Here is a 72,089-nt window from a genome sequence, read left to right as displayed (position 1 = left end):
TGAGTCCAGACATTCCAGTAGCCACAACCTGATCCATTTCGTTAAGAACTCTAGTTTTTCTTGCTCTAACCAACTGAGAAAAAGTAACATAAATACTAAGCCTCCATTCCCTTTTCAGTGAAATGGGGATAAAGTTACTTCATAGGATTCTCCTGAAGATGAGAGGGAGATAAATATAACTATGCCTGGCTCCTTGGAAGTGCTCAATAAATGTTAACTACAATAAGCATTACTAAAGTAACACTTTTAAGACTTAAATTCCCATCTTCCTGCTACACTTTTCTTTTTTTCTGACTTTTTCCCTCCTGAATCCAGTCCATGTGTTCTGCTACTTATAATGAAACAACATACTCTACAGTGGTGCCCACAGCGAGGCCAGAACGGGCCGCAAAACACTCAGCCCTCAAAGATACCTACCAAAATAGCTTGTCAATTTGTTGAAGAGCTGAAATAATGGGCCCGAGAGTGACTTTTTCCACCACAGTCTTGCTAACGGACACCCCAAGCCAGCTCCTCACTAGGGGAGCACCGTGTCTCATTTACCCCACCTAGCTCGCGTTCAAGCCGGTTGTAGCCAGCACGCAGAGTGATGCTCAGTGCCGCGCGCTCACTGGCTGCCGAGTTACCCCGGTAACCACGAGCTCGGGGCTGCGACAAATGCGTCGCATTCTCTGGAAGCACTGGCGAACCACGCAGCCCTGAGCCCAGCTCGCTCACCGATGGAAATTCCTGCCGTCCAGCCGCACCACCACCCAGCAGTGGGCAAGGCATGTGTCGTCAGCCTCGAAGTCCCGCACGTACTCGAACTTGCTCTTTGCCATTGCCGCTCCCAATTTCAAGCACCGTCTCAAAGTGACGGAAAAGGCAGCCAAGCAACCGCTAACGTTCACGGCGCCAGCAGCCCACATTTCCCCCACGGAAATGAAAACACCAGAGAGCTCCACCCCGGAAGTTCCTGTGTCTTCTCACGGTCGCTCTAGCCGTAGTGGAGGCCAGCATCTCTCTCGCCTCTCCTTGTAGTTCTTAATGGACTTCCGGGCCTGGAAGGAGGGTTCCATGCTTCCCTTAGCACTACTCATGGCTGCTCGCCTGTCTCCTTCCGTCCTGCAACAAATCATTCTCACGAAATTTTAAAAAATTCATCTCTGGCCAAGTTTGAAGGTTTGTGATTTTTTTCTTTCCAAATAGTATTTGTTGTAGAAAATGTGGGATATATCGAAAAATATAATTAAGAAAATTAACACTTCATGCTTCCCCTCTCCCCGTCAAAGCACTGTGGAAGGTTCTTTACGGTCTGTTTTTATATATGTATGTTTACACAGGGAATACACAAAATTGGAATCAGACACCTGTGCAATTTTTGTATTTTTTCCACTCACCTCGAGTATTTGCCAACGTCATTAAATATTTCAAAGAGTGACTTAAATAAATTAATTAAAAGGACTCATTCTAACATACGTAGTACTAAATTAAGTCATTCAACTTTTTCACAAAGACTCATGCTTGAGATCTTGTTGCTGGTAGATACTAGTAACAGTAAAACCCTCATATTTGTACGATGCTGTATGATTTACAAAGCTCTTTTGAATTCATTACCTTCATATATATATATCCCTCAAAAAAAATCATTCAAACAATATAAAAGTATATATGGTGAAAAGTAAACCTCTCACTAACTCCTAACTCCCTACTTTAAGCAATCACTGTTACCAGTTTCTTGCATATCTATTCAGGGAGAGATATAGAAATAGAGACAGGGATGAACATAGAGATAGAGATGTGTTTTGTTTGGGGCCAAATTATGCTCAGAGACTGAGACTGTCTTTGCTAATATTTTATTTACCATAGGTTCACTGTGGGAATTATAATTTCACAAGCCAATAGCATACTGGATATGTCTCTTAATAAGCCAATAAAGAAATAACATACTCCAGATGATAGATTGCTTACACTATTGTTCCAGGCAAGGGGAGATAAGAGAAAGTCCAAATTCAGTTGAGGTGTATCTTTCCTATGTGGTTGGTTCTCAGGAGACTTGGCTTAGCCAACCACAAGTTGATGTCCAGCTGCCAGCTAAACGAAAGTGGAAAGTCCCCTGTTGCTAGAGTATGTTGTTAGGGAATGAAGCCTGGTGTTGAGGTGCAATATGATCTTTGCTGGGTCCCTGCACAGCTTTCGCCAGTGCTGGTAAAAGAGTCACTTTTACCAGCAGAAGCTTATGCTCCAAGGGTCTTCAGAGAGCTGTTAGGTCAGCAAAGAGTCACCTTGCCCAGTTCAAAACTCACGGATAGTCCTCACAAACTCCTCACCACAGTTGCTTCTTAGTCTGTTTTTATTGATAAGCCCCCAGTGGGGCCCCTCAGCAGTTGAGCTGCTGGGTGCTTATCGATGACAACAGATGAGATAATGACATCCTGACACAACTTACTTCATTCTTATAGCAAAACAACTTTATTTCTTTAGTTTTTTTTTTAAAGAAAGATTCTTAAATGTATTTATTTATTTATGGCTGCGTTGGGTCTTTGTTGCTGCGTGTGGGGTTTCTTTAATTGCGGCGAGCCAGGGCTACTCTTTGTTGCGGTGCACAGGCTTCCCACTCCAGTGGCTTCTCTTGTTGCGGAGCACAGGCTCTAGGCACGCAGGCTCCGTAGTTGTGGCTCGTGGTCTCTAGACCGTAGGCTCAGTAGTTGTGGCCCACAGGCTTAGCTGCTCCACAGCATGTGGGATCTTCCCGGACCAGGGCTCAAACCCGTGTCCCCTGCATTGGCAGGTGGATTCTAAACCACTGAGCCCCCAGGGAAGCCCGAAACAACTTTATTTCTAAAAACAGCTTTTTTTTGCCTTTGCCATAAACAAGTGGATTAAAACAACTTCACTTTAGTCATAAACAAGTGGATCTGAAATCATATCAAACCACTTGGAGGTTTCTGGAGCAGCCTAGCCCAGTAGATGAGAAGGAGCAGTGATGTGCAGTAGCTGAGGAAAGGATGGGGATACCTCACTGCAGTCCCCCTCAGCCTTTGGGGCCTAGAAAAGATCATTATCATTATCAGTCCCATAAGAAGGATCTCAGAGGTTGGTGGGGGGCAGGAGCTGGGAATTGCCTCTGGGGCCACTGGGCAAGTAAAGTCACCCCTCCTGGAGACGATATGGAGACAGACAGAACTCGAAGGGCCAAAGGGAGCTATGGCTGCGTCTCTTCAAGGGATCCTTGGAGGATCAGGCTGGTGCTAAAAACATGGCCCCAGGCACCATGCCAACTCAGGAAGAGAGGACTTCCCACCACCCAGCCAATTACGTAGAAGGCCACTGCCTTGTCTACAGCCTAGTTCAGCCCTCAATTGGAATTAAGCCTTGAAAAGAGGGGAGTGATGCAGAGAATCTCAGAACCAGAATGTGCCTCCCACCTCCTTCCAGATTGTTGGAGTAGGAGCAGAGTGAAAGAGCAGACCCTGGACCTCCCACTCCAAGCCCTTTCAAGTAAGAGGCCAGGCCTGCACTGGGGCTTTGAGGGAGGGGACACTTTTCACAAAAAGACAAATACTGTATGATTCTGGAAACTTGATGAGGTGCTTAGAGAAGTCAAATTCATACAGACAGAAAGTAGAATGATGGTTGCTAGGGGATGGGGGCAGTGGGGGAAGGGGAGTTGTTGATGAGTATAGAATTTCTATTTTGTAAGATGAAAAGAGGCCTGGGGAATGGGTGCAGAATAATGTGAATATACTTAACACCACTGAACCGTACTTAAAAATGGTTAAAATGGTAAATTTTTTGTTATGTGTATTTTACCAAAATTTAAAAAAATTCTGCACATAGATATTTATGACCTAACTGCATGCTGACCTCTATTTTTCAAAAATTCTATTACTTAGAAGATCATTTACTCACTAAGACTGACAGAAAGAAAAGTTGCCTTTGGTATGGAAGTCACGTTTCAGTTTGTCTTCCCCAATGCTGACTCATTTCATTTATACTAAGAACTGCATTATGTAAATGAAATTTAGGGTGGAGGCGGGTAAGAAGGAATAATTTGTCTCTGAAGTCTCCTTCCCTGCTCTGAACCACTGTAATCAAATTTGTGGCTGGGAGTAATGCATATGCTTCCAGGAATGAACTGCCTAGTTCTGTCACAGTTTTGAGGCAGAGAGAAGCATTAGGACATACTAGGACACACACAGGTATAAAATTTAGAACTATTATTCTAGAGTAAATTAATGATTACACATCTTGTAATTGCCATAATACATTTATTCTGAATTTTTGAGACGTAGCTTGCATGGGTCAGAGTGAATGGATTTTATTTCTGAATAGTCATTGATTGTGTGTCCTTAAAGGGACATGCTTAGTCAACTACCCATTCTTTCTCTACTTAGCAGCAGTTCCGTAAGTCATGAGGACATGGTCCCTGGAGGGCTTGGAAAAAAATATTAGGAGAGGGACTTCGCTGGTGGTCCAGTGGTTAAGAATCTGCCTTCCAATGCAGGGGACGTGGGTTCGATCCCTGGTCAGGGAACTAAGATCCCACATGCCACGGGCGGGGTAATTAAGCCCATGTACTGCAACTACTGAGCCCGCATGCAACTAAGATCCCACGCAGACAAATAAATAAATAAATATTTTTTTAAAAATTAGGAGAACAGAAAGGGGAAATTAGATGTATGTTTCCTAGTCCACTTGACCTTGTTCCACTTAATCTCATGAATTTACTCATTCATTGAACAAATGTTTCTTAATTTCCTACTATGTACCATGCACAACAGGATACAACATCAAACAATACAGCCATGGTGCCTGCACAATGGAGTTCATGGCCAATGATGGAGACAGGCATTAAACAAGAATTTCACAAGTAACTATTAAACTAGAATTGTGTTAAGTGTTGTGAAACAGGTTGGAGGCCCTGCCCTGATTGGGGGACTGGGGATGAACGATGAAGTTTCCCCTGAGGAAGTAATACTTAAATTGAGATCTGAATGATGAGGTCAAAAGATAGCTTGCTCTGCATGTTCCTAGTGTCGTTGTATTTTAATGTTGAATGAATATTTCACCAAAACATTTTGCTTGTACAAAGTTTTGGAAAAGGACCCAGAGTGACATGAGTTTCCATATCATGGGTCAGGCAATTAATAAATACCTAATGGGAGCCTTCAATGTGTAAGGGCACTGGGCAAGATACTGACTGGAAAAATGTAATAAATAATCATAATACCTTCCAGATGTAAGAAACTTACAATTTTCAAACCATATTCTCATTTATTATCTCATTTTCCCTTTCAATGAGTGTGTGGGGGAGGCAGAAAAATAATTCTATTTTTCAAGAAAGGAAACAAACTCTGTGGGAGCTGGTTAAGTGATATGCCCAATATCCCACGGCTTCCACAACCAGAATTAGAACCCAGTCCTTCTGATGCCAAGTCCAAGTTTTCTCTACTCTATGACCTTGCCTTTCTATGTTTTAAAGGAATGAAGTAGATAGCTGTTTTTTTGCCTACTCAACATCCCTTTTACTGTCTTTTGCCAAAGGCACCCCACTGTCCTTTTCCCACCCTCAGACCATTTGGTTTATGTGGGGATAACCCTATCCCACCTTTGCTCCATGGTGAGCACTTGACTAAAACCACTGTGGTGTCACAGTGTGAATTAGAAAAATGCACCCTCTCCAGCAGATATAGTTCTGCACGAGGCAAAAACATGGTGTGCCCTGCACTGGACCTCAGCTCCTGCTTGTTCTCTTTGCAGTGAATAACCTGCACAAACACTTGTGGCGGCCTCACTAATAACTGAGATCTGTCTAATCAGGTTCAGAGATATGCACCTAGCCCAAGCCACGTCAATGAGACAGTCTAGCGTTGTGCTACAATGACTGGGAAAATGAGACTGTCTTCCTATTAGAGTTGCTACACTGGTAGCCACAAAGCTTCAAGCAGGAAGAGCCCATCCCTGCTCCAAATTAAGCCTGCACAAAAGGAAAAAGTCTGAAAGATGCAGAAAAAATTTTCTGATGACACTGATCACAATGCCTGGAGCCAGTGCTACTCCTAGACTCTTATAAGTTCCAGGAAAGCAGGGACCTTGTTTAATATTTTTCAAAGCTGTATCGCCCTTACCTAGAACAGTGTCTGGCACAAGGGAAGCAATCAATAAATATTTGTTGAGAGATTAAGCCAATAAGTTCCTTTTTTATTTATGAAATTGGGTTTTTAGATGTCTCAATTCATTGGGGTATATAAATAAATAATAACTTCATTTTTTCCCCTAATAACTGCTCTCTCTTGTTCTCCTTTGTTGTTGGTTAGCAATTTCCTTAAAGAATCTTGTCCAAAACCATACCTTCCCAGTTAGTAAAATGTATTAGTGTTGGTGTTCAAATACTGGTCAAGAGCACAGTGCTCCCCTGGAGGGTAGGCAACTCTCCCTCTCTGCCCTATTCCTCCATCAAGTCAGGATGGGGAGGTGGTTGATATAGCAGATCTGGTTTTGGTATCAGGGTGATGCTGGCCTTGTAGAATAAGTTTGGAAACATTTCTTCTTCCATTTTTTGGAATAGTTTGAGAAGGATAGGTGTTAACTCTTCTTTAAATGTTTGATAGAATTCATTTGTGAAGTGATCTGATCTTGGACTGTTGTTTGTTGCGAGTTTTTAAAATTATTGATTCAATGTCATTACTGGTATAGGTGTGTTCATATTTTGTTATTTCTTCCTGATTCAGTATTGGGAGATTGTGTGTTTCTAGGAATTTATCCATTCTTCTAGATTGCCCATTTTATTGGCATACAATTGTTTATAATAATCTCTTATGATCCTATTTCTATGGTGTTGGTTGTAATTTCTCTTTCATTTCTGATTTTATTTATTTGGGCTCTTTTATTTTTCTTGATGAGTCTGGCTGGCTAAAGGTTTATCAATTTTGTTTATCCTTTCAAGGAACCAGCTCTTAGTTTCATTGATCTTTTCTATTTTTTTTCTTTTTTTGGTCTTTATTTCTGCTCTGATCTTTATTATTTCTCTCCCTTTACCAACTTTGGGTTTTGTTTGCTCTTCTTTTTTTAGTCCTTTAGATTTAAGGCTAATTTATTTGTAATTTTTCTTATTCCCAGAGCTAGACTTGTATCACAATAAACTTCTGTCTTAAAACTGCTTTTGCTGCATCCCATAGATTTTTTGGATCGTTTTTTCCATTTTCATTTGTCTTTAGGTATTTCTTGATTTCCTCTTTGATTTCTACAGTGACAAATTTGTTGTTTAGCAGCATTTTGTTTAGCCTCCATACGTTTGTTTGTACTTTTTGTTTTTTTTCTTGTAGTTTATTTCTAATTTCATAATATTGTGGTTGGAAAAGATGCTTGGTATGATTTCAGTCTTAAGCTAACTGAGACTTGTTTTGTGGTCCAGCATGTGATCTATCCCAAAGACTGTTGCATGTGCACTTGAAAAGATGTGTATTCTGCTGCTTTTGATGGAATGATCTATATGTACATCTATTAATTCCATCTGGTTTAATGTATCATTTAAGGTCTGTTATTCCTTATTGATTTTCTCTTTGAATGATTTGTCCATTGATAACAGTGGGGTGTTAAAATCTCCTGCTGGTATTATGTTGCTGTCAGTTTCTCCCTTTATGTTTTTCCATGTTTGCTTTATGTAATTAGGTGCTCGTATGTTGGATGCATACATATTTACAATTATTATATCATCACAAAACTTTGTTTTGAACTCTATTTTGTCTGATATAGGTATTGCTACCCCAACTTTCTTTCTGTTTCCATCTGCACAGGATACCTTTTTCCATCCTCTCATTTTCAGTCCATGTGTGCCTTTAGATCTGAAGTGAGTCTCTTGTAGGCCACATATAGATGGGTCTTGTTTGTTTTCTTTCTTTATCCATTCAGCCACTCTATGATTTTTGAATGCAACACTTTGTATATTTACATTTGCAGTAATTGTTGATAGGTATGTACTTATTGCCATTTTGTTAATTGTTTTGTGGTTGTTTTTGTATTTATTTTTTGTTCCTTTTTTCGCCTTTTGCTCTCTTCCCTCGTGATTTGATGACTATGTTTTTTTTTTTTTTTTTTTTTTTTTGCAGTACGCAGGCCTCTCACTGTTTTGGCCTCTCCCATTGCGGAGCACAGGCTCCAGACACGCAGGCCCAGTGGCCATGGCTCACGGGCCCAGCCGCTCTGCGGCATGTGGGATCTTCCTGGACCGGGGCACGAACCCGTGTCCCCTCCATCGGCAGGTGGGCTCTCAACCACTGCGCCACCAGGGAAGCCTCTGATGACTATCTTTAGTGTTATGTTTGGATTCCTTTTTCTTTTTTGAGTGTGTAGCTATTATAGGTTTTTGGTTTGTGGTTACTGTGATGATCATACTATATATATATATATATATATAGTACTATATATATACATACTATATAATATATATGTACATACATATATGTACATATATGTATGTGTATATATATACATACTATATAATATATATATTATTATTATCAAATATAGTTATAATAAGTTAATGATCTTTTAAGTTCAAATGCATTCTGCATTTTTTTAGACCTATTATTTCAGCTTTACTGAGGTATAATTGACATAAAATTACAAGACGTTTAAAATGTACATTGTGGTGATTTGATGTATGTGAACATTGTGAAAGGATTCCACCCATCTCGTTAATTAACACATCCATCACTTCACATATTTATCCTTTTGGGGGGGAGGTAAGAACATTTAAGTTCTACTCTTTCAGCAAATTTCAATTATACAATACAGTGTTATCACTAGTTGCCATGTTTTTCGTTAGATGCTCAGACCTTATTCATCTTATAACTGAAACTTTGTACCCTATTACCAACCTCTCCTTATTTCCCCTAACTACCACCCTGGCAACCACTTTTCTGCTCTGTTTCTAGCCTTCGACTTTTTTTTTTTTTTTTTTAAGATTTCACATATAAGTGATTCTATGCAGTATTTGTCTTCCTCTGCCTGGCTTATTTTAGATTAATTACATTTAAAAAGTACTCCAACCCATGTCCTCAAAAGCTGTATAATCTTCCTTTACAAATAAGAGTTTTTATTTAAATTGTATAAAACCCATATATGGTTTGCATTTTTTTCTTATTAGTCATCAATTTTATACACATAAGTGTATACATGTCAATCCCAATCGCCCAATTCATCACACCTCCACCACCACCACCCCCTGCCGCTTACCCCCCTTGGTGTCCATATGTTTGTTCTCTACATCTGTGTCTCAAGTTCACCCTGCAAACCGGTTCATCTGTACCATTTTTCTAGGTTCCACATATATGTATTAATATACGATATTTGTTTTCCTCTTTCTGACTTACTTCACTGTGTATGAGAGTCTCTAGATCCATCCGCATCTCAACAAATGACCCAATTTCGTTCCTTTTTATGGCTGAGTAATATTCCATTGTATGTATGTACCACATCTTCTTTATCCATTCGTCTGTTGATGGGCATTTAGGTTGCTTCCATGACCTGGCTATTGTAAATAGTGCTGCAATGAACATTGGAGTGCATGTGTCTTCTTGAATTATGGTCTTCTCTGGGTATATGCCCAGTAGTGGGATTGCTGGATGATATGGTAATTCTATTTTTAGTTTTTTAAGGAACCTCCATACTGTTCTCCATAGTGGCTGTATCAATTTACATTCCCACCAACAGTGCAAGAGGGTTCCCTTTCCTCCACACCCTCTCCAGCATTTGTTGTTTCTAGATTTTCTGATGATGCCCATTCTAACTGGTGTGAGGTGATACCTCATCGTAGTTTTGATTTGCATTTCTCTAATAATTAGTGATGTTGAGCAGCTTTTCATGTGCTTCTTGGCCACCTGTATGTCTTCTTTGGAGAAATGTCTATTTAGGTCTTCTGCCCATTTTTGGACTGGGTTGTTTGGTTTTCTAATATTGAGCTGCATGAGCTGTTTATATATTTTGGAGATTAATCCTTTGTCCGTTGATTCGTTGGCAAATATTTTCTCCCATTCTGAAGGTTGTCTTTTTGTCTTATTTATGGTTTCCTTTGCTATGCAAAAGCTTTTAAGTTTCATTAGGTCCCATTTGTTTATCTTTGTTTTTATTACCATTACTCTAGGAGGTGGATCAAAAAAGATCTTGCTGTGATTTGTGTCAAAGAGTGTTCTTCCTGTGTTTTCCCCTAAGAGTTTTATAGTGTCCTGTCTTACATTTAGGTCTCTAATCCATTTTGAGTTTATTTTTGTGTATGGTGTTAGGGAGTGTTCTAATTTCATTGTCTTACATGTGGCTGTCCAGTTTTCCCAGCACCACTTATTGAGGAGACTGTCTTTTCTCCATTGTATATCCTTGCCTCCTTTGTCATAGATTAGTTGACCATAGGTGCGTGGGTTTATCTCTGGGCTTTCTATCTTGTTCCATTGATCTATGTTTCTGGGGTTTTTTTTTTGTTTTTTTTTTTTTGCGGTACGCGGGCCTCTCACTGCTGTGGCCTCTCCCGTTGCAGAGCACAGGCTCCAGACGCGCAGGCCCAGTGGCCATGGCCCATGGGCCCAGCTGCTCCACGGCACGTGTGATCCTCCCAGACCAGGTCACGAACCCGTGTCCCCTGCATCGGCAGGCGGACTCTCAACCACTGCGCCACCAGGGAAGCCTTATGTTTCTGTTTTTGTGCCAGTACCATATTTTCTTGATTACTGTAGCTTCGTAGTATAGTCTGAATTCAGGGAGTCTGATTCCTCCAGCTCCGCTTTTTCCCCTGCTTTGGCTATTCGGGGTCTTTTGTGTCACCATACAAATTTAAAATTTTTTGTTCTAGTTCTATAAAAAATGCTACTGGTAATTTGATAGGGATTGCATTGAATCTGTAGATTGCTTTGGGTAGTATAGTCATTTTCACAGTGTTGATTCTTCCAATCCAAGAACGTGGTATATCTCTCCATTTGTTGGTATCATCTTTCATTTCTTTCATCAGTGTCTTATAGTTTTCTGCATACAGGTCTTTTGTCTCCCTAGGTAGGTTTATTCCTAGGTATTTTATTCTTTTTGTTGCAATGGTAAATGGGAGTGTTTCCTTAATTTCTCTTTCAGATTTTTCATCATTAGTGTATAGGAATGCAAGAGATTTCTGTGCATTAATTTTGTATCCTGCAACTTTACCAAACTCATTGATTAGCTCTAGTAGTTTTCTGGTGGCATCTTTAGAATTCTCTATGTATGGTATCATGTCATCTGCAAACAGTGACAGTTTTACTTCATCTTTTCCAATTTGTATTCCTTTTATTTCCTTTTCTTCTCTGACTGCCATAGCTAGGACTTCCAAAACTATGTTGAATAATAGTGGTGAGAGTGGACATCCTTGTCTTGTTCCTGATCTTAGAGGAAATGCTTTCAGTTTTTCACCACTGAGAATGATGTTTGCTGTGGGTTTTGTCGTATATGGCCTTTATTATGTTGAGGTAGGTTCCCTCTATGCCCACCTTCTGGAGAGTTTTTATCATAAATGGGTGTTGAATTTTGTCAAAAGCTTTTCCTGCATCTATTGAGATGATCATATGGTTTTTATCCTTCAATTTGTTAATATGGTGTATCACATTGATTGATTTGTGTATATTGAAGAATCCTTGCATCCCTGGGATAAATCCCACTTGATCATGGTGTATGATCCTTTTAATGTGCTGTTGGATTCTGTTTGCTAGTATTTTGTTGAGGATTTTTGATCTATATTCATCAGTGATATTGGTCTGTATTTTTCTTTTTTTGTAGTATCTTTGTCTGGTTTTGGTATCAGGGTGATGGTGGCCTCATAGAATGAGTTTGGGAGTGTTCCTTCCTCTGCAATTTTTTGGAAGAGTTTGAGAAGGATGGGTGTTAGCTCTTCTCTAAATGTTTGATAGAGTTCACCTGTGAAGCCATCTGGTCCTGGACTTCTGTTTGTTGGAAGATTTTTAATCACAGTTTCAACTTCATTACTTGTGCTTGGTCTGTTCATATTTTCTATTTCTTCCTGGTTCAGTCTTGGAAGGTTATACCTTTCTAAGAATTTGTCCATTTCTTCCAAGTTGTTTGTAGTAGTCTCTTAGGATGCTTTGTATTTCTGTGGTGTCTGTTGTAACTTCTCCTTTTTCATTTCTAAGTTTATTGATTTGAGTCCTCTCCCTCTTTTTCTTGATGAGTCTGGCTAATGGTTTATCAATTTTGTTTATCTTCTCAAAGAACCAGCTTTTAGTTTTGTTGATCTTTGCTATTGTTTTCTTTGTTTCTATTTCATTTATTTCTGCTCTGATCTTTATGATTTCTTTCCTTCTGCTAACTTTGGGTTTTGTTTGTTCTTCTTTCTGTAGTTCCTTTAGGCGTAAGGTTAGATTGTTTATTTGAGATTTTTCGTGTTTCTTGAGGTAGACTTGTATAGCTATAAACTTCCCTCTTAGAACTGCTTTTGCTGCATCCCATAGGTTTTGGATCATCGTGTTTTATTGTCATTTGTCTCTAGGTATTTTTTGATTTCCTCTTTGATTTCTTCAGTGATCTCTTGGTTATTTAGTAACATATTGTTTAGCTTCCATGTGTTTGTGTTTTTTTGCTTTTTTCCCTGTAATTCATTTCTAATCTCATAGCATTGTGGTCAGAAAAGATGCTTGATATGATTTCAATTTTCTTAAATTTACCAAGGTGATTTGTGACCCAAGATGTGATCTATCCTGGAGAATGTTCCGTGCACACTTGAGAAGAAAGTGTAATCTGTTCTTGGATGGAATGTCCTATAAATATCAATTAAATCTATATGGTCTATTGTGTCATTTAAAGCTTCTGTTTCCTTATTTATTTTCATTTTGGATGATCTGTCCATTGGTGTAAGTGAGGTGTCAAAGTCCCCCACTATTATTGTGCTACTGTTGATTTCCTCTTTTATAGCTGTTAGCAGTTGCCTTATGTATTGAGGTGCTCCTAAGTTGGGTGCATATATACTTATAATTGTTATATCTTCTTTCTGGATTTATCCCTTGATCACTATGTAGTGTCCTTCCTTGTCTCTTGTAACATTCTTTATTTTAATGTCTATTTTATATGATATGAGTATTGCTACTCCAGCTTTCTTTTGACTTCCATGCATGGCATATCTTTTTCCATCCCATCACTTTCAGTCTGTATGTGTCCCTAGGTCTGAAGTGGGTCTCTTGTAGACAGCATATATATGGGTCTTGTTTTTGTATCCATTCAACAAACCTGTGTCTTTTGGTTGGAGCATGTAATCCATTTTGGTTGGAGCATGTAATCCATTCACATTTAAGGTAATTATCAATATGTATGTTCCTATGACCATTTTCTTAATTGTTTTGGGTTTGTTTTTGTAAGTCCTTTTTGGGTTTGTTTTTGTAAGTCCTTTTTTTCTCTTGTATTTCCCACTTATAGAAGTTCCTTTAGCATTTGCTGTAGAGCTGGTTTGGTGGTGCTGGATACTCTTAGCTTTTGCTTGTCTGTAAAGTTTTTGATTTCTCCATCGAATCTGAATGAGATCCTTGCCGGGTAGAGTAATCTTGGTTGTAGATTCTTCCCTTTCATCACTTTAAGTATATCATGCAACTCCCTTCTGGCTTGTAGAGTTTCTGCTGAGAAATCAGCTGTTATCCTTACGGGAGTTCCCTTGTATGTTATTTGTCTTTTTTCCCTTGCTACTTTCAGTAATTTTTCTTTGTCTTTAATTTTTGTCAATTTGATTACTATGTGTCTCGGCATGTTTCTCCTTGGGTTTATCCTGTATGGGACTCTCTGTGCTTCCTGGACTTGGGTGGCTATTTCCTTTGCCATGTTAGGGAAGTCTTCGACTATAATCTCTTCAAATATTTTCTCAAGTCCTTTCTCTCTCTCTTCTCCTTTTGGGACCCCTATAATGCGAATGTTGTTGCGTTTAATGTTGTCCCAGAGGTCTCTTAGGCTGTCTTCATTTCTTTTCATTATTTTTTCTTTATTCTGTTCTGCAGCACTGAATTCCATCATTCTGTCTTCCAGGTCACTTATCCATTCTTCTGCCTTAGTTATTCTGCTATTGATTCCTTCTTTTGTAGTTTTCATTTCAGTTATTGTATTGTTCATCTTTGTTTGTTTGTTCTTTAATTCTTCTAGGTCTTTGTTAAACATTTCTTGCATCTTCTCGATCTTTGCCTCCATTCTTTTTCCGGGGTTCTGAATCATTTTCACTATCATTATTCTGAATTCTTTTTCTGGAAGGCTGCCTATCTCCACTTCATTTAATTGTTTTTCTGGGGTTTTATCTTGTTCCTTCATCTGGTACATAGCCCTCTGCCTTTTCATCTTGTATATCTTTCTGTGAAGGTAGTTTTTGTTCCACAGGCTGCAGCTGTAGTTCTTCTTGCTTCTGCTGTCTGCCCTCTGGTGGATGAGGCTATCTAAGAGGCTCGTGCAAGTTTCCTGATGGGAAGGACTGTCGGTGGGTAGAGCTGACTGTTGCTCTGGTGGGCAGAGCTCAGTAAAACTTTAATCCTTTTGACTGCTGATGGGTGGGGCTGGGTTCCCTCCCTGTTGGTTGTTTGGCCTGAGGCAACCCAACACTGGAGACTACCTGGGCTCTTTGGTGGGGCTAATGGCAGACTCTGGGAGGGCTCACGTCAAGGAGTATTTCCCAGAACTTCTGCTGCCAGTGTCCTTGTCCCCATGGTGAGCAACAGCCACCCCTGCCTCTGCAGGAAACCCTCCAACACTAGCAGGTAGGTCTGGTTCAGTCTCCCCTGGGGTCACTGCTTCTTCCCCTGGGTCCCAATGCGCACACTACTTTGTGTGTGCCCTCCAAGAGTGGAGTCTCTATTTCCCCCAGTCCTGTCGAAGACCTGCAATCAAATCCCACTAGCCTTCAAAGTCTGATTCTCTAGGAATTCCTCCTCCCATTGCCAGACCTCCAGGTTGGGAAGCCTGATGTGGCGCTCAGAACCTTAACTCCAGTGGGTGGACTTCTATGGTATAAGTGTTCTCCAGTCTGTGAGTCACCCACCCAGCAGTTATGGGATTTGATTTTACTGTGATTGCTCCCCTCCTACCATCTCTTTGTGGCTTCTCCTTTGTCTTTGGATGTGGGGTATCTTTTTTGGTGAGTTCCAGTGTCTTCCTGTCGATGACTGTCCAGCAGCTAGTTGTGATTCTGGTGTTCTCAGAAGAGGGAGTGAGAGCATGTCCTTCTACTCCACCATCTTGGTTCCCAACTCTGCATTTTTACTTCCCCCCTACACATTTAATGTTTTTGACATCATATGTTACATCATTTTATTTTGTGCATCCCCAAATACTTATTGTGGATATAGAGGATTTTTACTATTTTTGTCTTTTAACCTTCCAAATAACTTTATAAATGGTTGATCTACTACCTTTACTATATGATTGCCTTTACTAATGAGATTTTTCCTTTCATAATTTTCATATTTCCAGTTGTGGCCTTTTCTTTTCCACTTAGAGAAGTCCCTTTAATGCTTCTTTTAAAGCTGGTTTGGTGGTGCTGAACTCTTTTAGCTTTTGCTTATCAGTAAAACTCTTTATCTCTCCTTTAAATCTGAAGCAGATCTGCCTTGCTGGGTATGGTATTCTTGGTTGTAGACTTTTTCATTTCATCACTTTGAATATATGATGCCATTCCCTTCTGGCTTGCAAAGTTTCTGATGAAAAGTCAGCTGAGAGTCTTATGGGAGTTCTCATGCATGTAACTAGTTGCTTTTCTCTGCTGCTTTTATGATTCTTTATTTTTTGTCATTTTAATTATTATGTATCTTGGGGTAGACCTCTTTGGGTTGGGTTCATCTTGTTTGTGACTCTGTTTTCCTGAACCCTAATATCTGTTTACTTTCCTACGTTAGGAAGGTTTTCAGCTATCATTTCTTCAAATAAGTTCTCTGCCCCTTTCTCACTCTCTTCTCTTCTGGGACCCAACGTTAGTACACTTGATGTTAGTACACTTGATGTTGTAGCAAAGGTCTCTTAAAATTGTAGAGACCTGATTTTTAAAAATTCATTTTTCTTTTTTTCTGTGCAGCTTGGGTAATTTCCACTATTCTCTCTTCCAGTTTGGTGATCTGTTCCATCTAATCTACAGTTGATTCCTTCTAGTATATTCTTCAGTTATTATTTGGTTCTTCTTTATATTTTATAATTCTTTGTTAAACTTCTCACTGTTTTCATATATTTTTCTCCTGGGTTCATCGAGCATCTATATGATCATTTACCTTGAGCTCTTTATCAGGTAGATTGCTTTTCTCAAATTCTCTTAGCTCTTCTTCTGGGGTTTTGTTCCTTTGTTTTGAACATATTCCTCTGTCTCCTCATTTTGCCTAATTCTCTGTTTGTTCCCATGTTTTTGGTAAGTTGGTTATGATTCCTGACCTTGGAGAAGTGACCCTGTGTAGGAGATGTCCTGTGGGGCCCAGTGATACATTCCCCTCTGATCACCAGAGCTATATGCTCTGGGGTGCCCCCTATGTGGGCTACATGGGCCCTTCTTGTGGTGGGAGTGGCCCCCAGCTTGGTTGGCTGTTAGGCCTTGCCTCATAAGGTGGCTGCTGGTCTACTGGTGGGCAGGTTCAGACCCCAAAATGGCCAGCTGTGGGACCCTTGGGGCCCAGAGCTGGTGCTGGCCTGCTGGTGGGCAGGTAAGTCCCTGGTGCTAAAAGACTGGAATGAGGCTCCAAAATGGTGCTTTCCAGCACCAGTGTCCTTGTGGTAGAAAGAGTTCCCAAAAATGGTTGCCACCAGTAACTATGTCCCCGGGGGAGTCCTAGTTGCCTCCCGCCCCTTTGGGAGGTTCTCCAAGATCAGCAAGTGGGTCTGACCCAGGCTCCTTTTATTTTTAATTAATTAATTTATTTTTGGCTGCATTGGGTCTTTGTTGCTGCACGTGGGCTTTCTCTAGGTGCTGTGAGTGGGGCTACTCTTCGTTGCGGTGCGTGGGCTTCCCATTGCGGTGGCTTCTCTTGTTGCGGAGCATGGGCTCTAGGCGCGCGGGCTTCAGTAGTTGTGGCTCACAGGCTCTAGAGCACAGGCTCAGTAGTTGTGGTCCACGGGCTTAGTTGCTCCGTGGCATGTGGGATCTTCCTGGACCAGGGCTCGAACCTGTGTCCCCTGCGTTGGCAGGCGGATTCTTAACCACTGTGCCAACAGGGAAGTCCCCCAGGTTCCTTTTAAACTGCTGCCTCTGCACTAGGATTCAGAGCATGTGAATTTTGTATGCAGTCTTTAAGAGGGGAGTATCTGTTTCCTATAGCCATCTGGCTCTCCTGCATGCAAGCCCTGCTGGGCTTCAAAGCCAGACATTCTGGGGGCTCATCTTCCTGGTACAAAACGCCTGGGCTGGGAAGACTGATGTGGGCCTCAGATCCCTTGCTCCTTGGGGAGAGCCTCTGTAATAGTTATTTCATCCCATTTATAAGTTGCCTATCCTGGGGATATGGGTCTTCACTCTACTGCATCTCCACCCCTCCTACCCGTCTCATTGTGGTTCCTTCTTTATATTTTTAGTTGTGGAAAACCTTTTCTGCTAGTCTCCAGGTCATTCTCTTAGACATTTGCTCTGTAAATAGTTGTAATTTTGGTGTGCCCATGGCAGGAGGTGAGCTCGGGGTCTTCCTATGCTGCCATCTTAGTCACACCTCCTCCATGTTTGACTTTTATTACTGGTTCTGACTAGCTGGGGAACAAAAGTGGTTGAATGCTAATACACAGAATTTCCCCTCTAAATATTTCCAGCATAGCTTTCCTCTGTTTCCGTGAAGAAACATCAACTTGGGAAGAGAATTCAAGGGATTTCAGAGACTAAACCACATCACATCACTGATACTGCATGAATTTACACCATTTAAGGAAATCTTTTCTCTCTGTAATATTTTGTTTTTGAAGATCACTACTTGAGAACACATTTTTAGGCAGAATCTCAGAAACTACTACCTCCTTGGATTTGACTCATCATGGATGCAATCTGGAAGTTATCCTCCTCTTTAAATTACTATATTTAAAAGTACAATTCTGTGATTATAGAATTTCAGGATGAGTAACTGCAATTAAATCAGAATCTAAGCAGAGTAACTCTCTCTATATCCAAAATATCTTTACTCTCTAATTATATTTAGGCTTTGTTTTACGTATGTCTGAAGATGAACATCATCTTTTCCATTTCCACACTGAATTTTGGCCCAGCTTATCTTTATTTTCCCAGTTAACCAGGCTTGAAAATTTGGAATCATTGTTGGCTCTTCTCTATTTTTCTCTAATAATAATGGCTAACGTGTTCAGTGTTTGTTACTTGTGAAATTCTGTATTGGGCCCTTTATATAGAATATTTAATATCCTCACAACAATTCTTTTAGGTATATACTATTATTACACCCATTTCATAGCTGAGGAAACAGCTTTATAGAAATTAAGTGACTTGCCCAAGGTCACATAGCTAGTAAGTGGTATAGCCAGGGTTGGAAGCCGGAAATGTAATACGTGAGGTTATGCTCTTAGCCATTTTTTCTATACTGCCTCCTAATAACATCATCACATTGATTTCCAGATTTATCCATTCATTTATTATTTATTCATTGCACAAACACTTCTTAAGCAATCATTCTAAATCAGAGACTATAGAAGGAGCTAGGAATTGATTAAGACAAGGTCCCTACTCTGACAATTTAGGGAGAGAAGCATGTTAACAAAACATTCAGGCATATTACAAGTGTTTAATTAATGTTGTTTTTGTTTCCCTTTCTATCAATTTGCATGCTTTGGGATGAAAATAACTTGGAACCTGACTTACAAAAACTTAAACAACGTGGGAAATTTACTTACATCACAGAAAAGTTTGGAGTTTGGCAGTTCCATGGTCCATTCAGTGGCTCAGTGATGCCAAGGATTGGAACACTTTTAATTCTTCTGCTTCACTATCCACACAATATATATGAGAGCTCTCTCCTCGTGTTCTGAAAATGACTGCCATGGTACCAGACATAACATCCTCACACTATAACATCTAAAGCAGAGGGAAGGAAATGAACAGAAAAGAGCTTTTTTGTATATCTGCTCTTTTACAGGGAAAAAAATTTCCCTCCAGAAGCATCCAACATACTGCTCTTTATGTCTCAGTGGACAGAGCTTGGGTCACATGCCCACCACTATACCAATCTCTGACTATGGGGAACAGTACTTGGCACAGTGCCTTCTGAACAAAAGCAGGGTTCTGTTAGCAAGGAAGAAGACGGAGGATAGGCAACCAATAGTATTGCCATATCCCCTTTCCAATATGAGTGCCAAAATAGAGGTATACAGAAAGTGCTGTGAAAGCATTTATTAGATAAAGAAATGTTTCACTCTGGCTAGAACTACTGGCTTTTTTAAAAATTGAAGTATAGTTTATATATAAGTTATAGGTATACAATATAGTGATTCACAATTTTAAAAGATTATGTTCCATTTATAGTTATTATAAAATATTGGCTATATTCCCCTCTAGGGGCTTCATGGTATTTGGTCTTATACTTAGGGGTCTTTAATCCACTTTGAGTTTATTTTTGTATATGGGGTTAGAGAATGCTCTAATTTCATTCTTTTACATGTAGCTGTCCAGTTTTCCCAGCACCACTTATTGAAGAGACTGTATTTTCTCCATGGTATATTCTTGCCTCCTCTATTGCAGATTGATTGGCCACAAGTGCATGGGTTTATTTCCGGGTTCTCTATTCTGTTCCACTGATCCATATGTCTGTTTTTGTGCCAGTACCGTACTGTTTTGATGACTGTAGCTTTGTAGTATAGTCTGAAGTCAGGGAGTGTGATTCGTCCATCTCTGTTCTTCTTTCTCAAAATTGTTTTGGATATTCAGGGTCTTTTATGTTTCCATATAAATTTTAAAATTATTTGTTCTAGTTCTGTGAAAAATGCCATTGGTATTTTGATAGGGATTGCATTGAATGTGTAGATTGCTTTGGGTACTATGGTCATTTTAATATTAATTCTCCCAATCCAAGAACATGAGATATCTTTCCATCTGTTTGTGTCATCTTCAATTTATTTCATCAGTGTCTTATAGTTTTCTGAATAGAGGTTTTTTTATCTCCTTAGGTAGGTTTATTCCTAGGTATTTTATTCTTTCTGACACAATGGTAAATGGTATTGTTTCCTTAGTTTCCTTCCTGATAGTTCACTGTAAGTGTATCGAAATGCAACAGATTTCTGTACATTAATTTTATATCCTGCAACTTTACCAGATTCATTGATGAGCTCTAGTAGTTTTCTAGTGGCATATTTAGGATTTTCTACATATAGTATCATGTTATCTGCAAACAGTTTACTTCTTTCTTTCCAATTTGGACTCCTTTTATTTATTTTTCTTCTCTGATTGCTGTGGCTAGAACTTCCAAAACTATATTGAATAAAAGTGGCAAGAGTGGGCATCCTTGTCTTGTTCCTGATCTTAGAGGAAATGCTTTCAGCTTTTCTCTGTTGACTATGATGTTAGCTGTGGGTTTGTCATATATGGCCTTTATTACGTTGAGGTATGTAGAACTAATGACTTTTTGAGGACTGGTACATTTAAGCTGAGTCTTGAAGGGTAGATAGGAGTTTACCAGGCAAAGGATGAATATCTCAGAACACTAGGGATGATGGACCTTAAAGAGTATTTAGTGCAAACTCCATTCAACACATGCATTTTCCTTCACAGTATTTTCCAAATCTGCCTCATTCCTTTCTATGACCTATGCCTCCAGCCAAGTCAAAGCCAACAGTGCTTTGGCCTCCTCACTTTGGTCAACAGTGATTATATGTAGTAAGAGGTCCAAGATAAAATAAATGCGATAACCACATTTTTGCCAGCTGACCAAATACTCTTTTGATCAAAATAAGGTAATAAAGGACATAATAGGCACACTGTAAGGGGCCTTAAATATTTGTTCCTTTCTCAGCTTCTTTCCTCTCTTTTCCCATCTTTCCCATTTATTAACTATCTTACAGTCTTAGGGAACACCAAAATTGAAAAGCTATCACTTACTTTTATTCCTCTGATAGAAACGAAATAGAAACTGAAGGGCACCATATAATAGAGACCAAAGAGGTCTACTTACTCCTTATTCAGTATTAAAACTATATTAGTTATCCTCTACTGTGTTACAAATTATCCCCAAAACCTAGTGGTTTAAAACAATAATAAACATTTATTATCTCACATAGTTTCTGTAAGTCAGAAATTCAGTAGATTAGCTGGGTGCTTTCAGCTCATGGTCTTTCATGAGGTTGTAATTAAGATGTCAGCTGGGTGTATAGTCATTTGAAGGCTTGAATGGGGCTAGAGGATCTACTTCAAATATGGTTCACTTACATGACTGTTGGCAAGAAGCTTAAGCCCTCTCCATGTGATCTCTTCATAGGGCTATTTGATACATAGAAGCAGGGTAAATTAGCAGAGAAAACATGAATCATTAGATGGTGTTAGTATAACTAGATTACTATGTGAAATTAACTTGGATCCCTATTTTATATCACATAAAAGTTCCATATAGATTAAAGGCCTAACTATAAAAGTAAAATTATAGAACTAATGGAAGAAAATATAATAGAATTTCTTTGAGAAATTTGGGATGGAAAAATATTTCTTAAACAAGACCCTATAAGCCTAAAATATAAGGTGAAAAAATGACGGATGCAACCACGTTAAATTAAGGATTTCTGTTCAACAGAGGATGTCAGAGACAAATGAACAGATGAGTCACAGATAAGAAGATATTTTCAATGTTTGAATATCTGTAATAAACAAGGGACTCATGCATATCAACAAGGAAAAAGTGGAAAACACAATAATGAAGTGGCAAAGGGTCTTAATGTACACATCATTGATGGGGAAAGGTGAAAGACTAATAAGTTTATGAAGAGATGCTCAACCTATCTAAAAATCAGAGAAGTGCAAATTAAAACAATTGGATGCTTCTATATACTGATAAGGTGGGCAAAATTTATTGAACAAAACCAAATGTTGGTAAGGAAGTTGGAAAAAGGAAATCCTTATGTACTGCTGTTAGAAGTTTGAAGTGGAATAGCTACCTGGGAGAGCAATCTGTTAGTGAAGAGTGGGTATATCTGCAGAGCAACTGCTGTATAGGTTTATGAGGTCTTGTCCACAGCAACACTGCTTGTGGTAGGAGCTCACTAGAGGCACCCGAGTCCACCATTACAGGAATGGAGAAGTAAAAAGTGATGCACAGAATGCATAATTCAGAAGGTCAGAACCAGATATACCTATACGACAAGGGTAATCTGTTTAAACTTGTGCTTCGTAAGGGCAGAAAGTAGATCAGTGGTTTCCAGGGCCTGGGAAAAGGGGAATGGGGAGTAACTACTAATGGGTTTGAGGTTTACTTCTGGGATGATGAAACTATTCTGGAATCAGATAATGGTAATTTTTGCACAATGTTGTGAACATACTAAAACCCACTAAATTACACACTTAAAAAAACACTAAAAAAAAAAATCAGGGCTTCCCTGGTGGTGCGGTGGTTAAGAATCCACCTGCCAATGCAGGGGACACGGGTTAAAGCCCTCGTCCGGGAAGATCCCACATGCTGTGAAGCAACTAAACCCATGCACCACAACTACTGAGCCTGCGCTCTAGAGCCCGCGAACCACAACTACTGAGCCCATGTGCCTAGATCCCGTGCTCTGCAACAAGAGAAGCCACAATGAGAAGCCCACACGCAACAAGGAAGACCCAACACAGCCAAAAATAAAAACAAAAGTTTTTTAAAAAATCAGTGAACATATCCACTGTAGAAAATACAGATAAGCAAAAAAATTTCCAAAAAGTATGCTAAGTGAAAAAAAGAAACAAACTGAGTCTATATCTAGGATGACATGTGTAAATTAAAAAACAAATACATGTATACACAAAACATTGTATATCACTAAATGGTACATATATAACCGAGGTTCCATTAAGTATTTTAAAGGGGATGGGGGCTTCCCTGGTGGTGCAGTGGTTAAGAATCCATCTGCCAATGCAGGGGACACAGGTTCGAGCCCTGGTCCGGGAAGATCCCACATGCCGCAGAGCAACTAAGCCCCTGTGTCACAACTACTGAGCCTGCGAGCTACAACTACGGAGCCTGCGTGCCACAACTACTGGAGCCTGTGCACCTAGAGCCTGTGCTCTGCAACAAGAGATGCCACTGCAATGAGAAGCCCGTGCACTGCAACAAAGAGTAACCTCTGCTCCCTGCAACTAGAGAGAGTCCACATGCAGCAACAAAGACCCAACACAGCCAAAAATAAATATATAAATTAATAAATTTATTAAAAAAATAATAAAGTGGGTGCCTGGGGGATGGAGGTGAGGGAGAGTAGAACTGGAATGGGAATAGAAATGGTGAATGAAGGAGAAGTGTCATAAAAAAATGACATGATATGACATGACATAAAACAGGAATGAGGACTGCAGTAGGTAGAATAATAGCACCTCCAAAGATGTCCATGTCCTAATCCTAGGAATGAGTGAATGTTTTACCTTATATGACAAAAGAGATTCTGCAAATGTGATTAGGGATTTTAAAATAGTGAGACTATTCTAGATTATCTGGGTGGGTCCAGTGTAATCACAAGGTTATGTAAAAGATGGAAAGGGAAATAAATGAGCCAGAGAAGATGAGGTAGTGATGGAAGCAGGGTCGGAGCGATCCAACTGTTAGCTTTGAAGATGGAAGAGGTTCATGAGCCAGGAAATGTGGGCAGCCTCTAGAAAGAGGAAAAGTTAAGGAATGGATTCTTTCCTAGAGCCTCCAGAAAGAATGCAGCCTTCATGACATCTTGGTTTTAGTCCCATGTGACCCATTTCGAAATTCTTACCTAAAGAACTATGTATGTGTTGTTTTAAGCCACTACATTTGTGGTGATTTGCTACAACAGCAATAGGGAACTAATACAGGGACTTGTACAAACCAAAAATAATAATCTGCTGGTCTATGGAAAACAGTTAACTCAATTCTCTGCACTGAAAGCCTCCCCACCAAAGTCTATCTTCCCCCATAAACAATTAGCACTTGGTTCATTCTATGTCTGTTCTAAGAATTACCGTGGCACCTATAGTATGAAATTTCTAAAATGTAAGTTCAATTAAACTCATAATTTTTAAAAGATAAAAATACACCTTTTCCACTAATTTCCATGGATATTTGGTTCCTGTTTGTATTAATCTGCTTCAGCTGCCCTAACAAAATACCACAAACTGCCTTGCTTAAACAACAGACATTTATTTTCTCACAATTATGGAGGCTGAAAGTGCCAGATCAACATCCGGTAGAGGTGGTTCCTGGTAAGAGCTCTCTTCTCGGCTTGCAGATGGTCTTCTCACTATGTCCACATATGGACTTTCCTCAGTGTGTTCTTGAGGTGATCATAGGAATGGAAAGAGTTCTCAGGTGTCTCTTCTCATAAAGATACTAATCCTGTCAGTTCAAGACCTCACCATTATGACCTCATTTAACCTTAATTACTTCCTTAGAGATCCCATCTCTAAATATAGGCACACTGTGGGTGGGGGTGTAGGGTTTCAGCACAGAAATTCGGGGGGCCTCAAACATTCTGTCCACAACATTGTTTTATTCGATTCATTTTAAGTAACCTTCTTTGAGGACACTGTTGTGACCCTGAACAGTTTTGGTATGAATTTAAAATTTCTCTTAAAAACGTAAGTTGTGTAAGGGAAGAGGAATCATTTGTCTTATTCTCTGTTATATTCCTAGTGCCTAGCACAGAGCTTGTCACATTCTAGGGGTTCAGTAAATATTTATGGAATGAATAAATCAGTCAGTCAGCGAATGGAAATTCTCCTCTAAGCCTTCCTTAGTCAATGGAAAAGAACCAATCCCAGAACTTTCTGTAACACATTACCTATTAAGAAAAGAAAACGGAATATATTAGTTTCCAAGGGCTGTTATAACAAAGTATCACAAACTAGGTGGCTTAAAACAACAGACATTTATTCTCTCACAGTTCTGGAGACTAGCACATTCAAATCAAGACTGATTCCTTCTGGAAGCTCTGAGGGAAAATCTGTTCAATGCCTCTTCCTAGCTACTGGTGGCTCTCAGCAATCCTTGGCATTTCTTGGCTTGTAAATGCATCCCTCCAATCTCTGCCTCCATCTTTATATCATCTTCTCTGTGTCCTCTCCTCTTCTTATGACACTAGTCATTGGATTTAAGGTTCACCCAAATCCAGTATGATTTCATCTCACTTGTTAAGTAATTACATCTCCAAAGACCGTATTTCCAAATAAGGTCACATTGTGAAGTTCTGAACACTACAAGGAATCTGATGGCAGATAGATTTCCATCATTAAGTAAATAAATAAATAACACTTCGTGCTATGCCTTATATAAACTGTCAAGGAACCAACTACTGAAATTAATATTTTATGTTATTTGACAATTATTATTGATGCCCTTCCATGAGAGATAAGAGAAGAGAGCAAGAGTCTATCAGATCCATTAGCAAATCAAAAGATAGCTTTCTGTGAATAGAAACTTACTGTATGTGAGTGGGATTCAGATATTGAATTTAGCAGGTAAAAACTTCAAAGGAGCTGTTAAGAATATGTTCAAAGAATTATAGAAAAGTATGATAATAAACAAATAGGAAATCAACAACTAGAAGTTATTAAAATTTGGAATTCTAGAGTTAAAAAGTACTACAATTAAAATGAAAATTTCACTGGACACCTCAAAAGTAGAATTGAGATGGCTGAAGGAAGAATCAGCAAGCCTGAAAATTAGATTAGATCAATAGAAATGATCTAATCCAAAGAATACAGATAAAAAGGACTGAAGAAAAATGAACAGAGCATCAGAGACTTACAGGATAATGGTAAGGGTCCCAACATGTGTTAATGGGAGTCCTCAAAGGAGAAGAGAAAGCCAATGGGTAGAAAAAAAATACATGAAGAAATAATGGTTAAAACTTTTCCAAATATGATTTAAGAGAAAACAAAACATACAATCCAAATGTCAACAAATCCCAAGTAGGATAAAAATAAAGAGAACCACACCTAAACTTATTACAGTCAGACTCCTGAAAACCAAAAACAAAGAGAAAACTGTGAAAGCTGCAAAAGAAAAATGACTCACTATGTATGGAAAAAACAAAAGTATAATTACTGGCTGACTTCTCAGAAACAGGAGCGTAGTGGAATGACATATTCAAGGTGTTGAAAGAAAAACAAGTCAACCATGAATTCTACATCCAATTAAACTAGCCTTCAAAGATGAAGGTGAAATAAAAATATTTGCAGATAAACAAAAATGAGAGAAGTTGTTGCTAGCACACGTGCCTTCCAAAAAATACTAAAGGAAATGATGCTTGACAATAACTTGGATCTGTGGGAAGGAAAGAAGAACGTGGGAAATAGTAAATGTGTGGGTAAATATAAAAGACTACATAATTTTTCTCTTATTTTCTTTGAAAACCACAAGTTTGTTTAAGGCAATAAATATATTACTCTATTATTTGGTTTATAATATATATTATAATAGCATAAAGGAAGGAGGAGGAAATGGAGTTCTACTGGTGAAATAGTGCAATATTTTATCAGAATCAAGTCAGTATAGGAAGACTGTAGAAGACTCTGATAGGTTAAAGATGAATATTGTAATCTAAAGAGCATGCACATTTGTGTGCACACATATACTCTCATACACACACACTAAACCTCATAAACTCATCTAAAAAAATCAACAGAGGAATTAAAATTGTAAGCTAAAAATATTTAACCAAAGGAAAGCAGTATAGGAGAAACCAAAGAACAAAAAGCACAGAGAAAACAAATTCCAGAACAACAGACACAATTCTAAGCATATCAATAATTACATTAAATTGTACTGGACTAAAAACTCCAATTAATAGGCAGAACAATCAGATGGGATTAAAAAGCATATTCTGTTTACAGGAGAAATACTTTATATTTAAAATATAACACATCAAATGTAATAGGATGGGAAAAGGTATACCAAGCAAACAGTAACCATAAGAAAACTGGAGAGGCTATATTAGAATAGATTTTAATAACAAAAATATCGCTACAGACAGAGAGGGATATTTCATAATGACAAAAAGGTTAGTTCATCAAAAAGTTACAACAATTACAAATATACTTGCACCTAACAAGAGAGCCCCAAAATATGTGAAGCAAAATTTGACAAAATCAAAGGAGAAATAGACCATTCAGTAACTATAGTTGATATTTCAATATTTCTCTCTCAATAATTGATAATACTAATAGATATGACAAGAAGCAAATCAGAAAGGATACAGAATACTTGAATATTATTAAACAGCTAGAATGCTCTACCCAACAACAGTAGGATATACATTCTTCTCAAGTACACATGAAACATTCTATAGAATAGACCATATGCAAGGTGATAGAACAAGTCACAATACATTTATAAGGACTGAAATCATACAAAGAACATTCTTTGACCACAGTAGAATTAAATTAGAAATAAAGAGCAGAAGGAAATCTGGAACGTCTCCATAGAGTTGGAAATTAAACAGTACACTTCTAAATAAATCATAGGTCAAAGAAGAAATCACCAGAGATATTAGAAAATATCTTCTACTGAATGAACACAAAATCATGCCATAGCAAAAGTAATGGAAAGCAGGTAAAGCGGTGCATAGAGAGAAACTTATAGCTTTAAATGCTTCTATTAGAAAAGAAATGATTTAAAATCAATAACTTAAAAAATCAACTAACTAAGCTTTCATCTTCAGAAATTAGAAAAAGAAGAGCAAATCAAACCCCAAGTAAGTAGAATGAACCACATAATAGTGCCCACAGCAGAAATTAAAAGAAAAAAACTAGCAGAACAATAGAGAAAAGTCAGTGAAACTGATGGTTGGTTCTTTGAAAAGACCTATGGAATTGACAAAACTTTAGTAAAATGACCAAGAAAAAAGAGAAAAGATACAGATTACCAAAATTAGGAATGAAAAGGAAACATCCTGAACTCTACAGAAATTTAAAAGATTATGAAGAAATATTATGAACAACCTTATGCCAACAATTTGACAACTTAGCTGAAATGGCCAAATTCATAGATAGAAATTATCAAATTGACTCGAGAAGAAATATAAAATCTGAATAGACCTATATCAAAGACATTAAATTATCTGACTTACTAAAAAATCTTCCTACAAAGTAAAGTCCAGGCCCAGATGGCTTTACTGGTGAACTCTATCAACATTTAAGGAATTGATAATACCAATACAACACAAATCCTTTCAAAACTAGAAGCAAATGGAACACTTTCCAGCTCATTTTACTGATACCAAAGTTTCAAAGATATCACAAGAAAACTACAGACCAATATCCATCATGAATATAAATGCTAAAATTCTTAGAATAGTAACTGTGTATAATACTGTATAAAAAAGATTATACATTATGACCAAATAGGTGTATCCACTAAGGCAGGCTAGTTTAACATCTGACTATCAATTAATGTAATACATGTAGTAGTAACAGACTAAAGGAGGGGTCAGCAAACCACAGCTCAGAGACCAAATCTGGCATGACTTTTGTTCTTTTAAATAAAGTTTGATTGGAAAACAATCATGCCCACTCATTTACACGTGCTCTATAATTGCTTCCATTCTACAATAAAACAGAGTCGATCGGTTGCAACAAAGATCATATAGCTCACAAAACCAAAAATATTTACTATATGGCCGTTTCTGGAAAATGTTGCTGACCCCTAGACTAAAGGGGAGTATGACAATCTCAAAATATGTAGAAAAAGCTTTCGATAAAGTATCAATATTTACAATACATCAGAAATCAAATCATTTGCAACTGTGTAAATTTAAAATGAAAAAATTTAGATGTGAATTTTAAAAAAAAGCAAAAGCATTTGATAAAATGCAACAAACATTCATGATAAAGCTCTCAACAAACTAGGAAAGAGAGAAAGAAACATCTTTAATTTGATAAAAGGCAGCTACATAAAACCTACAACTAACATCACGCTTAAAGATAAAAGACATTGCTTTTCCCCTGACACTAGGTACAAAGCAAAGATGTACACTCTCACTACTTGTATTCCACACTAGACTGGAGCTTCTAGCCAGTGCAGTAAGGCAATGAATACAAAATCAGTACATAACCAACTAGAAATGAAATTAAGAAAACAATTACATTCATAATAGCATCAAAAATTAAAGTATTTAGAATGAAGTTAACAAAAGAAGTGCAGAACTGTACACTGAATATTATACATTGTCAAGAAAAATTAAAGACTGAAATAAATGGACATATATCCCATGCCTGCAAATTGAAGACTCAATATTGCTTAGAAGTCCACTTTTCCGAAATTGATATATAGATCCAGTGCAGGCTACCTAAATCAGCAGGCTTGTTTTTGGTGAAAATTGATAAGCTGATACTAAAATTTATATGAAAATCTAAAGGATCAAGACTAGCCAATATGATTTTGAAAAAGAGCTAAGTTTGAAAACTTATATGACATAATCCCCAAATTTACCATAAAGATATAGTAATCAAGACAATGTGGTATTAGCATAAAGACAGACATAGATCAGAGGAACCGAACAGAGTTCAGAAATAAAGTCATGCATATATTGTCAATTAATTTTCAACAAAAGAAAGTAATTCAATGGGAAAAGGATAGTTTTTTCAACAAATGATACTGAAACAACTGTAGAGTGTTAGGTAACGAACTAGTTCTTTCTTTGCATAAAAATTAACTTGAAATGGATCATAGTGCTAAATGTAAGAAATAAAACTAAACTCTTCTAGAGAAAATCACGAGAGAAAAATCTTTAATCTTAGGTTAGGCAATGATTTCTTAAATATAATCAATGGCATATTGACAAATTAGACTTCATCAAAGGTAAAAATGTTGCTCTTCAGAAGACACTACTAGGAATGAAAAAAAAAAACAGAACAAAAAGACAAGCCACAGACTGAAAGAAAATATTTGCAAAACATATATCTAATAAAGAACTTATATCCAGAATATATTAAGAATCCTTAAAAATCAAAAATAAGAAAATCAACAACACAATCTAAATAGGCAAAAGAAACTTTAACAGAACTAGGCAATAAAGATATATGAATAGCAACTAAGCACATGAAGAGATGCTCAACATTATTATTCACTGAATTATTATTCACTGTTTTAAAACACAATTATTTACTATTATATACTACTACTATAATATATTCTATATATACTATATAGAATGGATAAAATTTTAAAGGCTTTTGACACCAAATATTGGAGAAGAGGTAGAGAAACTGGGACCCTCATATGTTGTAGGTGGAAATGTAAGATGATACATTTTGCAAAGCAGTTTGGCAGTGTTGTAAAATGTTATACATAAACTTACCACATAACCTAGTAAGTCTGCTCCTAGGTGCCTACCCAAGTGAGATGCAAACCTATGTCCCCACACATATTTATACATGAATGGGCATCATATTGATAGCAGCCAAAACCTAGAAATAATCCAAATGCTCATCAGCCAGTCAGTGGATAAACAAAATGAGTGGGAGACATCTTACAATAAAATATCCCTGAATAATTAGGTATTTTCATACTATGGAATACTACGCTGTAATAAAATAATTACTGATACATTAAACTTGGATGAACCTCAAAAACATTACGCTGTTAAAGAAGCCAGACATATAAGCCTATACATTATTTGATTCTATTTATATGAAATTTCTAGAAAAGGCAAAATTATACAGACAGAAAGCATACAAGCGGTTGTTTGGGGTTGAAGGTGGGAGCATATATTGGCTGCAAATGGGAACAAGAGGACTTTTAGAGTTAACTTACCCCAACTTTTTTGAGTTTATGAAAATGTTCTGAAACTGGATTGTAGTGATGGTTACACAACTTTAAATATTTATTAAAACACATCAAATTGTACATTTAATTGTAAACATTATATATAAATCAAACCTCAGTAAAACAGTTTTTTGTTTTTTAAAAAGATTGCTTTCTGCTTAAAATATACTCCCCATATACTATTTGCACTGCTACCACAGAGGACTGACACATCACGTGCTTTGAATTACTAATTCAGATTGGAATATGTATTAGTCTTGCACAAAATCAACACTAACATGATTTATTCCTTTGCCTCTTTCACTAGCCTTTGTTTTGTCAGTGGTTCTCAAAGTATGGTTCAGGGACTGACTCAGAGTGTCTGCTAGGTTAACAGTACTTTCATAATAATTCTAAGACAATATTTGCCTTTTTTACTTCATACTCTCATGAGTGTACAGTGAAGCTTTCTAGAGCCTATATGGCATGAATTACAACAAACTGAATGCAGAAGCAGCCGTGAGAATCCAACTTTTTTTTTCCACTAAGACAGTAGATTCACAATTCCACTCTTCTAATTTTGGGGAAAACATAGTTTTATCATGATAATGTGTTATGTTAATATGTAATGGGTTTATTATAGATGCTTAAAATGAATTGATAACTATTCATTAATCAATGAATTAAAATGAATTGATAACTAGTCCTCAGTTTTTATTTATAATATGGCAAATATTGACAGATAAAACCACATAAATAAAAGCTCTTTGGAATCTTCAATCATTTTTGTGGATATAAGGGGTTCGTTCCTGAGATAAAAATTTGAGAACCACTGCCCTTGACTACCTGCCAGTTGTAAGAACTCCTATTTGCCACATTTGACAACAGGGCATTAGAAAGAGAGTTGGGTCAGGTCTTCTTTGAGAGCTAACTTGTTCTGGTGGCAAAAAATTATCTGCTTCAAGATAAATTTATAGCTTTTAATCAGGACATCACTTAGAAATGTAACAAATGTTAATACAAGATTTCTTTCTCTTGGTGATATTTAATGGAAACAAACACAATACAGTACTAGTAAAAGGAGAGACATAAGCACGCGAAGGACTTGAAGCAATGCCTAGCATAAAAGTAAGCCCTTAATATAGGTAGTGATTATTACTATTTTATTATCAGACTACGACAGTCTTTATTCATTCAACAGGTATTTACTGAATGTCTACTATACGCCAGGCTCTATGATTGGCATTGGAGATTTACAAAACACAGTCGGCCCTCAAGGAGTATAAGTAAAGTGGAGGAGGCAGCAGAATAATGCCATAAAGAAATATGTAATTACAAATTGTGGTAAGAACTTTAAAAGAGGTGATAGAGGTACGAGTCCATAAAGGAGATTTGACCTGATTTTCAGAGTCAGAGAACACGACTTTGAGGAAGTACTAGTTGAGGTGCAATTCGGAATAGGAGCAGGAGGTGTTAAGGAGACACAAGGGAGAAATACAAGTGAAGGCATATTCAAACATCTTTGAAGTAGGAGAAAGAATGAGGAGAGGCAGTGTAGCTAAAGCTGGGGCTAGAGTGATAAATAGGAGAACTACAGCCCAAGCCATTTGGGGCCTTACGGACCTTGCCAAGACTTTAAACCTTTACTGAGTGGCCTGAGAAGATTTGTTTTTGGAGAGAGGGTGTGGGAGGACTAGATTTGTATTTTTCAAAGATTCTTGGCAGCTGGAGCGTAGTGAGACAAAAGCGAAAAGCAGGGAGACTATTTACAGAGCTATAGCAGTATCCAGGTGAAAGATCCAGGTGAAAGGTGAAAAAAAGATACTGCTATAGCAGTATCCAGATGTAAGAGCAGAACAGAGTAATGGTGGGAGAAACCGAAAGAGGTGGATGAATTTGGGATGTATTTTGCAAGCAGGGCCCACAAGAGTGGTGATAAATATAAAGTTTAACTAGCACAGTAATGGCCAAGTCGAACACTCTTCCCAGCAAGATCAGCTAAGGGGATTATTGAGAAGTTGCAAAATTTGCCTTCTTTTCCCTTGGCACAAATCCAAAGACCCCGGTGAGAGTCAGGGCCCACGAGGTATTCTGGAATTGCAAACCGCGTGTACAAGGCAGGTATGTCCAGCTCTTGTGCAGAACTCACACGGCTTTATCTCCAGGAGGTCAGTGGCGTGGAACCGCTCTGTTTCCTGGGCAACGCCATTGTCGGGCGCTCCGGACTGGGGAGAGGTAACTAAGGACAACGGACTGAAGAGAACACCGGAAGAGAGGGAGAGTCACATGGGGAAAATGGGCAGCACGTGCCGCGGCCCGGCCGTAGCGGGCGATTCGAGGGCTCGGTACCAGGGGTGCGTGGAGGGCGGGAGGAGCCGGAGAACGTGCTGTGATTGGCGGACCGCGGGTGGGGGGGTACCAAGACACTTGTGGTTGGGCGAGGCCAAGACCAAGGGCTGCTTTTTGAACCGCGTAGGGTTCTGGGTAGCAAAGGCCGTGGAAGGGTCTTAACTGAAAGGGGGAGGGGAGAAGGTCGCCAACAAACGGCTGAGCTTACAATCCGGGCCGGGAGTAGGCCGGGGCGTCCCCCTCCCCCCATGGAGAGAGCCAGGCCGGAGCCGCCGCCTCAGCCGCGCCAACTGCCGCGGGCGACCCCGCCGCGCCCGCTGCGCCCCGCTCCGCCCCCTGTGGCTGTCGAGGGCGCCTTCTTTCGGGCAGCGGCCGCGGAGCCCTCTGCGTCGCCGCTCGCCCCGTGCGCGGCCGCCATTGTGACGTTAGGCTCGTCGTGCGGGGAGGCTCCGGCGTCGGGCGTACAGCCCGCGGCACGGCGGGTACTGCAGGTGAACCCGGAGCAGGTGTTACTGCTGCCGCCTGGGCCACCACTGCTTCAGGCCCGGGAGGAAGGCGCAGCCGCCTCTCCCGCGCAGGCGCGGCTGCTGCAGCTGAGGCCCGAGCTGCTACTGCTGCCGCCGCCGCCGCCGCCCGAGGGCTCCCCCTGCAGGCCTCAGTTGCACCTGGGGCAGCCCCTGCCGGTGCACGTTAAGGCAGAGAAGCAGGAGCTGGACCCCAGCTTGGATCCGTCAGTGGGACCTCGGAGGGCCGTCAAGGCGGGCCCTAAGGCCTCCAAGGCGGCGAAGGCAGGAGGCCCCGGGCCGGCCATCGACAGCCCCCGAGGGGACGAGAAGGGCAAGATGGAGGAAGAGGAGGAGGTCATGAGCTACACGGCGGCGAAAGGAGGGGAAGGCAAAAGCCTGGCGGCTATCAGCGAAGGAGTCATCAAAACGGAGGAGCCTGAGAGACTCCGCGAGGACTCCAGGCTCGGCACAGAGCCCGCGTCCAGTGGCCTGGTCCATGGCAGCAAGGATGTCATCCTGACCCAGCCGTCCATTGCCTTTGGGCCGCACCAGCAAGACCTCAGGATCCCTTTGACTCTTCCTACCGTGCCCCCTGGAGCCCGGATCCAGTTTCAGGGACCTCCACCTTCAGAGCTGATAGGATTGACCAAGGTCCCCTTGACACCAGTGCCTATTAAAATGCAGTCCTTACTGGAGCCTTCTGTAAAAATTGAAACCAAAGATGTCCCACTCACCGTGCTTCCCTCAGATGCAGGTATTAGACGGCAGGGGAAACAATCTGGTTTTTTAAACTTCGGCTGTTGCCCCGTAGCTGACATGTCAGCTGTTGCCCCGTAGCTGACATGTCAGCTGTTGAGAAGCATAAACTAGAAAAATAAAATCATGGGTTCAGGGCAAAGTCTGCAAAGATCACTTCTGACTTGTACATATACCAGTAAAATACGCTAACACGTTCAGGATTCCCAAACATTAAAAATAATTATTTTGTTTAAGGCCCAGTGGAGGATGAGATTTAGATGTGACTAATGTTTATACACAAAAATAGAAATATTCTTGCTAGATAACACAAAGCCCTCAGTTTATATGCTACAGATAATCAACATTTTAAAATATTGTATTATAGTAGCTCAGTATTTTTACATGTATCAAGAAACAAGAAAAAATAGTGTTTAATGAAAAAATAAACAGGAAAGTTTATACTGGATATAGAGGTGATTTATCTTCTTTAAAAATGAGGAGTAAACATTTTCTAGGCGAGAACAGTACATAATTAATTGTAATGGTATTCTAAAAGCTAAGGACTTACAGAAATATAGAAAATGAAAACACTGTAGAATAAGTTGTTTTCAAAGAAATGACCACAGTTACAGTAGTAACAATTACAAGTAGATATTTTATTTCTATCCGTTATTTCCAAATATATAGCTAGAAAATTCTTATTTTAAGATGTAATTCAGACAGAATACTATGGCAGTAAATGTCAATGGAAAGTCATATTAATCTTCAGTTCATATCTTCATTGACTTTTATCTTCATTGTTTTATTTTCTTTACTGATTCTTCCTCCCCACCCCACCCTCTTGCTTTTTTTTTCTAAAATTTTATTAGAGTATAGTTGCTTTACAATATTGTGTTAGTTTCTGCTGTACAACAAAGTGAATCAGCTATACGTATACATATATCCCCTTTTTTGGATTTCCTTCCTATTTAGGTCACCACAGAGCATTGAGTAGAGTTCCCTGTGCTATACAGTAGATTCTCATCAGTTATCTATTTTACACATAGTAGTGTGTATATGTCAATCCCAATCTCCCAATTCATCCCACCCTCCCCTTCCCCCCCGTGGTACCCGTATGTTTGTTCTCTCTACATCTGTGTCTCTATTTCTGCTTTGCAAATAAGTTCATCTGTACCCCATACTCTTGCTTTTTATCGTCAGTAATTTTTAAACTTTGTTTTCATTTTCTAAAGGAGAGAAAGGGGAAGCTTTCTTTATAATACTTATTTCATCCTTTGTGCATTTTAAAATTTTATATATCAAGTAACCCTAAAATAAAGAGAAACAGTATATGAAGTGTATAGGCAGTGGTTTTTGATGAATTATGTAAGAGATGTGAATTTAAACAACTTCCTTTATTGTAATTTCAGCTGTCTCTGTGATTTTCAAAAAGTCACCTTTCTTATTTTCCTCTTATTTTTTCTCCTGGGACATGGAACTAGTGTTAGTGACCCACCTTGGCAGGTGCTTCACCTTCATAACAAAATATAAATAATATAGTATATTAATATTATAAGTATTTTTGCTTGAATGGGCACTCCAGTGGCATGTAAATGAATTCCTTTAAACATTTAGGGTACACCCACCTAGCGCTGGGATTATAGTCATTAATAAGTCCTAATTCCTGTCCCCCAGTACTAGAATATTTTAATGGGAAATAAACTAAATGTTAATTATTGTTAGAGATATTAATATAGCTCAAAGAAGTAGTAAGCCAGCAGTTTACTGTGTCTTCAACATTATTACTTCCACAGTATCTTCAACAATATTATTCTTTTTGAGGAAGAGAAGAGTCTTTCTAAGCCACAGTTTAGAATGCAGAGTTCAGGGGTTATGAGGAATTCTGGAACACTGGCAGTTCCTTGGCTATATTGAAGTGTATATTTTCTCCAGATATTTAAAAAGTAAATATAGGTGGAAGTGCACTTCACTTTAAAATTGTGTGTGTGTGTGGCACATTAATTTAGTCTCTTAATTTTTGTCATGTAGGAATACCAGACACTCCCTTCAGTAAGGACAGAAATGGTCATGTGAAGCGACCCATGAATGCATTTATGGTTTGGGCAAGGATCCACCGGCCAGCACTAGCCAAAGCTAACCCAGCAGCCAACAATGCAGAAATCAGTGTCCAGCTCGGGTTAGAGTGGAACAAACTTAGTGAAGAACAAAAGAAACCCTATTATGATGAAGCACAAAAGATTAAAGAAAAGCACAGAGAGGAATTTCCTGGTAATCAAATGAAATGAACAAAGCCTCTTTCTAATTTCTTTAAATTTATTTAGGTAAAGAATAGGTTAGTTTGAGACTGAAATACAAAAATGTAATTTTTTTCTAATCTGATATGTACAATAGAGAAAATACTGGCTAATATTACAGTAATGATTTAATTGATACTGGGCATAAGTTTCCTTAAACAGCACAAAGTAGAGGGATATCTGGTCTCATATTTGCCAACTAATGCAAACCTGAGGACAAACAGTTTTACTGTCGTTTTGATTAAATATATAAATATAAACGTAATGAAGGTAAAGCTCCAGAGTTCTAGGCTATAATTTTTCAAATATGCTAGAAAATGAAGTTCAGATCAGAGCAACAGAGAAAATATGCAGCGCATGCTACAGGCATTAACACCATGCTCCATTTTAATATTATATGATTATCAGAATATAGTGCTGCCTTCTGATTGATAAATTTATCCTCATCATGATGTAGTTTGAAATAAATTCTGATTCTCTCCCCAGCAGTGAGGAAATTGATATTAAGCTTGGTAAAAGCACAGTGTATGGCCAACATATTGTGCATGGTGGGAAAAGAATAACTATTTTTCTAAAGTAATAGGAGAAAGGTTCTAGGGGGGAATCATCAGAGCAGTGGTTACAGGGAACCAGTGATTCTCTTGGTTATGCAGTGGCTACAACTGCCCTAACTCCACTTTTCTGAGTTTGGAAGGAAATTGGGTGGTTTGTGGACTTGGAGACTGCCAAGTCTAAGAGAGTGACTCTTTCTGAAGAAGGCATAAAAATAGTGACTGGTCATTAGTAACCACTTCATCGTAAGATATAGATAATTGTGTCATAGAAAGTGAGGAAACAGGAGGAGACAAATAGTATCTTACTGGGGCATTGTTTTATGGGTAGAGGAAAAGCTTTGGGATTCAAACTCAGTGCCTTTAATGTTGATTTTACTATAAATTCATTATGTGTCTTTGGATAAAAGACATTTGCCCTTCCTCTTCCTTTGTATTATGGGTTACAACATTGGCCACTACTTAGGAGCCATATGGATATATATGCTAAAATGCACAGAAATGGTATCATAGAGCTGGAAAAGATACTTTAGACAATGAAGACTTAGAAGTGTTTTGGACTTTTAATGTGCAAAGAACTATTTAAAGGCTAAATAGGATCTATATGTTCAAATTAAAAATAGTTTATCTTCTCTAGGTTGGATTTATCAGCCTCGTCCAGGGAAGCGAAAACGCTTCCCTCTAAGCGTTTCCAATGTACTTTCTGGTACCACACAGAATATCATCTCTACAAATTCAACAACAGTTTATCCTTATTGCTCACCTACCTACTCTGTGGTAATTCCCAGCCTACAGAACCCCATCACTCATTCAGTTGGTGAGTTGATTTTATTGTAGATTACAAATTTTTTAATGGCTGTGTGATCATTTTACCTCTTAACTTGAAATTTTGTTTCTGTTAGCTTAAGAGTTTAGGACAACAATGTTAAGAAAAAATCAAAAATAGAGTGAAAACATTAAATCAGGGAAAGAAAGATTTCAGTAGACATCAAAACCCTTGGTTTGCTAGAGTAGCAAATATTCTGTGTCAGACCTTTTAAGCAAATCAGGATGAGTCCATAGATTATGCAGATAATGCAGGAAATGACTGAGGTAATTCAATAGGAAATAGGAATATGTTTTTACTATTAGCATAAAAGAATGCCTTGCTGATGGGGTATGAGGCATCCTGTCCTGGAATATAGTAGTAGTGACTGATCTCTTAAGACCATTTTTTTTTTTTTGCTGCCCTAGAAAAGTAATGGAAGTTATCTTCTACCAAATATTTCGTTCATTACGTTGTCTTTCCCTAAATTTCTCCTCTGTTATCAGTTCTTCACAACATTCCTGTCTTTTGCTTTTAAGAACCCAAAATTGAGAATCTAGTATCTTAAGAACTTGTTATAGGTCTATCCATCATTAGTTTGTTCTTCCAGAGCCTATTTTAGTCATCTCTTAGGCAGAGCTTTGTACGTTCACTACTTGCTATCACTTGTCCTGAAACTACTGTTCTTTCCAGTTTCTGCCTCCTCATATCTATGTGATGAGAGGTTTAGATATCTTGAAAATTAACTTATTAGGATCTTAGACATTTTCAGGTTTTTTCCTGTGTATCATTGTAGCAATGGATACCAACAAAGCCACTTTCAGGGTATCTAGGCTCAAGGCAAAGAAAGCTGATCCTATCACCCTGTCCTCTCCCAGAACAGGCAGGCACTTTCACCCTTTGCTATTTGGTAGTATCTCTTTTAATCCTGTATTTCAATCTAGGCTTAATTGTGCTTTTTTTAAAAACTTACCTTGTTTTATCTGTTATTTATGATTTACACTTTTATCATCTGTTTCTTCTTTTTACCCCTTTTTCTAAGACCCCTCTTCCATGTCATTCTATCCACAGTTAAATGCTGTATGTTTTCTCTCCCCAGAAATATATTTATCAGTGTTCTTACTTGAGACAGCTGACAGTTTTATACAATATATTAATTTTATGCAATTCTGAGCAAAGATTTGGGGAGATAGAAAGTGGTAGAGCTCTCGCATCCATGATGTTTTATTTAAGTATGAGAAGCAGAATTGTAGGAAGCATTTCAGAGCCATATACAAAGTAATCAAATCTAAGGAAAATGATCTTTTGTTTGCTCTTTTCTTTTTAAATTTCTCTTATTTCTAGTAATATGTAGTGTCAGTAAAGATTTAATTGGATCTCAAATGATTAAAAAAATCATTATCTTTTAAGTATAAAATTTGGGAATTATTTTCCCAGATATATAAAGTTATATGTATAATAATTATGATATATATATATATTTAATAGTTATATAATAGTTATGATGAGATTTATTGGCTACTCTGCTGCCCAATCATACAACTTTTGAAATATGTTCTTTTAGTTTGTACTCATCAATGTGGCATTATATTACTTGGAGGAGTTGTTATCAGTTGCAAATTTGGAAATTTCACTATATATTTTATATTCTAAATCATTTATAAAATTGTTAAATAAGAACAAATTATAGCACAAATCCCTAAGAGAATCTACTTTTAATCGCTTATTACCTACAAATACAAATTTGTATACAAATTTTTACACCACCCCTTTTTTTGTTTCTTTCAATTAATTTTATATTATATTCTAAACATAAAGTCATGGTAATTGTGTTTTTCAAACTTGTTTTGTTTATTCCCATGGAAGAAAGATATCAAGTTAGTGAGGAGTGAGGTATAATTTATCTCTTATCAGAAAAAATTTGCTCTCTTTTTTCCTAGCAACCTTTATACACTAATACATTGTATAGATTTCATCAGCTTTTTAAGTGTAGAAAATAGACTTACCAAACTATAGTTCTCAAGTTCACTACTTCCAATAACAAGTTCACTACTTCCAATAACTTGGAAAATGCTCTGGCATAGCATTTTTGGCAGAGAGACCATTTGTATTTACTTCATCTAATATTTTCTCAGCTCTAACTTTGAGTTTCTCTAAAGTTCTTCAGTGAATGCTACCTAAGATCTTGTGATATTTTGATCTTGTGAGCTTGTCTCCTGTTTCTAGTTTCTGAAAGTACTTACAGCCAGATAGTCCAGAATACTTTTTAGATACTTTCTTTTATCATATGTCTTTGATGCCAGTTATGCCAGCATTTTCATTTTACATTAAGTGGTCAAATTTATTTTAAAGGATTCTGGAAGTTTGGTAGAAGCTATATTTATTTTAGCCTGGCTTTTAAATGTCAGTTTTATATATTTAGGAATTTTCTGGTGAGATTATTTCATTTTCTACATTTTATTTCTCAAACCTGAAATGGGTTTTCCTTATTACATCCAAACTCAGTTGACATCTTTCATTCTTCTGAATTCATACATTTTCTCTAAATTTTTACTTTAAAAATGTTTACTACTATTTTAATTTTTTGGTAGTAAACATGTGATGTGATTTTGGTTTACCCATCTGTTCTTATTTAACAGAAACAGAACAAAAAAAACCCTCCAATGTTCTGATACTGTTATTATAATGCAAAAAAATCTGGTCTTGTCCCTGACTTAAGATCAGTTCTAGCAAAGTTTTTTTTTTTTTTTTTTGCGGTACGCGGGCCTCTCACTGTTGTGGCCTCTCCCGTTGCGGAGCACAGGCTCCGGACGCGCAGGCTCAGCGGTCATGGCTCACGGGCCCAGCCGCACCGCGGCATGTGGGATCTTCCCGCACCGGAGCACGAACCCATGTCCCCTGCATCGGCAGGTGGACTCTCAACCACTGCGCCACCAGGGAAGTCCCCTAGCAAAGTTTTATATCCATAAGAAACAAAGATATGGCTTGAAAATTCCTTGAAAAGTGATGTAGCTCATTATTGTAGGTTTTCTTATGAGGCAAGGAAGATGGAATCTTATGGTTCAAACTATAGTAAGTCTTCTTAGGTTCCTCATTACCATTTCTGTCCCCAAAGTCCCATCTTTCTTAGCAGTTGTCTAACTGTTCTTCCCAAGTCTCCATTTCCCATCTCTGTCTCTATGTCTCTGCTCTTACTCTATTTCTCTCTGTCCTCCCCTCCTCTCTCTGCCTCTGTTTCTCTCTCCTCAGCCATATGCTCGTCCTCCTGTTCTTCTTTCTACCTCTATACAACTTTTTCTTGTAGAGAAATTTGGTCTGTCCTCAGTTTATGCCATTCTCTACTCCTTCCTGTTTATCCCAGTCACACAACAAAAGCCTGGTTGCATCCTTCATCCATTCAACACAGGCAGTAGAGTCTTCCTCTTTAGGAGTGGGTGGGAGAGATTTGCCAGAATTGTTGAAAGTTATTAATAACTTTAAATTTTTTCTTTTCTTCTCATATTGTACTATAGATCTAAAATTCTGCTCTGTACCTCATGTAACAATTAGATAATGCTAGCTGCTTCAACACTCATCTAAACATAACGGTTTAAACAGAATCATGGTTTACTTTTTTATGCATGTAAAGTGCAAAATAAGTATTTCTGGCTTTCTTCCAAGGGATTCATGGACACAGTTTTCTTCTAACCTATGGCTCTTCCATCTTTGATATGTAGCATCCAAGTGTGCATGACCTGCGGAAGGGAAAAGAGCATGGAGGATCATGTATGAGAGTTTTTTATGGGCCAGTTTCAGAAGTGGTGCATATCACTTCTTCTTACATTCCATTGGTCAGCCTGAGCCACAGGACCACTCCTAACTGCAAGGGAGGCTGAGAAATGTAACCTAGCTGTATGCTAGAAGGAGAGAAACCAGGTGACTGGCTGGTCTTTTCCATACTTTATCTACAGCGTGATACATTAGATCTCTGCCCGTTCCACAAGTCTTCCCTATTCACTGACAGTTTATCAGTGATGACTAGGTGTTGCAGACTTTAACCTCTTGTTTAGCAACATGAATTTTGACATTTAGGACATCTTCATTATACTACCACATAACTCTCTATGCACCCGATTTATCTGATTTTTTACCTCAGGCCAAAATGGTGCTTGACACATGTTAGTTGCTTAGTGAATATTTGTTTAGTTAAATAGATGCATGATTTTATCACCTCATGCCTCACCGGTACCCCTTATTTTATAAAAATATCTTTGGTAGAAAAGAACATTTGTATCAGCTAAAGGATGAGCCCCTTCCTTCTTCAATAACTGAAATAATATCATTGTTCTCTATGGCTCCTATAATTTGTGTTTCCTTTGCCTAAAATGACCATACTTCTTTTCTGAGGACTAAGAGCCTCTTGTACTGTACAGGGAAAAGAAATCTGCATCAGAGTAGATTTTAGGAGCAGATGTCTTGAGTGCAGTGATAATTCAGTGAATAAAACTGAGAGATTTTACAGGTCAGCCTGGCTTCATAGTTGCATAGAGGAGGAGATTTTCCTTATACCAGATGAATGGTAGAGGTTCTGTCAGCTATAGGTTTATTTGTTAGTTTGTTTTTTCTTTCATCTAGTCATACCTTTCTTAACTATTATTAACCAAGTTCTGTGCCAGGTAATGGGGATACAAACATGAATTAAACTGTTCCTGCTCTTGAGCTCCCAGTTTTGTGATTGTGGTAAGGGTGGCAGACCTGCAAATTTACACTATTTTGTGATGTTTGATAGATTTATAGGTTCTGAGGGAACCTGAAGAGGGAAATTATGTTTGATTAATCAGGAAAGGCCTAAGGCCTGTGCCTCACAGATTGGAGGGCTAGTCCATGTAACCCCATTAACTGAGAATCAGTACTGCTTCATCTACACCCTGCCCCTGTGTTGCCTCTACTTCACTGGGTCAGAGTCCAACTTGAAACAGATATACCCCTTAATTCCCTACCTCCAGGTTTAAAGGGGAGGAGGGGTAGTTATTTGACTTATCTGGAGAGAAGGAAGGAGAGGAAGGTGTTATCTGGCCAAGGCTGAGAGAAGATTCACAATCCTTTTGGCCTCTGACAGAAACATTTCTAACCACAGGGTCTGTTCTTGGACTGCATCTTCTATATTAATAGGGACCTAACTGCATGGAAATAAACTAGATCATGAATCTATTGCTTTGGCTTCTCTCTGTAGTTCTGTGGAAAACTTGAGTTAAATTTAGGCTAAGTGTGTCATTTGGATAACTCAGCAACTCGGTCAGCAGTCCTCTCTTCTTCAGGATCAAAAAGATCAAATACATGATTATTTCACTTGCCTCTAAAAATTCTGCTATATCCAGCATGCCCTGCTGCGATAATATTCCTTTCTTATCTGTCACAAATTGCTGACCTATGGCAAGTCTTAGTCTCACTTGGGAATTTCCTTATGTATTCATATTGAATGCAATAAAGCAAAATAATTTTACTGATTGTTTCTTTAGTTGTTTCCAATTAAAAAATTAAATGTCAATTATAATTTAGTTTAATATAGAGAAGTATACAAAATAAAAGAAAAATGACCCATACCACTAGGATGAAACCTCTATTAATATGTAAAATAAAACTGATATATTTAGAGAATAGAAAGTTCAAATAGTACCAATAGGTATAAAATGAAAGTCTGGCGTCCCACGGCCCTGTCTCCTCTTCCAGATGACCACCTTTTAAAAGTAACCACTATCAGTAGTTTCATATTATTTCTTTTAGAAACATTTTTATATATGTGCCAGCATTTGTGTGTATTTGTCTTTCACTCAATCATTTTATTCATTTATTTATTAATCCAAAAAATATTTTTTAAGGGCCTATTCTGTGCCAGGCAGAATTTTGAGGCCTGGGGATACAGTAGTGAGCAAAACAGAAAAGGTCTCTCCTCTTATGGCACTTAAAATCTAGGTGGGAAAGAGAGACAAGAATGTAAAATAAATGAACAAGACGGCTTCAGTTTGTTCAAGATGGTAAAATAGAGTGGTGATGTTCTTAGGTAAGGTGGTTAGTGAAGGCTTCTGGTTGTATAGTTTATTAAGTTCTGCTGAAAAAAGAAAAATATGGAGTGACTCAGTTCATGCCTGACCCATGCTATTTTTATTTCCAAAGATGAAGCTCCACCTGCCATCCCGCTGCCCACGCCTGCAGTCCAGCGCCCAAGCCCCATCACAGTTTTCCAGCCAAGCATCTCCAGTACTGCCCAGGTGGCTGTCCAGGCTCCAAGTTTGCCCCTCTGTCCACCACTCCTACCCCAGTGCTTTGCTGGGCCCTCCGAAACGGACACTCATCAGCTGCATTCTGGAGCCAGTCACTCTGTGAAGAGACCCACTCCTGTCTTTCTGGAGAGCACCAGCAGGATTCCAACTAGTGCAAGTACTGCCCATGCCAGATTTGCAGCCTCTACCATCCAGCCTCCCGAGGAGTATCCCAGCATCTCCACTTGTCCCAGAAGTGCTCCAATCCCCCAAGCTCCTCCTATTCCACACTCACATGTCTGCCAGCCCCCTCCCCTTGGCCATGCAGCCACATTATTTGGGACGCCACCGCGATTCGCTTTTCATCACCCTTACTTCCTACCTGGACCTCACTACTTCCCATCAAGGTAAATGAACAATTTATTTCCTTTCACGTAAAACTACTTATAGCTAATGAATTTTTACCTCTGAAGGCCTCTCTTATTTACTGAAAAAGGAACTTCCTCATTACTGCTTGGGATCTATATAATTTAGATTAGTGGCTAAATAGGGGGCAAGCAGTTAATATAAATACATGGAGGGGCCAGATGAGGACTGGGGAAGCCAAGGAGAGTGCATGCCCCATCTTATGAGGCAGCTGCTACTCAGTTCCAGCCTACTGTTGCCGCATGAGAATACAGGCACCAGTGTTGTCAGATCTGATTTTTCTCTTGAAAAAATAATCAGTTATATGTGACCTTAATTTAAGATCATTTAGTCAAACCCCCTGATTGTATAGAGGTGTGGTTCTGAAACTTTCATATATATATATAAACCACATGTGATCTTGTTAAAATGAAGACTCTTGAGTCAGCAGGTCTGGGGTATAGTAGTTTCCTATACTGAGTTATAGTAAGCGTAATATTCTGCATGTCTAACAAGCTCCCAAGTGATGTCAGTTCTGCTGATTGTGGACCACACTTTGAGTAGCAGGGATATAGAGAGCACTTGATCTAAGAGGTTAAATGACTTGTCTGAAGTTATATACCCTCTCAGTGCCCTTTTTAACAAACCAAAACGTTTCTTACGTAAATTACCAGTAAAGGAATTTATTTTCTCAGGGAAGTATCTAGGGAAAACAAATTTGTAACTTTTCATTTTGGAGTGATAGAATTTAACTTCTTTGCAAGCATTCTAATAAAGTGGCATTAACCTCTACTTTTCAGTTGCTGTTAAGTGTGTAGACAGAGATGGTTTCTGTTGAGAATGGAGTGTTACGTGTTTAACACAATCTTTTATGGTTACTTACTTAGAAAGTAAAACTACTCCCCACTTGGGTACCAAGGCCTCAAAGAACTTTTGAGGTATATATTATGTTGCTTCAATTCATAATGGGATTGCTTGCTTTCAAGTCCTTAGCCCAGAACTGGAAGAAAGTGGAACTAGGGGATCAGATCAGGAGAAAGGGAGATTTTGCTATTTGTTGTTTTGTTTTTCGCAATAGGCTCTTCTTTAATAGCTTTCAGAAGTCTTTTAGTTCAAGAAATCAAACTTCAAGAGACTCCTAAGGACAGGGGTTGATAATCTCTTCTCATTGCTATTTCCTAGGATCTGAGATGTTGCAGGAATTTTAGAGAATTTTACAGTGTTTTTTTTTAGTTATAAGAAGAGTGCTAGGACATAGCTGGAATTTAATAAGTGAGTAGGTTTGAGAAGATCAGCCTTAGTTAGAACCTCGAGGTCCACAAACTAAAACTGCGGAAATTTTATCTTTGTTACATAATTCATTTTGTAATAAAGGAAAGACTTAGACAGTATTTACTCACATTAAAGGAGAAAAAGAGGCATCTAGAACAGGTTGTGTACCACAATCTCACTCTAGTTGTTATTGTTTTTTTCTTTTTAGCATTTTGAGAACTTGGCATTTTTATCTATAATTCTCACAACAATCCTTTGTTTTAGGCATAGTAATCCCTTTACTTTTTCAGATAAAGAAACTGATCAGCTGTTAAATAGCTTTGTTAAGGTCACACAACTAGTAAATGGCAGAGCCAGTAGTCAAACTTAGATTTGCTGTCCGATTTTGAATTCCATGTTTGTTTTTTTCACTGTATCAGTAAAGGCTTCTCAATATAATGGCTTCTCTTGATTGGTAGCTGTTAGTTGCTAGCAGAGAATCACATGGAAAATACATACTGTATTTTTGAATGGAAAAATCATGTAGTCAAGTAGACTTTTGGGCAGGAAATGTTTCCTTATATAATAAATAGATAAAATCATAGGAAATTTATCTTCCTTACTCATGACAAGACTTATGGGATTTAGCTGTTAATGTACAAATCATCTGATAGTTTAAAGAACATTTTGAAAAGAAACTCTGAAAAGTATGTCCTTAGAAGACAGAAACTATACCTTTATCTTTACTACCATTATTGCTAATTAATAATAATGCTATTGGGCTTCCCTGGTGGCGCAGTGGTTGAGAGTCCACCTGCCGATGCAGGAGACACGGGTTTGTGCCCCGGTCCGGGAGGATCCCACATGCCGTGGAGCGGCTGGGCCCGTGAGCCATGGCCGCTGAGCCTGCGTGTCTGGAGCCTGTGCTCCGCAACGGGAGAGGCCACAACAGTGAGAGGCCTGCGTACCGCAAAAACAAAAAAAAACAAAAAAAAAACAATGCTATTAAAGGAACCAAATGAAGTGAGTTGGTAGTTTTATACTGAATTTTATTTCATGTAAGAATTTCAAACAAGTATGTCAGCTTTAAACATTAAGTTGCTCCTAACTTCTACCTGTATGTGTGTGATGATAATTTTCCCAAGGATATGGATGATCTTATTTATGCTTATTTAGATAGTATATTTCAGTAAAATCCAGCCTGGCTAAATAACAAAATTAATTGATTTCCTCTCAATTTTTCTATTGTCTCTTCTCCCAACTAATAATAGTCTTCTATAAAGAATATTTCCTCCCTAATATATTCCATTTACGTGTGAATTATTCAACCATTTCAATACCATAATTGTAATGACTTTTGATATATATATTAAATATATACCAAATATACATATTTGATATTTTGCCCTGTGTATCTAGAGTAAAAATCAAGGAGGTTAGGCAGTTTAATCAAGGAGTCACTTTATGAAACAGATGGACACTTAGAAATGCTGATCCCTAGCTGTGAGGGCTAATATCCTCCTACCTTCAAATATTAACCATCTTCATACTGTGCTTATTGAGACACTCTCTTTCTGTACTATATTAATTTCTTAGTTATTCTTTTCACTCCCCACCTTTTCTTCTTTTTATTTATTTATTTATTTATTTATTTATTTATTTTTGGCTGTGTTGGGTCTTCGTTTCCGTGCAAGGGCTTTCTCTAGCTGCAGTGAGCAGGGGCCACTCTTCATCGCAGTGCGCGGGCCTCTCACTGTCACAGCCTCTCCTGTTGCGGAGCACAAGCTCCAAACGCTCAGGCTCAGTAGTTGTGGCTCATGGGCCTAGTTGCTAGTTGCATGTGGGATCTTCCCTGACCAGGGCTCAAACCCGTGTCCCCTGCATTGGCAGGCACACTCAGCTACTGCACCACCAGGGAAGCCCCACCTTTTCTTCTATACCTCCGCCTTCTTGTAGTATTTATACTTTCATATGCACAAGAGATATCTAGGATCTTCATTCTGTTGGCCATTGAGTAAATAAATGTGTTCAAAAAGTGTATTGCAGGGACTTCCCTGGTGGCACAGTGGTTAAGAATCTGCCTGCTAAGGCAGGGGACACGGGTTTGAGGCCTGGTCCAGGAAAATCCCACATGCCATGGAGCAACTAAGCCAGTGCGCCACAACTACTGAGCCTGCGCTCTTAGCCCGCGAGCCACAACTACTGAGCCCACGTGCCACAACTACTGGAGCCTGTGCCCCTAGAGCCTGTGCTCCGCAACAAGAGGAGCCACTGCAATGAGAAGCCCGCACACTGCAATGAAGAGTAGCCCCCGATCGCCGCAACTAGAGAAAGCCCACGCGCAGCAACAAAGACCCAATGCAGCCAAAAATATAAACAAATTAATTAATTTTAAAAAAGTGTATTGCAGTTAGGGATATAGAAAAGATACGAATGATAAATGAGAATTTATTAGCTTGAAATGTATAAAAAAATATAATCAGACATAGCTATATCTATGTATCTATTAGGGAAGGTAAGTCCAAAGAATTCTAAATTTGTGGGATTATATAGCATCTTAACTGTAAAATTTTAGACAAACAGATCTAAAGTTAAAAGCAATTATCCTTAACCCTTGTTTGGTTTGTAGACCTATTTAAGAATTTAATTGAAGTTTTGGACCTATTTTCTGTAATAATGCACATCTACATACATATACAATATTTTGCCTAATCCTTATTGGAGGATAGAATTTATAGTCCCAAAACATGATAGATTTAGCTAATATGGAATACCTTCTGCTGTAACTATCTATAACTGTTGAATTTATATATGAACAATTTAATACCTAGCTGAAATCACAAGAAAGGAAAATAAATCCCCCTTTGTCAAAATGACAAACGAGCTGAAAACTAGTACAGTGGTCTTGGGGGTAGTTTGCAGGTTCATATAGTCTCAGCATTTATAAACTTGGGTTTTAATGCCTACATAAGGAGAGGATATGAGGTCATGACTCTGCTCAAGGTGAGGAGCTGAAACTAAAACCTCTTCATAAAGCTAAGACCCTAGAGGACTTCCCTGGTGGCCCAGTGGTTAAGAATCCGCCTGGCAATGCAGGGGACATGGGTTTGACCCCTGGTCCGGGAAGAACCCACATGCTGCAGAGCAACTAAGCCCGTGCACCATAACTACTGAGCCTGCGTTCTAGAGCCCACAAGCCACAACTACTGAGCCCACACACCACATCTACTGAAGCCTGTGTGCCTAGAGCCCGTGCTCCATAACAAGAGAAGCCACCACAATGAGAAGCCCATGCACTGCAATGAAGAGTAGCCCCCGCTTGCTGCAGCTAGAGAAAGCCCACACACAGCAATGAAGACCCAGTGCAGCCTAAATAAATAAATAAATAACTTTTAAAAAAATCTAAGACCCTAGAAAGGCCTCTCAACCTTGATAAAGTAATAGAAGATTTTTATCATTGACCCAGAGAAAGCACAAAGGAAACTTGTTTTTATTCAGGGCTATATATGGAAAAAAGTCTTCTGTTAGAAATCAAAACCCTAGATTATACTGCACACTGGTTGAGAATCTGAAATCAACCTATCCACTTGATAAACTGAGAAGTTAGGGATTTCCCTGGAGGTCCAGTGGTAAAGAATCCACCTTACAATGCAGGGGACATGGGTTCAATCCCTGGTCAGGGAACTAAGATCCCACATGCTGTGGGGCAACTAAGCCCACGTGCCACAGCTACTGAGCTCACATGCCTCAACTAGAGAGCCCATGTGCCACAAAGTACAGAGCCCACATGCTCTGAAACCTGCGTGCCACAGCTACAGAGCCCACGTGCCCTGGAGCCTGTGCACTACAACTAGAAAAGAGAAAAAACCCACACGCCACAACTAGAGAGACACCTGGGCACCACAACGAAAGATCCCTCATGCCTCAACAAAGATCCCACGTGCCACAACTAAGACCCGATGCAGCCCCCCCATAAAATAAATATTAAAAAATAATAAAAAAAATAAACTGAGAAATGAACATAGAAATTAGTTCTTGGATGACTTACCTGGGACAACTATTCTAGAGGAACATTTCCACCATTCAAGCCACTTGGAATTTCCAAAGGGAGAAAATTGTTATTAAAGGTGAACTTTAGAAAATTATGGAACACGAGGAAAGTATTCATTAAGAACAAGAGTCAGTAGATGGTACAAATAGGAGAATTAATGCCCCAAGAATTTGAAATAACTGAAAATCAGGGAGAGACTAAAAATCAATATTTCAAATGTTTAAAGAGGACTTCTGTACCAGCCAAGATGCAATATAAGGAACTGTATCTACCCTCATCTGAAATGATAAAAAACAGACAAAATATATGAAGATATGGTTTTCAAGACACTATTTACCAGGCAATGAATATGAAGATCCCTGAGAGACAGAAAATAAATGAGGTAAGCCTTGCAATCTAACCAGCTTACTGACCTGGAAACCGTGGCACAAGCAGATCCTTGCAGACACCCTGAGTTGAGGAGATGGAGCTGAGAGACCAGTGAAACCATGTCAGTTAGAATTCTCAGGATAGAGTACTGGAGAGAAGAAAGCTGCACAGTGCAAGAACTCTGGATCTCTGCATAGGTTCCATCTTGAGTATTCAGCTGAATACTGATCAGTGTATGCCTGTGAGGAAAATTACCCAAGGCTAGTGGAAAAACTACCTGAAAAATCAGAAACAACAGTTCCCAGCAATCACACCAGGCTAGAAATAGTTCCTGTTCTCACCAAACAGATTGGAAAACCTTGATGGGGTATTAAATACTTAGAGAGTCTTGTTTCAGCTAGGCCTAGACTAAAAATTTCTAATCAATTTTTATCTAAAAAATTTTATCTAAAAATTCGTAAGATCTGAAATGATCAAACTGTTTTCAAGTAATTAACTGCATCCAAAACAAAGCTCAAGGATATTAATAGAAATAGTATGATTAAAAAGATAAGTGAGAGGGAGTTTCATTTCTGAGGTGGCAGCATGAGGAGCTCTGTGAAGCTGCTCCCAAGCAAACAAGCATGACTCGTGAAAACTATTTTAAAAAACTAACCGCTTAAATTCTCTGGGCAGTGTCCTAAGGGCATACAGCAAATGAAGAAACATTTATTCAAGAAAACATCCTAAAACTTGGTGAGAACAGCAAGAGTCTATGACCCTTGAGCCATGACAAATACCATCCCTCACTCCCACCCTCAGTTCATCTGGATGGAATGCCAACTCTGGGTGGGTATGGCCAAGAACGTAGCTCTCACTCCCCTCAGCTCCTAATCAAGGGATACAATATCTTACAGAGAATGGTAGCATTTCTCATCCTCTCCAGCTCTTGAGTTAAAGAAACTAAGTTGATGGTGAGTGTGACCAAGAGGTTGGGGGTTCCTTTTCTTCGCTCAGCCCCTACTAACAGGATAGCCACTCAACTCTAAGGATGACAGGCAGAGAATACTGCAACCCTGAACACGCTTGACCCAGGTCACTTGTAGAAGAGATGTTCTATGCTGGCAGAGGCAAGCCAAGAAGACCAGAGATTTTGCCATAAGAACAGAGAGCTCAGAAGCTTTCCCCCAAAGGAATTTGACTTTATCTGAAACAGTGTGGGGAAGTTCAACCCTAAGGACACTCTTGAAAACAATGAGATTTTGGTGATAAGCAAATAAAAAGAGACTCCTCTTAATTGACACCAAGCAGCTACTGTATGCCAGCTAGTACACCAAAGAGAACTAGGGAAAGAAACAGCTAAGAAGAGCCCTCCTGCAGTCAGAACAAACCTCAAAGACTCCTTAAAATTTACCCCTTCTGAATTTAATTGGATCAGACTGTGGAACAATCTCTGCCCCAAGGCATTTCGAAAATAGAGCAATCAACCAGCAATTAGTGGAATCTTAACAGCTGTATGTGATAACAAATGAGTCAGAGAGCTTAACACAAAAATCAGGGAAAGAGATAGTCAAAGAGAGTCCTGCTAAAACCAATATCATCCTAGGGTGACTGTATTCATGTCCAAGTCTGTGCCCTCTGAGGAGTGACACTCAAGGTTCACACTGCAGAGGAAATAGACTTCACTAAAATAGTCTGTCCCTGGTGGTCCATTGGGTAAGACCCTGTGCTCCCAATGCAGGGGGCCTGGGTTTGACCCCTGGTCTGGGAACTAGATCCCGCTTGCATGCCACAACTAAGAGTCTGCATGCTGCAACTAAGAAGTCTGCATGCCTCAACCAAGACCCGGTATAGCCAAAATAAATAAATAAATATTTTTAAAAATAAAAAATAAAATAGTCTAGTCAAGTCAGTAAACAAAAAACAAGCAAAAAAACCCAAAAAAAGTAGCCCTGGAGAAGTGAAAGAGTCATTGTCCAGAGTTCCTACAGTATATTACCTAAAACGTCCAGACTTCAACCAAAAATTATGACATGCACAGAAACAGGAAAGCACGATTTGTACATGGGGGAGAAAAACACGCAAAAGAAACTACCTGTGGTAGGGCCCAGATTTCAAATTTGACAAAGGCTTCCAAGCCATTATAAATATATTCAAACAATTAAAGGAAACCATTCTTAAAGAAGTAAAGGAAGTTATGATGATGATGTCTCTTCATAGAGATACTATCAATAAAGACATAGAAATTATAAAAATAGCCAAATGGAAATTCTGGAGTTGAAAAGTACAATAACCAAAATGAAAAATTCACTAGAGGGGCTCAACAGTAAAATTGAACGAACACAAGAATGAATCAGAAAACTTGAAAATAGACTGGTAGTGATTATACAATCTGAAGAATAGAGCGGAAAAAGAATGAAGAAAAATGAACAGAGCCTCAGAACACAGTAATCATTAAGTGTACCAGTGTATCTATAAAAGGAGTATCAGAAGGAGAGAGGAGAGAGAAAGAAGCAGAAAAAAGTACTTGAAGACCTAATAGCTGAAAACTTCCCAGATATGATGAAAAATATTACACATTTAAGAAATTTAATGAATTATGAGTAGTGTAAAAGCCAAGAGATCCACAGCGAGACACATCATAGTAAAATACTGAAATCCAAAGCCAAAGAGAAAATCAAAGTGAGAGAGACAAACAGACAGACAGACACTCATCATGTACAAGGAAACCCCAGTAAAATGAACACCTGACATCCCATGAGAAACAATGGAGGCCAGAATACACATTTAAAGTACTGAAAAAAACCTGTCAACTCACATTTAGTGAAGCCATGTTTCAAAAATGAAGCCAAAGTAAAGAGATTCTCAGATAATCCAAAACTGAGATTGCTAGCACACTTGCATTGTGAGAAATACTAAAGGGAGTTCTTCAGGCTGAAAGTAAGTGATCACTAATGGTAGTTGGAATACAAACAAACAAAATGCCAAAGAGCCCAGTAAAGGTAAAAATGCAATTATAAAAGATAGTATAGGAAATCTAAAAAAGAGTGGATATATGTAATGTATACGTATAACCAATTCACTTTACTGTACAGCAGAAACTAATACAACATTGTAAAGCAACTATACTCCAATAAAAATAAAAAAATAAATAAAAGATAGTATAAAAAAGACAGTATAAGTCTTCTTTTGACTGGTTTTAAAAGCAGTTGTATAAAACAATATGCAAATAATTGTTTTGGGGGACCTATAACATATAGAAATGTAATATATTTGATAATAAAAGCATAAGGAAGTAGGTGGAGGCAAAGTTGTTTTAGAGTAAGGAAATGATGGCAGATGGTAACTTGAATCCACAGGAACAAATGAAGAGAACCAGCAGTAGTGAATAAAAAGGTTAATATAACAAACTTCAAAGTATATACTTGCTCTCCTTTCTCTTCTCAGCTTATTTAATAGGCATAAAATTATATAAATTAATAATCATACCAATAGATTGCTGGTTTTATAACATATAGCTATAATTTATATAACAATAGTAGTACAAAAAGGGGGAAGAAGGAGTAGAGCTATATACAAGCAACATTTCTATATTTTGGGACTTCCCTGGTGGTCCAGTGGGTAAGACTCCACGCTCCCAACGCAGGGGGCCTGGGTTCAATCCCTGGTCAGGGAACTAGATCCCGCATGCATGCCGCAACTAAAGATCTTGCATGCTGCAATGAAGATCCTGTATGCTGCAACTAAGACCCAGTGCAGCCAAAATAAATACATATTTTTTTAAAATTTCTATATTTTACTGGAATTAAGTTAGTAAAAATCTGAAGTTGATTCAGGTAAGGTAAGATTATATGATTAGCCCTAGAGCAACCACTAAGAAAATAACGAAAAAATAGTGGAAAAGTTGTTAAAGGAACTAAAAAGTTATTTAGAAAATATTTACTTCATGCAAAAGAAAGCAGTAAAGAAGGAATAGAAGGCCACAAGGAAAATACAAGACACATAGAAAACAAAAAATAAAATGGCAGACATGAATCCAGCTGTTTCAATAATCACATTAACTGTTAATGATTAAACAATCAAAAGGCAGATATTGTATAACTGGATAAAAATCAAGATCTTAACTATATGTTGTCTACAGTAGACACACTTCATAGTCAGACTGTTCCGAAAAATGGGAGGGCCTCATTCCATGAGGCCAGTATTGCTCTGCTACCAAAACCAGAGAAAGACAACATAAGAAGGAAAAACTGCAGGTCAATATCTCTAATGAATACAGAGACAAAAATCCTCAACAAAATACTAGCAAACTGAATTCAGCAGCATAACAAAAGGATTATACACTGTAACCAACTTGGATTTATTCCAGGAATGTGAGTTGTTTAACATTTGAAAATCGATTAATGTAGTATAGGATAAGGGACAAAAACCACACAATCATCTCAATAAACCCAGAAAAAAAGCATTTGACAAAACTGAGCACTTCTTCATGTTGAACATGAAGTATTCCAGCAAACTAGGAATACAAAGAAACTTCCTCAACTAGTTAAAGGGCATCTAACAAAAAAACCCCTAACTAACATTACACTTAATGGCAAAGACTGGAGATCAGCAAGACCCACTTAAGATCAAGAATAAGACACGGATGTACATTTTTACCACTTCTATTCAACATTTTATTGGAGGTTTAATCCAGGACAATTAGACATGAAAAGTAAATAAAAGGTATCTAGATTGTAAAGGAAGAAATAAAACTATATTTATATATTGCACAGTCTTATATATAGAAAATCCTGAGGAATCCACAAAAAAAGCTATTATAAGTAACAAATGAATTCAGCAAGTTTTCAGGATATAAGACTAATATATATAAAACAGTTGCATTTCTGTACAGTAGCAGTGAATAAATAGAAAATGAAATTGAGAAAACAATTCCATCTACAATAAAATAGAATTTAAAACCTTAGGAATCAGTTTAACAAAATAAGTGCAAAACTTATATTCTGAAAAGTACAAAACACCACTGAGGTAGAATGTCACTGAGACTTACAGAATAGGGAGCCCCAAGAATCTCTCTCTCCACTGAAGCAATAAGTAAGCTGGCAAAACCTGTCAGAATCAGCTGGAGGGGTGTTTAATGAAGAAAGAAGCTGCTAAATTCTGATAAGAGAGCACTGTGGTATTTTTACCACAGCCATCTCACATTTTCTACTTCAGTGATGGCCAAGGGGATGGTGACCCATGTTCCTGGTGTGACTTGTTGCTATTAGAGGAGGCAGTACAGACCTTGTTCTTAAAGCATTATGGTTGTGCATTTTTGACCTGTCTGGTGACTTCCTGAGGAATTGGCTCAGGGGCTTACCTTAGTTTGACTCTCCCAAGCATTCCCGTAGAGCTGGAGTGGCCTCACAGCTAGTGTTTGTGGAAAATATTTAAAGGTATGTACTGTCCACAGCTGCCTGGGTTAAGGGACAACAGACAGGACAAGCAGCAGACAGACTGAAAAGCCTAGAAGAGACTGGGAAAGGAGATATATGGGGAATAGAGTCTTTGAAAATCTCCCATGTATACTGAGGAATCAGTACACAAGGGCACAAACATATCCAGAGCTAGCATATCCAGAGCTAAACACATGTTCAGCAAACACTGGAGAAGACTCTAAGCTTTCACCTCTGACTGCTTTTTAGGCTCTATGTAAATAGGAAATCAAGGCTGAAGAAGACTTGTAAATAGCTTGACCCAAAACTTCCAAAATTTAAAGAAAGATAGGAATCCAAGACGCTCAATGAACACTAAGTAGGATAAATTCAAAGAGATACATTATAATCAAGCTGTCAAAGCCAAAGAAGGAGAGAATCTTGAAAACAGCAAGAGGGAAGTGACTAATCTTGTACAGGAGATTCTCAATAAGGTCAACAGCTAGTTTCTCATCAGAAACCAGGGAAGTCAAAAGACAGTGGCATAGCATAGTGCTGAAAGAAAAGAAACCATCAACCAAGAATTCTATAACCAACAAAATTACCCTTCAGAAATGAAGGAGGGCTTCCCTGGTGGTGCAGTGGATAAGAATCTGCCTGCCAATGCAGGGGACACGGGTTCGATCCCTGGTCTGGGAAGATTCCACATGCTGCGGAGCAACTAAGCCCATGCACCACAACTACTGAAGCCTGTGTGCCTAGAGCCTGTGCTCTGCAATAAGAGAAGCCACTGCAGTGAGAAGCCCGCGCACCACAAGGAACAGTAGCCCCCGCTCACTACAACTAGAGAAAGCCTGTGTCCAGCAACAAAGACCCAACACAGCCAAAAATTTAAAAAAAAAGAAAGAAAGAAAGAAAAGAAATGAAGGAGAGGGAATTCCCTGGCAGTCCAGTGGTTAGGACTCGGCACTTTCACTGCCAGGGCTCCAGATATGATATCTGGTTGGGAAACTAAGATCCCACAAGCCACGCAGTGTGGCCAAAAAAAAAAAAGTAGAGGAAGTTCATCACCAGTAAACCTACCCTACAAGGAATGCTAAAGGAATGCTAAAGGAAGTATTTCAGAATAAAATGAAAAGGCAGTAGACAGTAACTCAAAGCCAGACAAAGAAATAAAGAACACTGGTAAAAGTTACTAAAATAACAGATAGAAAAGCCAAGTATCTTTTTTCTTTTGTTTTTTTGGCCTCACCAGAGACATGCAGGATCTTAGTTCCCCCACCAGGGATCAAAGCCATGCCCCCTATAGTGGAAGCACAGAGTCTTCACCACTAGACCACCAGGGAAGTCCTTCTTTTGTTTTTAAAAGCCAAGTCTATTGTATTTTTGGTTAACAACTTTTTTCTGTGTGATTTAAAAAGCAAATGCATAAAACATCTATTATAAAATCTGTTAATAGATATAAAATGTATGACAGTAGCAATACGAAGGAAGGAAGGCACTGTATACAAGCAGAATTTTGATATGCTAATGAAGGTAACTTAGTATCAATTCAAACGAGATTGTTATAAATTTAAGATGTTAATTATAATCCCCATGGTAACCACTTAAGAAAATAACTTAAAAATATTTGAGGAAATTCCCTGGCGGTGGTGGATAGGACTCCATGCTTCCACTGCACCCCTGCACCCCAGCTCAGGAACTAAGATCCCACATGCCACATGGTACAGCCAAAAAATAGAAAAAAGGCAGAGTAAATATTTCCTTATCAGTAATCCCCTTAAATGGATTAAATTAAAAGGTAGATTGGCAGAATGAATTTAAAAAATAATCACACTAAATCTTGTCTCTAAGAGACTCACTATTTATTTTAAAAAATAAACATGATATTCACTGAGCAGATTTTTTTTTTTTTTTTTGGCTGCACCATGTGGCTTGTGGACATCTTAGTTACCTGACCAGGGATCGAGCCTGTGCCCCCTGCAATGGAAGTGCAGAGCCCTAACCACTGGACCACCAGGGAATTCCCACAAGAGACTCACTTTAAATCCAATGACACAAATAGGCTGAAGTGAAAAAATAAAAACAGATATTCCTTACAAGTAGTAACCAAAAGAGAGCTGAGGTGGCTATAATAGTATTTAACAAAATAGGTTTTATGTCACAATTGTTACAAGAGACAAAGACATTACATATTTTATTTATTTATCTATTTATTGGCCACACTACGTAACATGTAGGATCTCAGTTCCCTGACCAGGGATTGAACCCGGGCCACAGCAGTGAAAGCCTGGAATCCTAATCACTAGGCCACCAGGGAACTCCCACATATCTATTTTAAAACGTTAAGAAGGGACTTCCCTGGTGGCACAGTGGTTAAGAATTCGCTTGCCAATGCAGGGGATGGGTTTGATCCCTGGTCTGGGAAGATCCCACATGCCATGGAGCAGCTAAGCCTGTGTGCCACAACTACTGAGCCCAGGCGCTGCAACTACTGAAGCCCACGTGCTCTAGGGCCCATGTGCCACAACTACTCAGCCTGCATGCTGCAACTACTGAAACCTGTGCACCTAGAGCCCATGTGCTGCAACTACTGAGCCCACATGCTGCAACTACTGAAGCCCGTGTGCCTAGAGCCCATGCTCTGCAGCAAGGGAAGCCACCACAATGAGAAGCCCGCGCACCACAATGAAGAGTAGCCCCCACTTGCTGCAACTAGAGAAAGCTTGTGCGCAGCAACGAGGACCTAACGCAGCCAAAAATAATAATAAAATGTTAAGAAGATATAGCAATTATAATCACATACATATATAACAACAGTACCCCAAAATATATGAAGCAAAAATTGACAGAATTGAAAGGAGAAATACTCAGTTATGCAATAATTGTTGAAGACTTCACTACTTAATTTTATTTATTTTTTATTTAGATATAATTGACATATAACATTATATTAGTCTCAGTATACAACATAATTCTTTTCTTGTGATGAGAACTTTTAAGATTTAATCTCTTAGAAACTTTCAAAAAAACAATACAGTATTATTAACTATAGTCACTATGCTGTACATTACATCCTGAGGACTTACTTATTTTATAAATAAGAAGTTTGTATATTTTGACCACTTTTATCCATTATGCTCACCTCTCACTCCCAATCTCTGGCAACCACAAACTGTTCTCTGTATCTATGATTTGGTTTTCTTTGTTTTTTGTTTGTTTGTTTTTAGACTCCTCATGTAAGTGAACCCATATGGTATTTGTCTTTCTCTGACTTATTTCACTTAGCATAATGTCCTCAAGGTCCATCCATGTTGTTGCAAATGGCAGCAATGATATCATTGTGGTTTTAATGTGTATTTCCCTGATAATTGTGAGCACCTTTTTTTTTGGCTGCATTGGGTCTTCATTGCTGCACATGGCCTTTCTCTAGTTGTGACGAGCAGGTGCTACTCTTCATTGAGGTGTGTGGGCTTCTCATTGTGGTGGCTTCTCTTGTTGTGGAGCACGGGTTCTAGGTACACAGGCTTCAGTAGTTGCAGCACGCGGGCTCAGTTGTTGTGGCACGTGGGCTCTAGGGTGCGTGGGCTTCAGTAGTCATAGTGCGCAGGCTCAGTAGTTGTGGCTCGCGGGGTCCAGACCACAGGCTCAGTAGTGGTGAGTGGTGCACAGGCTTAGTTGCTCCACGGCATGTGTGATCTTCCCAGGCCAGAGGTTGAACCCATGTCCCCTGCATTGGTAGGTGAATTCTTAATCACTGTACCACCAGGGAAGTTCTTGAGCACCTTTTCATGTACCTGTTGGCCATCTGTATGTCTTCTTTGGGAAGAAAATGTCTGTTTAGCTCCTCTGCCCATTTTTAAATCAGATTTTTTTTTTGCTATTGAGTTATATGAATTCTTTATGTATTTTGTATATTAATTGTTTATCAGATGTATGATTTGCAAATATTTTCTCCCATTCGGTAGGTTGCCTTTTCATTTTGTTGATGGTTTCCTTTACAGTACAGAAGCTTTTCAGTTTGGTGTAGTCCCACTTGTTTATTTTTGCTTTTGTTGCCTTTGCTTTTGGTGTCAAATAAAAAAAAAAAAAACAAGAGAAAGAACTTGCCAATTCAGTTGTCAAGGAGCCTATGTTTTCTTCTAGGAGTTTTAAAGCTCTGGGTCTGATGTTTAAGTCTTTAATCCATTTTGACTTGATTTTTGTATATGATGTAAGATGGGGTCCAGTTTCATTCTTTTGCATGTGGCTGTCCAGTTTTTCCAACACCATTTATTGAAGCTACTATCTTCTCCCAATTGTCTATTTTTGTTAATTAATAGCCATGAATTAATTAGCCACATATGCATGGGCTTTTTTATAGCTCTGTTTTCTGTTCCATTGATCTATGTGTCTGTTTTTATGCCAATACCATACTGTTTTGGTTACTATAGTTTTGTAATATAGTTTGAAATCAGAGAGTAAAATGCCTCCAGCTTTGTTCTTCTTTCTCAAGATTGCTATGACTATTCACTGTCTTTCATGTTTCCAGAAAGCATTTGGGATTGTTTGTTCTATTTCTGTGAAAAATGCCATTGGATTTTGATAGATATTTCACTGAATCTGTAGATAGCTTTGGGTAGTACGGATATCTTAACAATATTATTTCTTCCAATCCATGAGCACAGAATATCTTTCCATTTATTTGTGTTTTCTTCAATTTTTTTCATTAGTGTCTTATAGTTTCCAGTGTACAGGTCTTTCACATCCTTGCTTAAATTTATTCCTAGATATTTTATTCTTTTTGGTGCAATTGTAAATAGAATTGTTTTTCTTAATTTCTTTTTCTGACAGTTTGCTGTTAGTGTATAGAAATGCAACTGATTTTTGCATATTGAATTTGTATCCTGCAACTTTACTGAGTTCACTGACTAATTCTAACAGTTTTTTTGGTTGAGTTTTTAGGTTTTCCTAGATATATTATTATGTCATTTGCAAATAGAGACCGTTTTACTTCTTTCTTTCCAATTTGGATGCCTTGTATTTCTTTTACTTGCCTAATTGCTGTGACTAGGGCTCCCAGTACTATGTTGAATAAGTGGCAAGAGTGGGCATCCTTGTTCTGTTCTTTATCTTAGAGGAAAACCTTTAAACTTTTTACCATTGAGTATGATATTAGCTGTGGATACTTTAAATAATGAATGGAAGACCATCCATCCAAAAATGATGAAGATCAAAAATGAAATAGAAGACTGTATGATACTTTAAACCAACTAGATCTAACAGAAATACATGATCTCCACCCAACAACAGGATATAGATTCTTCTCAAGTGAAAATGTATATTCTGTAGGATAGACCATATGTTAGATCACAAAATGAGTCTCAGAAATTTTTAAAAGATTGGCACCATACAAAGTTTCTTCTCTAACCATGATGGAATGAAACTAGTCATCAATAACAGAAAGAAAAACTGGAAAATCCACACATATTGGAAATTAAACAACACACTCTTAACCAATGGGTCAAATAATACATCACAAGGAAAACTAGAAAATACTTGGAGATGAATGAAAGTGAAAACACAACATACCCAAACTTAAGGAATTATATAGCAAAAGCAGTGCTGATAGAGGAATTCATAGCTGCCCTAGCCTACATTTAAAAAGAAAGATGTCAAATTACAACCTAACTTTATACCTTAAGGAACTAGAAAAAGAAGAGCAAATAAAACCCAAAGCTAGCAGAAGGAAGGAAATAATAAAGATTAGAATAGAGATAAATGAAATAAAGAATAGAAAAACAATAGAGAGTTTAATGAAACAGAGAAAAACAGGTCAACAAAAGTTGGCTTTTTGAAAAGATCAACAAAATTGACAAACTTTTATAGCTAAGCTAAGAAAAAAAAGAGAGAAGACATAAATTACTAAAATCAGATATGAAACTGGGTACATTACTCTGACCTCATAGAAAAATGATTATAGGATAATAATGAATAATTGTACACCAACAAGTTAGATAACCTAGATGAAATGCACAAATACTTGAATTACCAATACTGCCTCAAGAAGAAATAGGAAATCTGAATAAGTATATATCAAGAGATTGAATCAGTAATTAAAAACCTCCCAACAAAGTAAAGCCCTGGACTAGATAGCTTCACTGGTGAATTCTACCAAACTTTTAAAGAAGAATTAACACTAATCCTTCTCACATTCTTCCAAAATATATAAGAGGGAACGATTCTAAAGCCAGCATTACTCTGTTACCAAAGCTAGAAAAAGATATCACAAGAAAGAAAATTACAGAATCAACAAAATACTAGCAAACTGAATCGAGCAGCATATTAAAAGGATTATACACCAAGACCAAGTGGGATTTTCCCCAGGAATTGTAAGTGTGGTTCAGCATCAGGAAATCAATCAGGGTAATACATTTCATTAAAAGAATGAAGGAACAAAACCATCTGATCATTTCAATTGATGCCAAAAAAGCATTTGATAAAATCCAACACCTTTTCATGATAAAAATCAATTCCTGATTTCAAAACTTAGCAAACTAGGAGTAGAAGGGAACTTCTTCTACATGATAAAAGGCATTTATCAAAAACCGACAGTTAGCATCATACTCAATGGCAAAGGACCAAAAGCTTTCCCCCTAAGACTGGGAACAAGACAAGGATGTCTGCTTTCACCACTGCTGTTCAACATTGTACTAGAAGTTCCAGCCAGAGCAATTAGGCAAGAAAAAAAGACATCTAAAATGGAAAAGAAGTAGAATTACCTCTTTTCACACATGATGCTATATATGGAAAATCCTATATATAGAAAATCCTAAAGAATCCACAAAAATTTGTTAGAGTGAATGAATGAATTCAGCATAGTTGAAGGGTATAAGATCAATATACAAAATTCACTTGTATTTCTGTACACAAGCAATAAGCACTCAAAAAGGGAAATTGAGAATACAATTCTTTTTACGATAGCATCAAAAAGAGTAAAATACTTAGGAATAAATCTAACCAAGGAGATGCAAAACTTGTAAACTGAAAACTATAAAACATTGCTGAAATAAATTAAAGAAGACTGAAATAAATGGAAAGGTATTCGTGTATATGCATTGGCAGACTAATTATTAAGATGGCAATACTTCCCAAAGGGATTTACAAAATCAATATAATCCTTTTCAAAATCCCAGCAGCTTTTTTGCAGAAATGGAAAAGCTGATCCTAAAATTTACATAGAATTTTAAGTGACCTGGAATAGTTAAAACAATTTTGAAAAAGGAAAACAAAGTTGGAGGACTCACAATTCGTGACCTCAACCTTACTACAAAGCTACTTTGTATCAAAAAACATGGTATCAAGAGAAAGAGGAGACAAGCCACAGACTAGGAGAAAATATTTTCAAAAGATGTATCTGATAAAGGACTGTTATCCAAATATACAAAGAACTCTGAAAATTCAGTAATAAGAAAATGAACAACCCGGTTAAAAATGGACAAAAGACCTGATCAGATACCTCACCAGAGAACATATACAGATGACAATGAAGCATATGAAAAGATTCTCCTTATCATATATCATTAGGGAATTGCAACTTTAAACAACATTGCAATATCACTGCACACCCATCAGGATTGCTTTTCCCACTACACCATGATGCTTCTGTAGGTATTCATTTTCATCCATGTAACCTTTTAGGATTACTCTTTTTTTTTTTCAATAAATTTATTTATTTATTTTTGGCTGTGTTGGGTCTTTGTTGCTACATGCAGGCTTTCTCTAGTTGTGGCAAGCAGGGGCTACTCTTTGATGTGGTGCGCGGGCTTCTCATAGGGTGACTTCTCTTGTTGTGGAGCACTGGCTCTAGGCACGTGGGCTTCAGTAGTTGTGGCATGCTGGGTCAGTAGTTGTGGCTCATAGGCTCTAGAGTGCAGGTTCAGTAGTTGTGGCACACGGGCTTATTTGCTCCACGGCATGTGAGATCTTCCCAGACCAGGGCTTGAACCTACGTCTCCTGTATTGGCAGGCGGATTCTTAACCACTATGCCACCCGGGAAGTCCAGGATTACTCTTATCTTTACTGATCTTTTTGTTCTCCAGATATAATACTAACTTGTTTTTACCACACCAATATAGCCGTGTGATGTTTGCATTATAGCACACTTTAGCACATATCAAGTATATACTACCTGGATTTTAGATTTTTTTAAAATTAAATTCTCCACCAAACCTTGTGTAATATCTTGCCTATATTGAGTCCTAAAAGAATAGTTAGTAGGTGAATTGTTCCTAGCTGAAGAGAAGAAGGCTTTGTGAAGGAAGTAGATTTGAGCACACCCTTGAAGTATTTGTGGAATCCAATGGATGAAGAGATCTAAAGGTGGAAGAGCTACCGAGCAAAGTCATAGTAGCTGCAAGTACAATGCATTCAGGATGTATGTATTAAAGTAAAAATGCCTGAATAAGGATGTGGCAGTAGAAATGGAAACCTGAAACGTTTCAGAAACTAGGTCTCATATTTGTGATATTGAACACGGGCAAGGTCCCTAGCACTTGGAGATTTGGGGGTAGGACACCAACCACTGAAGAAACCCTATATTTACAAAGAATTTGAGATGATAGTCTATTATGTCAATCATACTTATATTTTTAAAGGGAAGGAAACAAAGTTGACCTTTTAAAAAAAATGTGGGAGCATGAAATGAAACACCCAACTGTCTTGGGTTTTGCTAATGAGCATGGTTATTATGCTTATATTATCTGTCACTAGATGGAGTCCATGAGTCCAGGCAACTTTTGGTTGGACTTTTCTACATAACTCTTCCAATGATTCCTGTTCTGTGCCTTTGAAAAGTGGAGTAATACTTTTTTAAAAAAATTGACAAATGGGTTTGAATGGCAGAATTTTTAGATTTGCCTTACAAGAAAAACCATTAGTTTATAAAACAGCAAAGTGATCTTTTCAATTCTTCACATTCCCACACTCCAAATTTTTTTTTGGAAAAGATCTCTAAAAACCACAGTTTAATATCAGTTCTAAATCTTTCTGGTATTGAGTGTTTTAATATAATTAATTATTGAAAGTGAGTTTAAAAATTAAGTTGTTATCCTCTGTTTGAGTGCCCTCCCCCATCCCCAAGAGCTCTTGATTTCAACCCAGTTACACATTTCCCCCCACCTCCTGTAAATTTTGCTTCAAATACTAGTAAGAACAATTGTTACACTGCTTACTAAGTGTCAATATTTAGCACAGCACAGCAGGTGTCTGCATTTCTAAAACCTTACATGGCATAAGGCATCATGAGAGAAAGGCCCAGATAAGTAATTTTTCTTTATTAAGGCTGCCAAAGGTAAGAAACCTGAGGCTGATAATAGGTAATAGTTATAAGCTTACTTTGCTTTATGTTGTTTACTTTGCTTTATGTTGGGACTAGGCAACATGTGGATGAGTACATGAAGTAGTTGCAGAAAGTTATCTTGGGAGCTCTCTAGGCCCCAGTTAAACTTGCTCAGTTAGTCTGTATACAAGGCAACATGTGGACAAGTTATGATCGAATTCCTTTTTTGTCTTTCTGATACAGCACATGCCCCTATAGTCGGCCTCCTTTTGGCTATGGAAATTTTCCAAGTGCAGTGCCAGAATGCCTTGGTTATTATGAAGACAGATGCCAGAACCATGAGGCTATGTTTTCAGCTTTAAATAGAGACTATCCTTATGGAGACTACCCAGATGAACGTGCTCACAGCGAAGATTTTTGGAGTTGTGAGAGCATGGATGGGACCTCTTACTGTAACAGTCATAGCCACAGTGGGGAAGAATACTTAAATCTCGTGCCTCAGCTGGACACTGGAGCCTTGGAAAGTGTCTTCACAGCCCCGACATCAACTCCCTCTAACATCCAGCAAGTCAATGTCACTGACAGTGATGATGAGGAAGAAGAAAAAGTGCTCAAGAATTTATAATTATAAAACAAATATGTCCAGAAAATAAATATTTCTTAAAATATATTCTGGGTCACTTGATGTGAAAAAAAGAGCCTAGAATACTTTGCTGAGAGTTTTCAGCTGTGATCTGAGGAGTCAAAACCAAATGCAATTTATGCCTTCATAAACTTTTGATTAGTGAAACTGGAATCCTGATGTTTCATCGTAGGAATATTTAAGATATGAAGTAGTTTATTTTTATGGCTGAAATTTGCATCAGCGTATATTATCATTACTTTATCTTGGAACGTGCAAAACACTGAATCCTCACAATTATATGTGAGGGGAAAGGGGGTGTATAATCTGGCATGACAAGTGTGATTTGTATTTTATCTCAGGATACATTTATTTTTCTTTATATGATGTTTTGTTTGGTGTTTATGTAATACTTATGGATGTTTCACTTTTTATGTAACATTTTGAAAATATTTTGATAACTTTTAGTAGTAAATTGGGACTCAGTTACTAAATTTAATTTACACTAATAACCAATTATAAGTTGCAAGTATGTTTTAATGGAACCTGAGTAATTCCTTCAGTTAAATTAGTCATTTCTGTTCCTAAACATTTTCATCATCTTTTTTGGATATCTTTTTACATTTGGTATGCATTGTTCTACTTTTTTTATAATTAAATAAACATAGAGAAAATTGTTCTTGTTGGATGTTTTCTGTTTGGGAGACAGAAATAAGCAAAATGAGTATTGCTCAAATGAGAATGGGTTCCATACCACATGCGATATTCATTTTAACTTAATAGTCTCTAGAATTGTACAGATCCTATTAGCTTACTTGAAACTGTATCAACAAAGATGGTGTACACATATTATGATGCCATTTCCAAACTCTTTACAGATGTGTACCTATGACTTAAACACTCCCTAAATGGAAGAGCTCTTCCAGATTTGGTTCAAGCAGCTGTCTTTAAAACCGTGGAGTTCATTTAAGAGCACATGGAATTTGTTTAATTCATAATGAGCAAAAAAATCCTATTTGCGATGTGGCCTCTGGGTAAATGCCCACTTATGGATGGAGAGAACCGTATTAGAACAGGATCAGAACCACCAGAGTTGGGATCAGGGTAAAAGAGATCTACAAGACAAAGTGAATTGATGATCAGAAATCACCACAAACCAATACACTTTTCTCTCAATGATCTGTATAATTTATGCAAATTGAGATCTTTTACTTAAAACTGCTTGGCAATTATGTATGGAAACCTATACTAAGCTTCCAACTTCTTCCTTTACTAAACCTGTTCCTTAAGCAAAGGCTGTTACTGTATGATACATTTCATCAACCATATACTTAATTGTATGTAACATTTCCTCTTCCCAATAAAATTCTTATTTTCACATTTTATATTTATTATTACTCTGTGCAATATCATCTGAATGTGGTTAAAGACCAAAACTTGAATTTCTTGGTAGAGAATAAACATGTAACTTCACATTGGAGCTACAGCACATTTGATGTCTACACCATGACAGATGTCTACACCGTTGTATGTGACAGTTTGAGCCATTTTATCCCATTTCATTTTAATTGCACCTTAGTGACTGAACTAGGTTTTGATCACAGACCTTATTCTTTTTTTTACTGAAGTATAGCTCATTTACAATTTATATTAGTTTCAGGTGTAAACAGTGATTCAATGTTTTTATAGATTATACTCCATTTAAAGTTATTATGAAATACTGGCTATATTCCCTGTGCTGTACACTATATCCTCGTAGCTTGTTTTATACATAGTAGTTTGTACCTCTTAATCCCCTATCCCTATCTTGCCCCTCTCCCATTCCCTCTACTCACTGGTAATCACTAGTTTGTTCTTTATCCTGTGAGTCTGTTTCTGTTTTGCTATAGTTGTTTGTTTTATTTTTTAGATTCCTCATATAAGTGAAAACATACAGTATTTGTCTTTCTCTGTCTGACTTATTTCATTAAGCATAATAGGGAATTTCCTGGCGGTTCAGTGGTTAGGACTCTGTGCTTCCACTGCAGGGGACATGGGTCCCTCATGGTCGGGGAACTAAGATCCTCCGTGCTGCGTGATGTGGCCAAAAAAAAAAAGGCATAATACCCTCCAGCTCCATCCATGTTGTTGCAAATGGCAAAATTTCATTCTTTTTATGGCTGAGTAATATTCCATTGTGTGTGTGTGTGTGTGTGTGTGTGTGTGTGTGTCTTTGTCCATTCATCTATTGATGGACGCTTAGTTTGCTTCCACATCTTGTATTTCCCAAAATTATTTGACCAAATATTGTCAGAATATCTAAAAGGCTTGGGTTCCAAATAACACCTTTAGAGAAAGACTGCTCTTGACTTTCTAAATTTGATAATTCAGCTTCTTGAAAGTTGGGACTAAATCTATTTTCAGTCTATTTGCAGTGAAAAGAATAATGCTGCTGTGAACATTGGGGTGTGTATATCTTTTTGAATTAATGTTTCCTTTTCTTTGGATATATATACCCAGGAGTGGAATTGCTGGATCATATGATGGCTCTACTTTTAGTTCTTTGAGGAACCTTCATGCTGTGTTCCGTAGTGGCTTCACCAGTTTACATTTCTAAAAACAGTGTACTAGGGTTCCCTTTTCTCCACGTCTGTGCCAACATTTGTTATTTGTAGACTTTTTGGTTATAGCCATTCTGAGAGGTGTGAGGCAATATCTCCAACGGACCTTGTTCTTATAGACAAATTCACTGGGGGAATCCCTTTGTAAGGCAGTGGAATAATATAGAGGATAGTTCAGTATGTCCTAACTATCTGTCTTCAGGCTAGTCCTTCCCCAATCTTCATTTTAATGGCTGTTGAGTCAGGGCTACTCTTTTAATCTTCTTCCTTCTCTCCCTTAATGCTGGGATCAGAAGTCAGTTTAGATTGTTTACAGATCCACAATATAATTTGGGCTGGGAAATATGGGTATCTCTTAGGTGAAACAATATCCAAGAGCAGTTAAGCATGCCTAGCTGCAAATGCCCATATCTGCTCATTTATAGTTCTTGAAACCACTGTTAGCTCTGAGTAGAGACCTATAGACTAAACAAAACCCTGCCCTACTGGAATGAATTCATTTGCCTCTCCAAGTCATCAAAGTGAAATTCTCTAAGCTTGAAACCACAAGCACTTTCTAATAGGTTTCAAGGCCTTATTTGTTCTTATTGTAAATTGGAGGTAACCATATTTGTGATAAGAATAACTTCCTTTCAAAGTGTGTTGAATGTCACTCAGACTGTTCTGTGCTTTGGACAAATCTGCCCTTCTTATTTGCAAATAAAAATTCTTTTCACTGCAAATAGACTGAAAATAGATTTAGTCCCAACTTCAAGTAGTTGAGTCATCAAATTTAGAAAGTCAACAGCAGTCTTTTTCTAAGGGTGTTAGTTGGAACCCAAGCCTTTTAGATATTCTGACAATATTTGGTCAAATAATTTTGGGAAATATATGCTGTGTTCCCACCTTGGAGAGTGCCAATGCCTATTGTCTTTGCAAAGCTTCTCAAAAATCTTGACATGACATGTTGAGCTCTGTTTATCTCAGTGCTCCCCCACCTGAGCGTGAGTATCCTTTTTTCTTTTAACATAATGTCTACTAACAGAATTCACTCTGGAAAATGCTGCTTATGGCTGTTGCTTCGGTTTTCAGTCGTTGGCTTCACATATGGTTTTCTGCATTGATCGGAAAAAATCCTTAAATCATTTACTGAAAGAAGGTGGTGACTAATTAACCTGTATTCTGCATTAAGTATCTGATGGTCTTAAAAGACAGAAGAACTGAAACCTAGAATTGTTATAAATTTTGATTGTCCACTAAACTGACTTTTTAATGAAAGTTGATATTGCACCCAAGAATTTGAGTGGGCAAATGTGCTAAATTCCCATATAAGTGTATTTTTCACAGTGAAAACCAGCTGTCAGAAGGATTATTCCTGAGCCAAAAATACAAGCTACTTTTGAAAGTTCCATTTTGGAAATGATTTCAAAATGAAATTCTGGGGATTCTATGCATTACTTGCAATATTTTAAAGTAGTATAATTTTGATGTGAACAGCGTAATTCTGAAAAATCTGTCCTACATGTTAGAACAGACTCTGCTGAGGAACATCCTGTTCCAGCTTTCTGAATCATCTTAACTTTTTAGGATTTTAGAGAAATTCCAAGAGTTTCACAATAAAACTACTTTCCTGAAAACAAGTGTGGAAGGAGTTACTTTCTAATTCTACTTGATGAAAAATTCCACATCCTCTAGACAGATTTACCCTTTATCTCTGCTTTCCTCATTCTAACTCCCTGACCGAACCCTACATGTCTCTTTTCTGATGGGTAACACACACAAATCTTAGTAAACTTTTCATTAAATGATGAATGCTTGCAGGAAAAAGGGGGAGATGGAGATGTAGGAGGAGGACCATTTGCTGCACCTTAAATCCCTGGCTCCTCTGAAACCACTTCAGGGAAATGTTTTATTTCTAACAAATAATGAACAGCATTTTATATGTATTCTTTTTCAGAGGAAGATCTTCCGAAAGCTATGTTCGTGCCTGTATTCCCTGGGACACTGTCTGTGGAGGCTGATAACCCCTCCTGGAAAGGGTCTTTTAAGCTGTGCGTGATTACATGGGTCACAGGCAATGGAAAGGTATGGGGGTGACCAACCGTCCTGGTTTGCCCAGTACTGAGGGGTTGCAGGAGTGGAGGTCATGGGACCTAGGACCAGTGATAAAACCAGAAAATTCCTGGGCAAACTAAGATAAACTGATCATTCTAGTGAATACAATGAGTACAGAATCAACTGGATCTATGCAGATCTATGCTTATGCACATTGTGCAATGCAGATGTCGAATTTGAAATGACTGAGCTTCACTCACGAAGGCAGATTATAGCTGAACTTGTGTTGGGCCTATTAGAAAGGCATGGAGTAAGTTACAGGATACATGGGGACTGTAGGAGAACTGGAGATACATAACTGTTAGTGCCTGGGTTGCTTTTATTAGGTAGCTTCAAGTTTGCTTAAAGACAAAAGAAAAATGATCAAAGCTGTACCTTTTAGTGATATTTCACTATATAAACCAGGGAGAGAAAACATTTTTGTGAATATGGAGTCTTTGTTTTAAACTTTCTTACTGTTTCCCCAACAATGATAGTGGAATATTGGCCAGAGTCCTTAGGACAATGCAAAGCTGGGCTCTTGGCACACATAATATTCCAACTCTATACACTTTTAAGTGTCTCTGAGACACTAGATATGGTGGTGTTTTTCAGATGTGGTCAGTGCACTGCTTCCAACAAAATGACCTGGGATGCTTGTTAAAAATGCAGCCATTCCCTAGATCTATAGAATTAGAATCTCTCTGGCTAGAGCCTGGGAATATGCATTTTTAATAAGCTCCTCAGGTGATTCTTAAGCACTCCTACCTTTGACACCATGTAAAGTTTGCAAGACATTTAAATTTTTGTTATGAAAACAATATAACTGTACTAAAGGGAATCTTCAGAGAAGAAACAACCTGTAATCCATCCAATAATTGTTTTTATTTTATGATGGTCTTTCTATATTTGCCCATATACACACATTTTTCACACAGTTGTAATCACAACACATACACAATTTCTCATATACACAAATTTGCATTTCCTCAATATTTTATCACGAGCTGTTTTTCATACTCTGTAGCTTCCTAAGTGATGACTTTTCTTTTTTTTTTTTTTCGGTGTTGTGGCCTCTCCCGTTGCAGAGCACAGGGTCTGGACGTGCAGGCTCAGTGGCCATGGCTCACGGGCCCAGCCGCTCCACGGCATGCGGGATCTTCCCGGACCGGGGCACGAACCCGTGTCCCCTGCATCGGCATCGGCAGGCAGACTCTCAACCACTGCACCAGCAGGGAAGCCCCTAAGTGATGACTTTTCATGTTTGCATAATATGGCTTCAGGCAGATGTGCCATAATTAATCATATGAAAGTGTTAGGTTTGCAGTTTCAGTAATTTGTCCTAGTAAATTTCAATGATGAGATTTCAGAGTGAGCACTCGTACAGACTAGAAGCTTTTATATGAGAGAAAAGTAAATTTTTAACTAGTTTAATCCACTATAATTTTGTGTTTTCTGTCACATGCAGTTGGAGCAGATTCTAACTCATTCAGAATTCTTCCCCTCCAGAAAGTTTTCTCTAACCCTCAAAGACTTAGTTGTTCCTGCTTTGTATTCCCACAGCACCTTCATTTATATCTCCCACTACATTCTAAGTTCCTTGAGGGCCAACCAGGGCAAGAATTTGAGAAATTAGAAAAATAAA

General features: G+C 38.2%; 2 protein-coding genes across 6 annotated transcripts in view; one reads left to right on the top strand and one right to left on the bottom strand.

The window, feature by feature from the left end:
- THG1L (tRNA-histidine guanylyltransferase 1 like) overlaps positions 1 to 917 on the bottom strand; it is a 7,501-nt gene extending 6,584 nt beyond the window's left edge. For 2 of the 4 annotated variants that reach the window (XR_009539910.1, XM_060146507.1), the window contains exon 1: positions 718 to 917. Coding sequence is in view for 1 of the 4 variants with exons in the window: in XM_060146507.1 (XP_060002490.1) it covers positions 718 to 908 (191 nt within the window). In the remaining 3 variants the exon portion in view is untranslated. Of the gene's footprint in view, positions 1 to 417; positions 493 to 717 lie in introns of those variants that run through there. The other 2 variants (XM_060146511.1, XM_060146508.1) reach the window with 2 other exon arrangements.
- A 32,555-nt stretch (positions 918 to 33,472) lies between these two features.
- On the top strand, positions 33,473 to 66,247 carry SOX30 (SRY-box transcription factor 30). Of its 2 annotated transcripts, XM_060144123.1 has the most exons (5): positions 33,473 to 34,484; positions 36,497 to 36,736; positions 37,951 to 38,130; positions 44,272 to 44,764; positions 65,393 to 66,247. In XM_060144123.1, exons 1-5 carry the CDS (start codon positions 33,473 to 33,475, stop codon positions 65,772 to 65,774), a joined length of 2,307 nt encoding a protein of 768 aa, XP_060000106.1. In that variant the 3' UTR covers positions 65,775 to 66,247. The 2 variants fall into 2 exon arrangements, with proteins under 2 accessions (XP_060000106.1, XP_060000107.1); XM_060144124.1 differs by lacking the exon at positions 44,272 to 44,764 and having other exon boundaries at positions 65,393 to 65,624.
- The last annotated feature ends 5,842 nt before the right edge of the window (positions 66,248 to 72,089 follow it).

The sequence above is a fragment of the Lagenorhynchus albirostris genome, chromosome 3 (genome assembly GCF_949774975.1).
Source record: "Lagenorhynchus albirostris chromosome 3, mLagAlb1.1, whole genome shotgun sequence".
NCBI classification, from domain to species: Eukaryota; Metazoa; Chordata; class Mammalia; order Artiodactyla; family Delphinidae; genus Lagenorhynchus; species Lagenorhynchus albirostris.
The sequence above is the reverse complement of the archived record's forward strand: the minus strand, read 5'-3'. Positions and strand labels throughout refer to the sequence as shown.

Excerpts from the sequence above, each read along its gene's own strand:
- SOX30 (XM_060144123.1), top strand. The coding sequence starts at position 33,473 with ATGGAGAGAGCCAGGCCGGAGCCGCCGCCTCAGCCGCGCCAACTGCCG. Across the intron at positions 36,737-37,950 it reads GCACAGAGAGGAATTTCCTG|GTTGGATTTATCAGCCTCGT; the intron begins GTAATCAAATGA and ends TATCTTCTCTAG. Across the intron at positions 38,131-44,271 it reads CCCCATCACTCATTCAGTTG|ATGAAGCTCCACCTGCCATC; the intron begins GTGAGTTGATTT and ends TTATTTCCAAAG.